General features: G+C 47.2%; 1 long non-coding RNA gene and 1 pseudogene across 1 annotated transcript; one reads left to right on the top strand and one right to left on the bottom strand.

The window, feature by feature from the left end:
* Window positions 1-25,053: 25,053 nt before the first annotated feature.
* LOC114086191 (U2 spliceosomal RNA) lies at window positions 25,054-25,206 on the bottom strand (annotated as a pseudogene).
* A 13,708-nt stretch (window positions 25,207-38,914) lies between these two features.
* Window positions 38,915-48,938, top strand: LOC114086161 (uncharacterized). The gene is made up of 4 exons (XR_011705666.1): window positions 38,915-39,095; window positions 45,391-45,520; window positions 45,903-46,035; window positions 48,015-48,938. It is a non-coding gene; the product is annotated as an uncharacterized lncRNA (long non-coding RNA).
* The last annotated feature ends 23,151 nt before the right edge of the window (window positions 48,939-72,089 follow it).

Genomic DNA, 72,089 nt, shown 5'->3' with positions numbered 1-72,089 from the left:
TTGCCTCGAAGTGTGAGGCACTGGGTTTGACTCTCAGCATCACATGAAAATAAATAAATAAATAAAGGTATTTTGTCCATCTATGATTAAAAAAAATTTTTTTAAAGTGCAACAATTTTGCCTTTTTTCTTTGTCCTGTTGATCTTTTTTTTAAATATTTATTTTTTTAGTTGTAGGTGGACACAATATCTTTATTTTATTTTATGTGGTGCTGAGGATGGAACCCAGTGCCCCACGAATGTCAGGCGAGCGCGCTACCACTGAGCCACATCCCCAGCCCCTGTCCTGCTGATGCTAATCTTGGAAAGTTAACCTAAAGAAGAAAACCAGTAGATATATCAATTGATGTGACATGTTCCTCCTTTTCTGTCTATGGGCTGCTCCTAACTCTGAGCCGGCCCCACACCCCAAGTTCTTGAAACTAAGTAGTGGTTCTGACATCTGGACCAAGGGAAGAGAGACCTGGTATTCTGGAGTCCCCCCTCCTCATTGACCTCAGTCCACAGTCTTCAGTATTTGTTTAATCCCATGATAATTACTGCTGGAATGACTTACATCTTAAAAAAAAGTATATGGGTCAATAAACACATGAAAAGATGCTTAATGTCATTAGTCATCAGGGAAGTGCAAATCCTAAACCACAATGAGATACCTCATGTTCCTGGGATGGCTGTGAAAAGAAAAACAAAAGGAAAAGAAAATCACAATCACAAGTGTTGGTGAACATGTGGTGAAATTAGAATCCTCCTGCATCCTGGTAGAAGAATAGAATGGGGTAGCCACTATGGTCAAACAATTTGGCAGTTTCTCCAAATGTTGAGCATAAAATCACCATGTGATTCCATGTATCATTTCAGAAGTAATTCTGTTCCTAGTTGTATGTATCTGTAGATAGAGATGTATCTCTAAGAGGGTTGAAGACACACAGCCACACAAAACTTACACAAATGTCCACAGCAGCACTACTCACAATAGCCCAAACTGAAAACACCCAAATGTCTATCAATGGGTAATAAAAAGGGCTGGGGATACAGTTCAGTTATAGAGCACCTCTGGGTTTAATCTCCAGGACTGGGGGAGCAAAGAAGGCCTCATATTATATAATTCCATTTATGTGAAATGTTCATGATAGGCACATCTGTAGAGACAGGAAACAGATGAGTGGGTGCTAGGGGCTTGGGGGAGGGGAGGGGAGGGAATGGCTGCTTAATGTGTACAGGGATCCTTTTTAGGTCACAAAATGTTCTGAAATTAGATGGTAGTGGTGGTTGTATAGCATTAAAATGCTGATAATAATGAATTTTACGTGACATAAATTTTACTTAAAAAAAAAAAAATGGCTAACTGCTCCTGCTCTAAACCAGGTGCTGTGGTGGGAAGACTACCCTGTCACTTCTGACTATTAGAACAAGCCTTAGAGGGACTGAGGCTGGTTCAGTGTTAAGGACAGAGGTGCTGGGATCATTTGGGATGCCAGGGGTCCCCCATGGCCAAAACCACCCAAAGGCCAGTAACCTTTGGACTGGCCCTGCCTGGGCTACTGCTGGGCTGTCCAGAATGCTCTAGAACAAGGACAACAGGCTTGGAGGCTGTGGCTGGACCTTGTTGGGCAGATGGCTTTCATTTTATCTGGGCCCAGCTCTGCCTCCCGACCAAGGTGACACAGTGGTAAATCTGGGATCAGATCCTGGTCTTCACTCTGGGGGTGTAGAGCCCTCTGAGCAGCCTACCTGGTGTAGCTTACAGGCTGCAACACAATCCTTTATTTGGAGGCCAACACAAAAGCCCAACCTCATTCAAGTGGCACAGACTGGTGTGCCCCTATCTCTCCCTCCCCTTCCCACCATTGCTATAGACAGACTGACCTCATCAGACACTAGCTGGAGGGTCCTGAAGATTCTAGTCTTAGGGACCAGGTAAAGGGCAGCCCACTGAGGCCAGTAGAGTTTGGGTTCATATAGAATTGTGGTCAATTTCTGCAGCAATTATTCTTGACGCTCAACCCTGATTCTTTTGGTACTTTCCAATCCAGAACATTCTCTAAGGACGTGAGTACCCTACTGGAGGGCTTGGAGGCAATGCACCAGGAAGCATCTCCTGGGTAAGAGTGGGTGGGAACCGGAGGAGAAATAACTCAGCTTCCCCACACCCCAAGTGGTCTGATGCTGAGGTGTCTTCCAAGGGGTCTCTCTGAGAAGCCCACTGGGCTGGGACCCCAGTGTCTCAGTCTGGTGACTTGCTTGATGATATCTCCTTTGCTGTTTGCTTTCCTCTCTGCCTCACTGTACAAGTCTCAAATTGCTTGGCCCCCAAATCCGTGTTTCAGGGGCTGCTTCAGGGAGAGCCCAGCCTAAGACCTAACCTTCCGTTGGTCACTGTTGTTATATGAACTTGGGAAGTCCTTTTGCCTCCTAGAACCTTTCAGAGGTATTGTATGTCAAGAGGCTGACCCAGGGAGGTGCTCAGTGATGTCTAGGTTATTTATCTAAGAAAAACTGAAGGGAAGGATTTGTTTTTTATATATTCCAGTCCTATTAACAGAAGCCAGATCACACTAGCAGTAGGATTTTTTTTTTTTTTTGGCATTGAACCCAGGGCCGCTTAACCACTGAGCCACATCCCCAGCCCTTTTTATATTTTATTTACAGACAGAGTCTCACTGAGTTGCTTAGGGCTTCACTAAGTTGCCGAGGCTGGCTTTGAACTCGTGATCCTCCTGCCTCAGCCTCCCAAGCCACTGTGATTACAGGCATTCCCAACCATGGCCAGACCAGTGGAGGATTTTCCAAATCATGTAGAGATAGAAGCTTGATGTAAACTAGAAAAATGTGCTGGAAGCTACATCTCCTTTCCATCCCTGTCCTGAGTCACAGGGCTAGTTTTTGGTCAGTCTGAGGAGTTGGTGAAGGGGTATGGTCAAGAGTGCCTAAAGAGTCAGATCACTTCTTTTGGGCGTTCCCATGGCCAGAACCACCCAAGCAAGGGTAACCTTTGGACTGGCCCTGTCAGGGCTATTGATGGGTTTCCCAGAACTCTCTAGAACAAGGATAACAGGCCTGGGCCCTGTGGCTGGACCTCCCATTTGGCACATAGCCTTTGTCCTCTCTGAGCCAACTCTGCCTCCGTTGGCTGAGTTGCCACTAGAATGGCCTTGGGGCTGAGGGTAAGGGCTCTGCGACATTTCCCTGCTTCCTTGTCTCAGGGCTCATTGCAGGCCTGGCTGTGGAGTTGTTTGCTTTTGGTCCTGCGTGCTCTTTCCTCACACACAACTGACTGATTTCCTTCTTTGTGTGTGTGTGTGTGTGTGTGTGTGTGTGTGTGTGGAGGAGGGGGAGGGGTTGTCTGTAAAACAAAGAGGTAAATAAAATACCTCAGGCAGGCGGGTAGGCCTATTTGATGCCAGCCTGGCACCTGTCCTGAAGACTCTGGGCAAAGCCCTGGCCCATGGAGGAGCCGAGCCTCCTAGAGGGTGTGGGGAGAGGTGTGGAGAGTGTCTCTGAGCCTGTGACCTTGGCACCGAGGCCCTGGGTGACTCCTCTGTGAGGCTGGCTGGTTTGGGTGAGCTCTGGAGTTGCCGAGGCTGTGCTGCCTAGGCCCGCCTCCTGCCTCTCCACCACATTCTTTTCCTCAGACAAACAGATTCCTTTGCTCCCTGGACCGGCCAGGCTGCAGCAGCAGCTGTGGAAACAAACACCCGGCAGCTGACTGAAGGGTGCAGGCTGCTTTCTGGGGTGTGCTGGGCTCCAAGCCACAGTAGGTGCCCTGGCTCAAACTAGAAGGGGAGGGTTCGCCTTGTCCCTTTGCTGCCTGGGGCTGGGCCAGCCCTGCACCCTGGGGTTTCTTCCCCAAGGCCAGCCTCACGTGGCTCTTGGCAGGCCTGGTTGGCTCAGCAGGGACTGGTTGTGACTCCCTTCAACCAAACCTCGAGAGAAAATATTTAGAGAAGGGCCCCTCTTTCCTCCTGAGCCCTGTTGGCTCTCAGGACCCCCTCAGAAGGGGTGAGACACTTTGGGGGGCCTGGGGTGGGGGTGGAGCCTCTTCGCAGGAGGCAGAGTAGGCCGCAGTAGGGCTGTGGGCCGTGTGGACAGCTTATTATGTCTCTGACTACCTCAGGGACAGGTGAGCCATTTGTGCACTGGAGCTGGGAAAGACCCCTCAGAGGTGAGGAAACTGAGAGCCAGACACTAGCAGAAGCCCACAGCCCACTGGAATATTCTCTCCTCTCCCCTTCTGGCGTGGAGCCGCAGGCCTGGGTTGATTCAGCACAGGGCTGTCAGCCTTGATATAGCCCAGGTTGTCAGGTGCCGGCTGCTCTCCCCTCCGTGATCAGCTGGCATCTTCCCTGTAGAAGGAGCAATGACAGTGCCATGCTGTGTGAAAAGCAGAGGACGGGGGACACCCAGCTTTGGAGACTGAGTTTCCCCAAGTGATACTTCTGCAGCCATCAGTCACCAAGGGTGGGCAGCTCGCAGAGGACATGATTCCTGCCAGGTGGCTCTCAGTGGCTGAAGAAGAGCCTGAGAGCTGGGGGCTGGGCTACAGGGGTGAGGCCTGATACTGTTATTACCCGAAATTGTAAGCACTTTGAACACAGGAACATGGCTGCCTGCTCCCCTGTCCCCTTGGTCCCCCACTGGTGCCTGATACCCAGTAGGTGCTCACGAATGATCTGTGGCATGATGGAGCCATCTGAAGCCTCAGTCGCTGGTCTCCCTAGAAAGTATGCTGCATTTCCAAGTCACCAAGAGGATGGCCTTTCATAGATTCTTGGGGCTAGAAAGGTTCCTTCATTTCCAATGAAGCAGGGATCATTTGGGGCTGTTAATTTCACAGGGATCCCTGAAGGATTCCAGAACACGGAGAAAGAGCAGCTATCAGTGTCCACCAAGGAAGTCGCTGCTCAGCTTTGGTCAAATTAGACCACTTGAGTCCCTAGGGTTGCAAGTCAAGCATTGTCCAGGGACAAAAGGTTTCCTACATTTCTTTGGTCCCTACTGAATGGATCAAAAGGGATGGGAAGAGCCAGGCACAGTGGCACACGAATGTAATCCCAGTGGTTTGGGAGGCTGAGGCAGGAGGATCACGAGTTTAAAGCCAGCCTCAGCAACTTAGTGAGGCCCCAAGCAACTCAGCAAGACCCTGTCCCTAAATAAAATGTAAAAAAAGGGCTGGGGATGGGGCTCAGTGGTTAAGCGCCCCTGGGTTCAATCCCTAGTACCAAAAATAAACAATAAAAACATAAAAAATAAAAAATAAAAAAGGGATGGGAGACGCTGTTCCTGCTGATTTGGAAGGACTGTGGGAAGATGACCTTGGGCTGCAGAAAGCAATCTGATCTCCCACTCTGGGATCTGGCCAGAGGGAAGAATGTTCCAGAAGTGACAGGGAAGGGGGTGTGTGTACCTGGGTCAGTGGTGTCAGTCCCTGGCTATACTGGGAGGTCTGGGAGGATGTGGTTTGAGGAGGCATCAGACACTCATCTGGTCCGGCTCCACATTACAAAAGAAAACCTTGGTAGGTGACATTGCTTGGTGAGCAGAGCTGCCCTTGGTTCCTTGAGGCTGGCCATGCTGCCTGGCAGGTCCTTGGTGTCCTTGCATGGGGATGGTAGAGAATGACCATAGTGACAGCTGCTGGGTGGGACCAGGGTCCTGATGGGGGACATCACAGACTCCTCAAGGATTCCAAGGCACCAGTGAGAACTGAGGGGAGGCCTGAGTGGCTGGGGTGATGGGGTTCAAGCCTCCTGAGCCCTGAGTTCTTGAACCTCAGACTCCAGTCAGAGAGGGCAGTCCACACCCCAGCAACCAGTCACTTCCCACTTCCACTGCGGAGACCTGGAAGTTTCCAGGGTGTCTTGTGATGGCGGTGGTGGGGGATGGAAAGGCTCTCCAAAGACCTGATTCCTCTCCCTGCATGATGCCCCATAAACCCTTGCAGTTCAAAATGTGGTCTGAAGACCAGCAGCCTGGGCATCTCCTGGGAGCTTGACAGGAATGCAGAATCTCAGGGACCAACCCCGCCGAGTCAGCATCTGCACTTTAACAAGCTTCCAGGGACCTGTGTGCACGTTCAAGTTTGAGAAGTACTGGCGCAAGCTGTTATCCTTCCCATGCGCCCAACACCACTGAGTAGAAGAGAGGGGCAGAGGGCGGGGATCTGAGCAAGCCCGAGGATTTGTCTAAAGGGATCATTTAAGCAATGGCTTTGCACTTAGTGTACTGGATACAACTGAAGTTTCCTCACCGTCAGGTCCAGGACTGCTTGAGAAAGACCGGACCAGCTGGAGATGGGGTGGAGAACTGGCACTGTCCTTGGCATGTTTCACTGTAGAGTGAGGGGACTGTGGGTCTGTTGTGCACAAGTGAAGACAGTGTAGCTCACAGAGGGACGCCACACAGTCAGTTAAGCACTAGAGGTGACATTAGAACCCTACTGCTTTCTCCCTCTCTCTCTTTTTCTTTTCAGTGCTTGCTGGGGATGGAACCCATGGCCACATGCATGCTAGGCAAATGCTCTGCCACTGAGCTCCATCCCCAGCCCCAGAACTTGACCTTGACTTTTCATTGCTGCAACACAAAGTGTGCTCTGAGGGCTAGTGCCAGTCCACAAACTGTTTGGCACGTGTTCTCTAAGAACTAAACTCAGAAATTAGGATCAAGTGTTTGGAAGCTTTGACAGCAAGATGACAGAGTATGTCTACTTCTCTTCAATCTACCGATAAAAGTTTGGCCTTACAATCCAGGCCTTGTACTTCCTGTTCATTTCATTTTTCTAGCAAATCATTTTTATTGTACTTTGCCAAAGTATCTGTGTGTGATGGATTGGAATTAATTAACACACATACACCTGTGCGTATGCACACAGGCATGCACATGCGCACACACATACCCACACCCACACACACGAATGTTCCTACATGTGAACCTAGTTTGAAAATACTGCTGGATGAGGGGGCCATTTCAAGACAGGAGGAAAGAGAGTCGAAAACACTGGAAAACATCCAGGCTTGCCCCAGCCTGGGCAGTGAAAACGGGAGGGGCTGGGCTAACTTGCAAGGGGGGAGATCGCCCTTTATTTATGTCCCCAAATTTCCTAGATGCTGCTCTGTCACAGAGAAGTGTGTGTGGAGGGGCGTGGGCAGGTATTGGTGGGAGCCTGAGGCCAAGGCATTCCATCTCTGGGGTGAGGGGGCTCCAGTTTCTTCACCTGGAACTGGGTCACCTGCAACTGGGTCAGAGGCACAGTCCTTCCCAGCGCAGCTGCGGCAGATCTTTGCCAGCCTCCCGAACGGCAGGAGGACACTATCTTGGGCGTGAATGTGCCGGCCCCAGCAGCGCCTGGCCTTTCTTCTCTCCCCGCCCAACCTGGCGCATTCTCGTCTGGCAGAGGAACAAGCAATTTCTTTTTATGAGCCTGCAAACCTCCAGCCTCCCAGCCTCCCAACCTCCCAGCTGGCCGGGCGCCAGGCGGGGCCTGACACACAGGCCGACATCCCTACCCAGACCCACGGCCCTGGCTGCTCTGAATTCTGGCGCGTCTGAGTCACCGCGCCTTCAGCGGGCGTCTCCAGGAAAGAGTGGCAGAGGCTAAGGGAGCCGGGACTCCTAGGGGCCTGCTGATAGCCATCTATCAGCACGTCTACATTTTGGCCTCCTTTTCCTGATGCCTCTAATCCAGCAGAGCAGGCTGCGGGAGTCCGATGGGGACCCGCTGAGCCGGGAAAGAAGTTCCATGGAAGTCCCTTTCCCCAAGGCGCCCTTGCGGGGTGTGGAAACCTCCCTCTGGCCTTCCCCACAGCGCGGCTGGTTTCAGAGCACGGTGGAGGAGGGCGGGAAAGGGAGGCTTTTTCCATACCATGTCGCCACTGCATGGCTCCGGGATCCTCGGACCACCCGGTCTCTCCGAGACGCGCGCACGCCCGAGGCGCCCCGTCCACCTGCAGCCCCCGGGCGTCTGGAGGCGGCCTGTCAGATTAGCCCTGCGGCGGGCCCCCTGTTTAATGAGTGTGGCGCCTGGTGTGCGGCTCAGCCCCTGCTTGTTTAGACAGCCTTGCTGCCTGCGCCACGCGTCCCCGCACCCGGCCGAGGAGGGGCGGCCCCCGGAGAGAGCCTGTTCCTTTATTCTTTCCGAACCGAGCCTGGCTGCCCCCGCTCCCGACCAAAGGGTCTCGGCCAAGGTCTGCTGGGGCCTGGAGAGCCTTATTTCCTGAGGGACCGCGGCTGGCCTAGAGGGTGACTGGGGGTGGGGGACACTCGGAGAGGCCATCAGCAGGTTCCGTAGCCCCTGATCGCCCTCCAGCAGCGGAGAGCCGGTCCCATGGCCCGGCCTCCCTCCCTGGGATCCATCCTTTGATTGCTTTTCTGCGGGGCTGCAAAGGAAGGTGGAAGGCAGCTTTCCGTGGGCACCGGCTGGGGCCCTTGTTAGCACAACAGCAGGGGACTGAGTGGCTTTCTTGAGACAGGAAACCTGTTGGATCTTGATTTCTCTGAGGTCTGAAAGCTGCGGCCATGTCTTCTCCAGGCAGGGAATCCTAGGCTGTCCCCTGCCCCCGCTTCTTCCAGCCGCTGCCCCTTCCCCCAATATTTATACCCCACCCAGTGGCCAGAGGGACCTCTTTCATTTCTATTTCATGAAGTTCTGCTTTTGAAATAATTTCAGACTTGAAAGGTTGCAAAACTAGAGTCATGAATTCCCGTATCCCTTTTATCCACATTTCCCCAGTGCTGATATTCTTACCAGTTGGCAGGCATGATCTCTCTGCCTGTTTGGTCTTTGTTTTGGTGCCGGGGATGGCACCCAGGGGTGCTTAGTCACTGAGCCACGTCCCCAGCCCTTTTTCTTTTTTGAGACAGAGTCTTGCTGAGTTGCTTAGGGCCTTGCTACCTTGCTGAGGTTGGCTTTGAACTCACAATCCTCCTGCCTCAGCCTCTGGAGTTGCTGGGATTACAGGTGTGTGCCACTATGTCCCGCTCTGTCTCTCTCTCCACACACATTCTTACACACATACATTTATGTCTTCCCTGAAATTTTTGAAGCTGTAGATACGATATTCCTTTACCCTTTACCCTTAAATATTTCAGAATATATTTCCTAACAACAACAACAACATGACAATAACAATAACAAGGACATTCTCTTCAATAAACACAGAACTATTTATCAAAATCAGGATAGTAACACTGATACAATACTATGACCTCATCTATAGATCTTATTGCAATCTCATCAGTTGCCCCACAAATGTCCTTCATAACAAAAAAAAATTTTTTTCTGGTCCAGGATCCAATCCCGAATTGTACATTGTATTCAATTGTGTCCCTCCAATGTCCTTTAATCTGGCACAGTTCCTTAGTCTGTCCTTGCCTTTCACTGCATGAATACTTCTGAAGAGTACAGACTGCCTCAGAGTTTGGCTTTGTCTGACATTTCTGGTGACTAGATTCAGGTTCTGCATGTAAGATAGAAATGCTGCTCAACTGATGGTTGCCCTTGGTGCATGCTTATCAGGAGGCACGTGATGTCCGCTTGTCCGGGTCCTGGCGATGTTTACTTTGACCAGTCGGGTAAGGTCATGTCTCCCAGCTCTCTTCACTGCATTACTGTTTTCCCCTTATTATCTTCTGAGCAGAGCACTCTTTTAAAAATGAGAACTCTGGCTGGCGCGGTGGCGCACACCTGTGATCCCAGTGGCTCTGGAGGCTGAGGCGGGAGAATTGCAGGTTCCAGGCCAGCCTCTGCAACTTAGCAAGGCCTTAAGCAACTTTGTGAGATCCTGTCTCAAAATAAAACATTAAAAGGTCTGGGGATGTGACTCGGTGGTTAAGTGCCTCTGGGTTTAATCCCTGGTACTAAAAAAATAACCAAAACCAAAACAAAACAATAAATAAACAAAACAAAAAATATTAAAAAGGAGAACTCTGATTAGATCACCTTCTCTTCCTGAGCCCAGTTGAAATCCCTGCTTCTTATCGTGGCATGCCCAGCCCCATGATATTTTCTCCTATCACTGTCTCGGGAAACCCGAGCTAGTCACACTGAGCTTCTTGTTCTTTTTTGGGGGGTGGTACCAGGGATTGAACTCAGATGCCACATCCCCAGCCCTATTTTGTATTTTATTTAGAGACAGGGTCTCACTGAGTTGCTTAGCGCCTCACCATTGCTGAGGCTGGCTTTGAACTTGTGATCCCCCTGCCTCAGTCTCCCAAGGTGTTGGGATTACAGGCGTGCACCACGGTGCCCAGCACCTTCTTGTTCTTTCTAGAGCATACCACACTCATTCATGCCTCAGAGCCTCTGTACTAGCTGGAATGCTTTTCCATCCAATGCTCACATGCCTGGCTTCTTTGTGCCCTGTAGACCTCAGCTTGTGGGTCACCTGAGAGAGTTCCCCACTTGCACTTGCCTTGGAACTTGCTACCATCTGTCATATGCTCATTTGTTTGCTTGTTGTCCATCTTGCCCAGAAGAAAGCAGGGACCCATGTGCCTTGTGTGGTGTGGCGCCTGTGCGCAGGGCCTGGCTCACAGCTGTGTGGTGAATATCCATCTTGAGTTTGCTGAATGACTGCACGACAAAGCCTTGCTCCGTGGGGCAAGCTGGGGTCCTAACCTGGAAGTCTTGGAGTCCTGCCAGATTGTTGATGTCGCCTGCAACCCAGTTCTACTGGGCTTGTGTTCAAATAGGGCAGATGGCAGCAGAGTACCTAAGGGCTTTCCGAATGGCCCCCTTAAGGGTGAGAGAGGAAACAGCCAGGAGGCGACAGTGTCTTTGAGCCGGAAGTACAGATCCTCCTACCATCTTCTTCTTCTTCTTCCTTCCTTCCTCCCTTTCTCCCCTTCTTTTGTCTTTTCTTCTTTAAATGAGTGGGGGGAGGATAGAGGAGGGGGAAGTCAAACATAAATATACTCAAGTTCAAAGCGCAAAGCAGGGAGAGACCTTTGGCTCTTGGTACAGAGCCTCAGCGATGCTCCTACAAGTTAGGTGTCTTGGGAGATTGTTTCATCCTTCTCTTACTGCTGCTGGGCCTCAGGTTTTATTTCAAGAAACCCTTCTGGAAGCCAGCTTTGGTGGTGCACACCTGTAATCCCAGTGGCTCAGGCAGGAGGATTGAAAGTTTGAGGCCAGTCTCAGCAACTTAGGGAGACCCTAAGCAACTCAGTGAGACCCCGTCTCTAAATAAAATAGAAAAAGGGCAGGGAATGGGGCTCAGTGGTTAAGCACCCCTGGGTTCAATCCCTGGTACAAAAAAAAGCAAGTCCTGGAAATGTCAGGACCCGTGTAGGTAATGCCACTGACTTTCATGGCATAGAGTGAGGGCCTGTCAGGTGGCCCCTACCAGGTGAATCTTTAGGTGACAAGATGGGGAGTGTATAGTGTGGCATGTGGACTCCTGGTTGGGATTGTGGCCTGAAGTTCATCTTTGTGTTCACGTGTATGTGTGTGTGTGTGTATGTGTGTGTGTGTGCGCGCGTGCACATGCACACGAGCATACACGTGCTTTCTGGTTAGAACTGCCAGGCAGGGGGAGGGCAGCTGGTTCTCTCCACCCTAACCTCTCCCTCTTTGGACACTTCATTCCACCAGCCTCTGCCCTCTTTAGCCCACCAGCCCAGGTGTGGCCCGGAACTCCTGTCTTCTCAGGAACCCACTGAAATGAGGTTGGAACTTTCCAGAAGCCTCTGTGGCAACTGAAGGCCCACGTAGGCTGGCTAGCAGGATGTGGGCAGAACAGGCAGCTGTTGCAATGATCTCTTGCTGTATAACAACCATTCTAAAATCTGAAATGATGATAATGTTAATATTGCTTACAAATATACAATTTGGGCTGGGCTCAGCAGGACAGGTCTTCTCGGTTTCATTCACTGTCAGCTGGGAGCTGGGGATTGTGCTGTCTCCTGGTTGGTGCCAGCTGTTGGCTGGGACGTTAGCTAGATGGGTCCATCAGACTCCCATACATGTCCTCTCCAAGTGGCTGCTTAACTTATTCAAAACATGGCAGATGGACCCCTAGACTGATTATCCTAAGAGAAAACCAGATAGAAGCCATGATATCTTCTCTGGAGCAGCCCAGAAGTCACTCGGCATCATTCCTGCCATATTTCTGTATGTTAGAAGCCAGTCACTGAGGCTGGCTTACATTCAAGTGGAAGGAAGTTTCATTTCATTTTTTTTTCCCGGGTACCGGGGATTGAACTCAGGGACACTTGACCACTGAGCCACATCTCCAGCCTTTTTTTGTATTTTATTTAGAGACAGGGTCTCACTGAGTTGCTTAGAGCCTCGCTTTTGCTGAGGCTGGCTTTGAATTCCTGATCCTCCTGCCCCAGCCTCCTGAGCTGCTGGGATTACAGGTGTGTGCTACGGCACTAGGTTTACATTTCATCTTTTTTTTTTTTTTCCAGTACTGGGGATGGAACTCAGGATCTCACACATGCTAGGTGAGTGCTCTACCATTGATCCACACCGCCCCAGCTCAACATTTCATCTCTTCATAGGAGAAATATCAAAGAATTTATAGCTATGATTCAGACATACCCTGGTGGCTCATAGCTTGCTTTCTGTTCACATGGGACTTGAGAGTTGGGACCTTGTTCTTCCAATGCCTGATCTCTCTGTTCATTGGGTCGCCATCCTGTCACCTACCACTCAGAAGTGACTTTGCGGAATCCAGCCCAAGAGAGAAAGCCAGTTTTGCTTGAATCAGGTCAAACCAAGACACACCAGCACTTTATGAAGGGCAATAATTTGGTGCCTCTTCATATGGGCAGATTTCCTATCAGAACAGCATTTGACCATATGTGGCACAGAGACCTGAAAAGGCAGAGGTGTCCTCTTCTTTTGCATGTCTGTTCCAGCTGGGTAGTGTATGGCTGACATGGAAGCTCTGCTTTATGGAGTCTGTTGGGACCCAGGCTCCTTGAATCCCACAGCTCTGACATCTTTGACTATGAGGTGACCTGGAGACCAGTCAGCATGTCCATAGTGTGGCCAGGAGAAAGGAAGAAAGGACCAAGAAGCAGCAGCCGAAGGTGTCCACAACTATTTGGCAAGGAAAGTACCCAGGACTATCACGTGATACTTCTGATTCCATCTCATTGGCCAGAATTTCTCCATGTGGCCACTGCCGCCTGGGGAAGGCTGGGAAATGTAGTCTTCATTCTGGGTGGCCTTGTGTCAAGCTCAAGTTGCTGATTTTCTTAGCGTGGAAAAAGGAGAGAAAGGATACTCTAAGTGGAGGAGAGGGCTCTGCCAAACTTATTAATTTAAAAACCTCATGTGCAGACAGATTTACTTACTGGTCTACCTCCCCTGGCTAGAGAAAAATTAATGGTCTGAAAAAATGGCCAAATGTCTTAGCCTTTTGGTAGAACTTTTCCTCACATCAGTTGTCTTTGGCAATTTCTCAAGGCAGACAATTTGTAGGGGGAGCATATTGAAGGGTTTGCAAATTATACAATAAAATGAAGCCTTGTTTGTGGTAAATAAGACAGCTACGCCATGCTATATTTGGTTTGAGAACTTGAGCTGATGGCAGCTATATGTGTCTACGACAAAAATACCCAAAGAGAGGGGTCAGTGCCAGCTTGGGGTGTTTTTTAAATTTCCATATAAGGCTGCTGTTGACTTTGGTAGGAGCTTGTGGAAACTTGCGTCAACTGGCATGGATATTTCTATTTATTCCAGTGGTATTTTGGACCCTCTAATAGACTGGTGCCCTGGGCGGCTTCCCAGTTGGCCCGCCCAGCTAGTTCTGCATCTGAGATGCTTGCAGGGACTTCACAACTTAGAGAAGACCTGATCTCTATCAAAAACATATGACCTTGGCCTTAGGGTCCTTGATAGGTGAAGCACATTTCCATATACTACAATGGCCCTGAATTTTATGTAAGAGACTGAAATTCATTTGCTAGGGCTATTGTGACAAAGTACCACAGACTGTGTGGCTTGAATAACAGAAATGTACTGTCTCATAGTTCAACATTAAGTTGTCTGGCAGGGCCATGTCCTCTCTGAAGATGCTGGAGAAGGATATGGCCCAGACTTCTTTCCTAGTTTCTGGTAGTTCCTTGGCTTGTGGTCAAATGACTTCAGTCCTTATGTGCCCAAATTACCTGCCCCCCAAATCTGTACTCAAATTACCCATCCCCCTTTCTTGGCACTAGGAATTGAACCCAGGGCATCTAACCACTGAGTTACATCCCCATCCATTTTTATTATCAGACAGGATCTCTCTAAGTTGCCCAGGCTGGCCTCAAACTTGCGATCCTCCTGCCTCAGCATCCCGATACTAGGACAATAGGCCTGGCACCTCTGCATCCCATTAACTTCCCCTTTTTATAAGGGTAGTAGTCACATAAGATGAGGGGCCTACTCCACCATATAACCTCATTTAAAATTTCTCTTTCTCCTTTTTTTTTTCTTTTTGAGGCTCTGGGAATGGAATCTAGGGCCTTGTGCATACTAGGTAAGGGCTCTGTCACTAAGGTACACCCCCAACCCTCATTTTAGTTAGTTATACCTGCAATGACCCTTTTTCCAAATAAGGTCACCATCTGAGGTATCAGGAATTACAAAGTTAAGATGAATTTTGAGGGGAACACAGCTCAACCTTTATCAGAGACATCTGCATATAGGGCAATTACATGGTGTGTGTGTGTGTGTGTGTGTGTGTGTTTCTGAGCACGTGTGCACGCAGGATGTTTGCAGTTATATTCGAGGCTTTCTTAGGAAGATATTTTTTCTCTGTAACCAAGAGATCCAGAAGCAGGACAATTCCTGGCTGGTGATTTGGGGCTCATTGATGTCATGGAAGCCCCAGGTCCTTCCGCCATTTTGTTCTACTGCCCTCCACATGTCAGTGTTGGTCCTCCATCTTGCTCTTCATTGGAACATGAATCATCTTCCAGCACAAGTTCAAAGGCTTGATGAGAGAATGCTTCTCCCACCAGCCCATTTCCAAGAGCCCTAGCCAACTTCTGCTCAACCTCCTTGGTCACAATTGTATCACTGGGGCAGGAAATGGAATTGTCATGACTGGCTTTGAGTCAGGAAGCTTCAGTGTCTGGAATTGGCAGAGGGCTGTCGCCCAGTGTCTTCCCTGAAGAAAAGCCAGGTTAGGTGGGCAGGGAAGTGGGGATGTTCTATAGGGAAGGTGATTTACCAAATGGTCACACAGGCCCCGATTGGAGCAGAGGGACAGGGGGCTTTCTCTGGCTGAGCAGGGGTGAGTGTGGAGGCTGGGATGGGGAGAGAGAGAGGCTGCCGCAGAGCCGTCAGTCGATACCTTCTTAGAATAACAGTTCTCATCAGGCGCTGGGTCTGACTTTAAGCTGACAAATGATTTTCCTTCACAATAAAAGTACAAACAGAATCCTAATTAATGAATTTGCCAATAGCTGTTGCCTATTTTATGGGCCTTAGCCCAGATTCAGTCTGCGGACGGGATGAGTGACTGTGTGTGTGCGGATGTGGCCATAAATCACCCGGGGCCTGGGACAAGGGCCGTCTGGTGGGGATCTGCTGAGCAGCCCTTCCTGAGGGAGCTCAGGCTTGCCACGACAGCCACGGCAGTGCGGAAAGCCACTGCAGCTATGACAGTCGTGGTCCCCATGGGACCTCAGCCGCAGGGGAAGCCCTGTGACAGCATAGATCGAGCCCAGCCCATTGCTGTGGCTTCTTCTGGCTGAGGGAACTAACAATGTCCCCAAGAGGCCATTGGCCTCATTTTCTACTGTCGCCAAGTGGGTATTTTTCTTTTTACTATTTTCACCTGGGGAGAGGCCACAAGTCCCTTCGGTGATCTGCCTGGTTTTGAGGAAATGCCTGGAAATGGTTGTCCCAGTTGGAAGTGAGAGTATGCCTGCATCCCCGTCCAACATCCAGGAGTGTGCTATGTACTGGGCACGGTGGGGAGGCCGGGAAGAGGACAAGGACAGATGGAGCCATCCAGGTCCCTTTCTCAGGGGCTCAGTGGTCTCGCCTGGGTATTGTGAGAGAGGGCACATGGGAGGAGACACTCCCTGACAGCTCTTTGCTTCCCAGTAGAAGGGCGAGACGCGGTGAGGCCAACACTTGGGACACGAAATAGCAGTTTTGACAAGAACTAGGATATCAGATGTCAGATGCCAAAGTGAGCATGAGACAGGCGTCCTGAAGGATTTGCTAAAGCTAGCGTGAGTCGCCTGTATTTTGAAAAAGCTGTCTTGGTGGCTCAGGAGGCTGAGGCAGGAGGATCACAAGTTCAAAGCCAGCTTCAGCAATTTACTGACACTCTGTCTTAAAATAAAAAAGAAAAACGGCTGGGGATGTATAGCCAACTACAACTACTCCAACAACAACAACTACAAAAGCATAAAAGCTCTTTGGGTAACTCTGATATAAGGACCCTTCCCTTTAACCCCCCCCCCCCAGCATAATCACCGAATGACAACAGGAGGACGAGAATGATCTCTCACGCACTTGAGGACAGGTAAGCACCTCCCTTCTGCGGTCTTCCTGCCCCCACTTCGTTTCCTCCGCCGTCACAGGCCTGTTTTCCAACTCTTGTTAATGATTAATAATTTGTTTAACATTAACTGAGCTTTCCAATTTTTTCTGGTCCATGTTTTCCCAGCCGTTTGCTACAATTCTTCAAAACCAGCTCTGCCTCCACATAGCATCGATAAATTAATTTCCTTTATACTTGTCCTTGATGTGGCTGAGAAAGCTCGGGGTTTCATCTGTGGCCTTTGGGTATTTCTCTCGTCTGTGCAGGAGTGAGATCCACTGTGCAGGCTGGCGCTCAGTGAGGGCAGCCCCATGGAAGACACCCCCCCCCCAGAGTCAACTCCCCGGGGAATGTTCTGGTCCTGGTCCTCAGGCACAGGTGCTGTGGAGGAGCTCTCCCATGTCCATGCAGCAGTGCCATTGAAATGTTTCATTTCCTGCAGAATCTTCCAGTTACTATGGGTCCTGCCCACTGGCAACAGAGGGTTTCCACCTCCTCTTCAAACTTGGTCTTTTGTGACAAGTTATTAGCATGGCCATCATCATTATGGTTCTTCTGAGTTTTCTCTATTCATTTCCCCTTGCAACAGTGGGCCCTTGGGGATGGGAGTTTCTGAGTCGCACCAATGTCCTGTAGACACATGACCTCATGTCTTCCTGGCTAGTCCCTGTGGCAGAGTGGTTTCCAGTGACCTGCCACATATCGCTCTAAGGGTGATTTTTGCTCTTCCTCCTCCTCCTCTTCTTCTTCTTCCTCTTCCTCCTCTTCCTCTTCCTCTCCCCTTCCCCTTCCCCTCCTCCTCTTCCTCCTCCTCCTTCATTATTTTTTGGTGCTGGGGATGGAACCCAGGACTTCATGTATACCAACCATGCACTCTGCCATTGAGCTACATCCCTGGACCCTGTTTCCCCATCTTTGAAATGGTTCTTGTGAACATAGAACATGGAAATACTTGCAAGTATCCAGGGGCATGCCTGGCACATAAAGGGTTAAGAACTTAACATTTCTGTCTGTGGCTACTCATTTCCAGAGGCCACAACCTGCATTTCCTTGCTTGAGGGCTTTCTTTGGCCACCAGGGCCCTCTCTTCCTGTGTGCATGGCAATGTGGAAATGCCAAGAAATAAGTAGTCCCCAGGAGGAGCCCACAAGCCAGTACTGAGGGAGTCCACGTGTGTGGCCAGGGCACGCCTGTGCTCACTGTCTTCCAGAACTCCCAGCACGATTAAGCTCCAGTGGCCCCCAGAGCTCATTTGCTTGCAATTGACTCCTTTAGTGGCTCCTGTCCCTTCCCTGTCTCACCTCCCCACCTGCCTCTTAGTGTTTCTGGAGATTGCCTCGCCACAAACCACTAGCACACAAATCCTTGTCTTAGGGTCTGCTTTTGGGGAAAGCCACACTAGGCCATGTCTCTAGCTGTTCCCCTACGCCCTGAGATTCCTCTCCAAATTGCCTTCTGGGTGATCGGTGCTTACACAGAATTCAATCCCCAAGCACTGAACCTAGGGGCACTTAACCACTGAGCCGCATCTCTAGTCCCTTTTATTGATTTATTTTTATTTTGAGGCAGGGCCTTGATAAGTTGCTGAGGCTGGCTTTGAACTTGTGATCTTCCTGCTTCAGCTTCCTGAGCCTCTAGACCGGGTTATTATTGGATGACAGGTGTGGGCCACTGCACCTGGCTCAATTGTTTTTTTAAATTTTTTAAGTTAGTGAGGACCTATTTATTTATTTCTATGTGGTGCTGAGGATTGAACCCAGTGCCTCACACATGCCAGGCAAGCGCTCTACCACTGAGCCACAACCCCAGCCCTGGCTTAAATTTAACAAGCATGAAAGTACACTTACTCTCTTCCCCATCAAACCAGCCCACTCTTCTGTCTTCACTGAGTCAGCATTTCCATTCCCTCTAGTCATTGAAGGCAAAACCAGACATTATTCCACCTGAAATCCTTGTGGCTCAGGAGGCTGAGGCAGGAGGATTGCAAGTTCCAAGCTAGCCTTAGCAAGGTTCTAAGAAACTTAGCAAGATCCTGTCTCAAAATGAAAAATAAAAAGGACTGGGGATGTGGCTCACTGATCGAGTGCCCCTAGGTTCACTCCCTTGTACAAAAAAAATATTTTTTCCCCACCATATCCACTCATTCTTGCCAACAAATATTTACCAAGCTCCTTCAGTGGGAGGGCTGTTCTGTGTTGTCCCCAGCCATGACCGGATAGCTTTCATTCCTTGCCCTCTTTGCCCCATGCCCAGGCTACTGGCCTTCGAGAACAGACTTCTTCTGACCCTTTATTTTTATTATTATTATTATTTTTTAAATATTTATTCTTGAGTTTTAGGTGGACACAATATCTTTATTTTATTTTATGTGGTGTTGAGGATGGAACCCAGTGCCTCACGCCTGCTAGGTGACTGCTCTACCTCTGAGCCACAGCCCTGGCCCTTCTGACCCTTCTTACTTCCTGTCTTTGCTCAAAGCCCATCCATGACTCCCAGCTAGCTGTGGGAAGATGTTGGAGCTCCACAGCTGGGTAGAGAAGGCCCCCGTACCTCCCCTGTCTCAGTACTAATGGCCTGGCCTAGCCTAATGGCCCCAGCCCTCTCTGCTCCCTAGACTCATTGGAGCACCCCAAGGCCATGTCTCTGCCTGCGTTAAATGCTGCCCAGACTCTCAGGTTCAGATTCAATGCTGCTTCCTTCATTGCATCCCAGGTTTTGCTGAGAAAGAAGCCCTCCTGTGATTCCTGAGGCCTGACTGCAAGCATTTAGTCACCTTCATCTATTTAATAAAGCACTATGTCCTGGACACAATTCCATGGTTATTTATTTATTTATTTATTTGGTACTGGGGATTGAACTCAGGGGTATTCAATCACTGAGTCACATCCCCAGCCCTATTTTTTATTTTATTTAGAGACAGGGTCTCACTGAGTTGCTTAGGGCCTCGCTGTTTCTGAGGCTGGCTTTGAACTCCCGATCCTCCTTCCTCAGCCTCCAGAGCTGCTGGGATTACAGGCATACACCACTCTGCCTGGCACCTGGTTATTATTGGATGAAAAAAATAAGCATGGTCCCTGCCCTCATGCAGCTCACAGTACAGGCACTCCTCAGCTTATGATGGGGTTAACATCCCAAAAAAGCCATTGCAAGTTGAAAATATCATACGTTGAAAATGCATTTAAAAACCTAACCTATGAACTTGGTAGCTCAGCCCAGCCTGCCTTAAATGTGCATTGAATACTTATTATAGTCTACAGTTGAGCAAAATCATCTGACAGGGGACCTAATTTATAATGAAGTACTGAGCGTCTCCTGTCATTTATTGAATCCAGCACACGAGAGCAGCTGAGCCGCCTCCCCTTGTGATCGCGTGGCTGACTGGACGTTGCAGCTGGTTACGGCTGTCCAGTACCCGGAGAGAGTGTCCTACTGTCTATCACTAGCCTGGGCAAAGATCCAAATTCAAAATTTGAAGTATGACTTCTACTGAATGTTATCACTTTTGTATCAAAAAAGTCTAAGTTGAATCATCATAAGCGGAAGACTGTTTATACCGAAATTCAAACATGGTAGAGGTGTTGAATTATAAACGGTGTCAGGAATATTAACTCCATGAAGGACAGACAGGATGTTATCAGAGAGGCAAACAAGAGGAAACTTAGATGGGAGGTAGTGTACATTTGGATGAGGTCCTTCTGAGACATGAGTCATGAGTAGGAGTTAGCCAGGGTAAGGATAAAAAACAGTCCAGCAAGAGTCTATCATGGGAAGAATATAAGCCTTTGAAACACCAACAAAGGCCAGTGTGGCTAGAATTTGGTGAACAAAAGGACAATATAAAGAGAGATGGGGTTGGAATGGTCATCAAAGGCCAGATTACTCAGGATTTTAGAGAGTGCACTAGTCAGGTTTCTGCTGTGATAATGCCGCTTAACAAATAGCTCCCAGTGGTTTGAACAGCAAGCATTTATTTCCCACTTTTAGCCCTTTCAATTGCCTGTAGTTCAGTGGGCTTCAGCTGTAGCTCTAGAGGCCAAGGGTAGGTGCCTGACTTTGGATTTGGCTCAGGACAACGCCACGTTTCTCTCATTCTGGGACCAAGCTTAAAGGAGAAACAGCTACCTGGGCCAAGCTCTTCTTGTGGCTGAGGGTCAACTCAAGAAGGCAATTGGAAAAATGCCTCTTTGCCCATGTTCCAATGGCCAAAGTAAGTCATAATGCCAACCCCCAAGTTAGTGATGCATGGATCAAGGACATACCCTCTACCTAGTCTGGTAGAAGGTGTGCAATCAGATGGCAAATGGTGTGGGCTGTGAAAAGTTGGGCACAATAATCTAACATCACATGGGCCATGTTAAGGATTTTGATTTTCATTCTAATATCATATGAAAACCTTTGTATTATTTTTCCTTCCTTTCCTTTCTTTTGTAGTTTTTTCCTTCTAGTTTTAATTATCCAACTAACACTAGAGCACATCTGCACTATAAATTAGTCAAGCTACATGAGTGAGTTCCTGATGTTATTCCCACTGTCCCCAAATCCAAGTCCCTTTTCCAGAAATGACCATTGTTAATTTCTCGGATGCTTCTTTCCTAAGATTTAAGAGAAATGCTCTCCAAACACACACATATACACAGAAACACAGAATTTTTTGAATATGTTTCTTTTTATAATGTTGTCGTATTTTCTATACCTTTATTTAATTTATTTATATGTGATGCTGAAGATCAAACCCAGTGCTAGGCAAGCACCAACCACTGAGCCACAACCCCAGTCCCAGTGAATATGTTTTAATATGAATGAGATCATATAGGATGTATTATATTGTAGCTGCCTTGGATTCAATGTCTTTCTTCCTTCCTTCCTTCCTTCCTTTCTTTCTTTCTTTCTTTCTTTCTTTCTTTCTTTCTTTCTTTCTTTCTTTCTTTCTTTGCTAGGGATTAAACCCAGGGTCTCATGCATGTTAGGATCATACTCTACCACTGAGATGCATCCTCTACCCTGGATTTGATTTGTTAACAAAGAGTTTCTTGAGCTCCAAGTCAACATCTGGGAAAGTTGTGCCATAAAACTTTTAATGCTAAGGGTCTCTAAAGGTCTTACTTTGGCCTTGATTGGAAGGTGTGATTGTGTTCTCAAATAACAAGCCCCATATGGCCACAGTAATATTTCCAGTCCTACATACTCTTCCAGAACTTCAATACTCCCCAACTCAGAGTTGTGTCCCCCCGGCTCCCACATTGAACTTCAGTGGATCTTTGTGACTGCCTTGACCAAGGCAGTATGGCAAAAGTGATGCTATGTGAACTCATGAGGCTGGGCCATTAAAAGCAATTCAATACCCACCAGGCTATCTCTGAGGATGTTCATACCTGGGAACCAGCCGCCATGTTGTGAGGAAGCCCAGGCTACTTGCAGATGATCAAAGGCCAAGGAATCAAGGCCCCTGGCTCTCAGCTTTGGCAGAGTTTCCAGCTGCCTATCAGTCCCAATTTGCTAGCTGTGTCTGAGCTCTATAGGAGGTGAATCCTTCAGTCCCCAGTTGAACTGCCCCAGATGACGCTACTTGGTAAGAGACAAATCTTCCCTGCCTCCACCTGCTCTAAGGCAGATTCATGAGCAAGATTAATGATTGTTATTATTTTAAGCCTCTACGTTTAGGGGTAGCTTATTGTGCACCCAGCAATGACTGCAACACCTACTAATTGGGACCAGAATTCCAGGTGGAAGAGGAAGCTGTGGCCAGGCTGAGTCACTCCATTTTGAACTCAGGAGTCCCTGGATTTCACCTTAGGAAAGTTCTATGCTCCTCCAGCCTAGGGCTGGTCTAAAACTGTGACTTTGGGGGACCTCAGCACAACAAGTCTGACTTACTAGGGCACAAGAAATATGACACACATTCTCTATCCTAAAGGAGTTTGTAATGTCGTTGGGATAATAAGACTTGCAAATTCCAAGTTTAGGCAATGTCCCCAGACACTATGTACTGTAGATGAGATGCAGGTGAACACAAAGGGCCACAGAACTTAAGAGAGAGATGTGATGGCTGTTGGTCATGTGATGAGATGACACTGGCAGCCAACAAAAGCTGGGGAAACTGCCAGTTTGGGGACAGCGACGGGCTTGGTTGGGAATATGTAGAGTATGAGGAAATCATGGGAGGGGCGGAGGTGGATGGAGACAGGGTGGAAAGAGAAGTTTGGGATCCTGGACCCAGACCTCTATGACAAACCCCCAGTGTCAATTTATATGTCATAATCATCCTTCAGTATCCATGGGGGATTGGTTCCAGGACCCCCATAGACACCCAAATTCTTAGATGCTCTGGTCCTTTATATAGAATGGTGTCACATTTGCATATAACCTATGAAATCCTTTTTTGCACTTCAAGTCATCTCAGATTACTTATAATACGTAATACAATGTCAATGCTATGTAAATAGTTGTTATACTGTATTGTTTGGGGAATAATGACAAGAAAAAAGTCCGTACATGTTCAGTACAGATGCAAATTGTTTTTGAATATTTTCAATTCATGGTTGGTTGAATCCATAGATGTGGAACACTCAGTTAAGGAAGGCTGATTCCAGCAGCGGGGGTGTTAGGTAAAATATAGATCACCCAGTTAAAGTGGAGTTTTAGCTGGGTGTGGTGGTGCACATGTATAATCCCAGTGGCTCAGGAGGCTGAGGCAGGAGGATCCCAAGTTCAAGGCCAGCCTCAGCAACTTAGTGAGGCCCTAAGCAACTTAGTGAGACTGTGTGTCTAAAAAATAAAATAAAAAGGGCTGGGGATGTGGCTCAGTGGTTAAGCCCCCTCTGGGTTCAATCCCTGATACCAAAAAAAAAAAAGAGTTGGGTTTTACCAAATAGTGTGTAGGTGGGAATGTAAATGTCATAAAGTCTTATGACAATGCAGGCTCTGAGTCAAACGCCTTGTCTGGATGTGACCCCAGCTTTGCCACCGGTCACAGCAGGACCTTGGGGGAGCTATCTTTGAAACTGATATACCTGGTATCATAGGGTCCATTCGCTTTTGGATCTGGCCTCTCGTGCTCAGTATTAAAATGATCAAGCCCAGCCTCATCTGCCCAATGGGAATAACAGTGGCTCTTCTGTCACTAGGAAGCGGGGACAGAGCAGTGGGTTTTATGCAGTGGATGAGATCATGTATATAAACTGCTTCCTACGGCCAGGCGAACAGCACGTGTAAAAGTTAAAATGTGATACTGCTCTCTGCAGTGCCAAAGTGCTGCGGCCCCTAGGAAACCGTTTATTAAGCAACAGCCTCTCTCTGCCTTTGTGGCTAAGGCTGGGGGGGGGAGGGGGCGGGGAAAGATAAAGAAGCCGCGGGCCTGGCCCCCCAGGAACAGGAACCTGGTGTCCAGCCAGCAGTCCTAGACGAGTCCACTACCCACTGCGTCCAACTCCCACAGTTCATAACATTGCAAAATGAGGGTCTGGGCTCCGTTCTCCCTTCCTCGGCATCTTTGGAGGCAGGTTTTTAATTTTAAGCAGGAGAAAAACCATCAGGTATTTGAGGCTCCTGGGGGGCAGCTAATGCTTCCTGTCAAATGCTCACCCTGGGGTGCTTTGTTACCCTGACACCTCCCGAACTCCGAGTCAGCGGCAAATTGCAGAACAAAATTCTTATGCTGCAAGTTTATTGCATATTCATAGAATTTAGGCCATTAGGCGACATTAGCTTTTTTTTTTTTTTTAACTTTTTATTGAAGTATAACCTACATTCAGAGAAGTGCACACATCCTGTGTACAGCTTCTTATATTTTTGCAAGGTGGATGCTCTGTGCATAGGAGACCCAGGAGGGGGCACAGAATATCAGCAGTCCCTAAAGAGTCCCCCTCATGCCCTCTCCCAGTCACTGCTTCCCGCAAGGCAGGGGTCCCCAACTTAGACGGAGAGTAGCTTTGTCTATCTTTGAAACATACATAAATGGGATAATACAATCCTCCACTTTTGGCTCTGGCCTCCTTTGCTCAATATTAGGATGGTGAGTGTGCCCATTTTGTTGAACATAGGTATAGATCATTTATTCTCATTGATGTGTAGTTTTCCATGTGTGACAAGTCCACCATTTGTTTATCCATTTGTTGATGATCCATGAGCTTTTGGGTCCGTTAGCTTTGCTAAGAACATTCTAGAACATGCCTTTTGAGGGATGCATGTAACTTTTCTTTGGGGGTGTACCTAGGGGTGAAGCAAAGGGAAGATGTATGTTCGCCTTTGCCGGATAAGGGCAAATTGTTTTCCACAGCATCAGCTTTTCTTTTTCTGTTTTTGGTAGTGGGGGTTGTACTCAGGGGCACTTAACCACTAAACCACATCCCCAGCCTTTTAAAATTTTTAATTACAGACAGGGTCTTGCTGAGTTGCTTAGGGCCTTGCTAAATTGCTGAGGCTGGCTTTGAACTCATGATCCTCCTGCCTCAGACTCCTGAGCTGCTTGGATCACAGGCGTGCACCATCATGCCTGGCAGAGCATCACTTTTTCATTCCTGAGGCTCAACCTAGCAAAGAAAAGGAAAAATATAGTTAAACACAATGTTTGTTTTTTACATTCTACGAAATTAGCAATGATAAAAGTGGATCAAGAAAGATAATTTCCAACTTTAACCTGTGTGGTGAAAAGCTTTGGAAGTGTTTTTTAAAAGAGACTTGTTCTACACTTGATCTTAGCCAAAAGGCCGAGAAGCGATAAAGACCTAAAAAGAGCATGCTACAGGGACACTGCTACATCGATGTTCATAGCAGCACAATTCACAATAGCAAGACTGTGGAACCAACCTAGATGCCCTTCAATAGACGAATGGATAAAAAAAATGTGGCATTTATACACAATGGAGTATTACTCTGCATTAAAAAATGACAAAATCATAGAATTTGCAGGGAAATGGATGGCATTAGAGCAGATTATGCTAAGTGAAGCTAGCCAATCCCTAAAAAACAAATGCCAAATGTCTTCTTTGATATAAGGAGAGTAACTAAGATCAGAGTAGGGACGAAGAGCAGGAGAAGAAGATTAACATTTAACAGGGATGAGAGGTGGGAGGGAAAGGGAGAGAGAAGGGAAATTGCATGGAAATGGAAGGAGACCCTCAGGGTTATACATTGGAGGGGGTAGAGAGAGAGGAGGGGAGGGGAGGGGAGAGGTGGGGAGGGGGGATGGTGGAGGATGGGAAAGGCAGCGGAGCACAACAGACACTAGTATGGCAATATGTAAATCAATGGATGTGTAATTGATGTGATTCTGCAATCTGTGTATGGGGTGAAGGTGGGAGTTCATAACCCACTTGAATCAAAGTGTGGAATATGATATGTCAAGAAATTTGTAATGTTTTGAACAACCAACAATAAAAAATTAAAAAAAAATAAAATAAAGGGTAGTTGGCTGAGATGAAATAAATAAATAAATAAATAAAAATGAACATGAACAAAAAAAAAAAAAAAGAGACTTGTTCTATCTACTCTGCCAGTTCCTTCTATCATAAGTTTATGATTCATCCTTCTGGAAACAGGGCCTAAAATACAGATTTAACATTGTCCTAGTGAATTTTTCATTGCTGTAACAGAAAACCTGAGGCTGGGTGATTTGCAACGGAAAGAGGTTTGTTTGAGCTCACAGTTGTGGAAGCCCAAGAGCATGTCACTAGCATGTGCTTGGCTGCTGATAAGGGCCTCATATTGCTTCAACTCATGGCAGAAAGCAGGACAAGTGAGTGACTGTAGAAGATACAAGAGGAGGCTGAACTCCAGGGACAGCGAACCCAGTCCTGAGAGAAAGGGATTAACCCTTTCCTGAGGGCTCCGCCCCCATGACCTAAATTCCTCCCACTAAGCCCGTCCTCCCAACCCTGCCACCTTGAGGACCTATCCTCAACCTGAGTTTTTAAACCTTAGCAAAAGTGCACCCTCATATCTTGTTAAAAATGCTGATTCTGTTTCAATAGGTCTGGCTGGAACTTGAGATCAGCATAAACTTCCAGGGTGCCCAAGGACCATACTTCAAGTAGCAAGGACCACTCATTGGAAGTCATTGTCAGAGTGTTCCTGGTCATCTTGCCACCCTAACCTAGCCCACCTGCTGTATAAGCAGGGATGTGTCATCTACCGGCAAGCACTGAGGACAGAAATGGGGAAGACCTTACAGTACAGTGTGGCAAGAAAGCAGCAGAAGCCTTGGGCTCTGGAATCTAAGAACGATGACAGTGTCCTGGCTTAGCTTTCTTGGTCATGTCACCTCGGGCGGGATACCCAGTCTTCTGAAGCTTTACTTTCCCCCTTCGTGAAGCGCAGTCATAGGACCTGCACGCAGGGGGCTGCAGGGAATGCCTGGGAGCCAAACCCACCTTGGGTGGCTGATAAAGTCTGGCGTCCCTTATTCCTGATGTGATCTCAGATCATTTTTGTAAGCAGGTGGGACAAAAATGCATACACTCATGCAAGTACCTGTGCCGATAAAAAGTTAATAGTTCATATCAAAGAGTTCACAGTCCAGTAATGCAGTTCGAAACAGGGTGTTCTCATAAATATAATAATTGCCAAGATGGGAGCCCATGGTGCACACACCAGCAGCTCCAGAGGCTGAGGCAGGAGGATCGCAAATTCAAGGCCAGTCTCAGCAACTTAGCGAGGCCCTAAGCAACTTAGTGAGAGTCTGTCTCAGAATAAAATATAAAAAGGGCTGGGGGTGGGGCTCAGGGGTTAAGCGCCCCTGGGTTCAATCCCTGGTACAAACAAACAAAAAAAAAAATAGAGAAGAAAGAGGAGGATGACAACAACGACGGAGTTGGTGGGGAGCTATCTCTGGAGGGAATCAGAGAACTTGTAGAGGAAGGGAAGGTGGGTTTTGAAGGGTACACAGAAGCAGGCTGGGGAGATAAGGCTGAGGGTGGGTGGGGGAGGGGGAGGGAGATGGTTGATCCCTTCAGGAAATAGCAAGTGCAAAGTCACAGAGGCACTGAGTGACCAGAATGTTCCTCAACTGCCAAGTCCAGAGGGTGGGAAAGTGAGCCTTGTGGCTGGGAATGGCTGCATGCTGGGGTGGAAGCGCAGCAGGAGTGGCCCTGACTACTCTACCAAGAAGCTCAGCTTGACACCCCAGCAAAACTGTCAACTAGGTTATGGGCCCCTGGCTATTCTTTCTGGGCATTCTTTCTCTCTCAAGTAGACCCTCACCCCCACTGCCAGTTTTGGGTGCCTGATATGCTAATGCTCTCCCACACCCACGACAGGCTCTGCTGTTAGAAAACCCTGCGACATACTCTTGCTTTGTGCTCAGGAACCTCAAGATGGAATTTAGAACTGGGGCTCAGAGGGAGGGGGTGTGGTTGCTCACACCACTTCCTGAAGGCCGCAGGGGTGGGCTTGGGTGGGGCTCTGCTCCTCACCCCCTGCCTCCGCTCACCCCAGGTAGACATGTCCATTGGCAGCCCAGGCCCGAGGCAGAACGGGACTCCCAGCTGGTCCTTGGGAACCAGCGAGACACCTTCTGCCAGTCTCCTTGGCTGCCAAGGAGTGTGCTGCCGAGGGGACTGCTGCGTTTGGCTTCTGAAATAGGCCTGTGGCCAAGGCGCTGTGTCCAGCCAGCCCTTGCTGGAGGGGGCCAGTGGCTGCTCAGGAAGGAGAATCAGAGAGGCCCCTGGATCCAGAGCCAGCTCCCTCTGCCCCTTGGTGCCTCCTAAGACAAGAGACATTTGGCAGGGGAGGGATGACTGGAGACCTGTACTCAGGGGCTCCTTGCATTACTGAGTGTGACATAGTGGAACCCTTTCACTCTAGTAAATCATGCTTATCTGGAACCCTCGTCCTTGAGTCATGGCTGAGGGTGATTGGCTCTGGAAGAGGCGGGTGGAGGCTCAATCCAACCTTGGTCCACACCAGACCTCTCCTCACCCACGGGCCCCTAACAGACCTTCCAAAACCACAAACTTGCCAAGTTTGGGAGAGGTCAGACTGAGGTAGAGTTAGCGCTGCTCTGGGTCTCCTGTCTTTTGGGGCCACCCTTGTGGATAAGGAAGCTTCTCGGGCCATTCTCTGAGGAGAACAGAGGCAAGTTCAGGTTCCTTGGGCCTGAGAAGTCACTCCTATTTTGAAAGAGGAGGCATCAGAGCCAGAGATTGCCTGGACACTGCCACGCTGCAGGGGCACTTGTGAGGGACAGGACTGTAGGGCTGGGTCCCTGCGTCCCCAGGCTTCTCTGGGGAGGCTCCTGGGTGAGCCAGCCCTTCCTGCCCTTGTAGGTCCAGCGCCCTTCCTTCTGAATTACCAGTGGTCTCACTGCCAGGTTGTTTCCCCGCTCCTAATGATTTGTCCTGGCAGCAGAAACATTACGGCGATGATTTCATGTAGAATTTCATTTGCTGGTTTTTTTTTTAATCCCTTGAAGAAGGGTCTGAGCGATTAATGGGTCTTTGAGAGATCAAAGCTCTATGTGGCAAAGAGCAAATAATAATCGTAGCTAACATTGATTGGGGACTTTGGATGTGCCAGGCACTGTCTCACTGTTGTGATAACTCTTTAAGGTAGGCACTGTCTGTCATTTTCATGATGGCACAGAGGGGCCGACCCATGACCGACAGGCATACAGTCCCAAGAGGTGGCACCAAGATTGGCAGCCATGGTGGCATGGCCCCGCTGCTCCTTGTCATCTGGCTAGGGTGGCAAGAATACTGGATTGGGAATCTAGGGGATTCCCACCTCCATGTGAGCTACAATTGGATCCTAATCAGAGGGGAGCCTGAGGGTTTCTGTAGGGCTGCTGGGAGGGGACGTGGCTTGGTTAATGTCACCACCAATGGTGCCTTATTCTGGCTCCCAGACCACACTGAGGAGACCCTATATCTAATCACTCTTTTGCCATCTGAGAGGTTCATTTTTTGGGGAGAGTACTGGGGATTGAACTCAAGGGCACTCGACCACTGAGCCACATCTCCAGCTCTATTCTGTATTTTCTTTAGAGACAGGGTCTCACTGAGTTGCTTAGGGCCTCATAGTTGCTGAGGCTGGCTTTGAACTCATGATCCTCCTGCCTCAGCTTCCTGAGCCACTGGGATTACAGGCGTGTACCACCATGCTTGGCCTGAGAGTTTCATTTTTACCTCAGTATCCCTATGTCCTTTCATAAGAAATAATGGCTGACATTTTTTAAGCATCTTCCATGTGCTGGGAGTTTTATATAGACTATATCTACTCCTATAGCAACCATGACAGGAACATACTATTAGGTCCTTTAATAGAGAAGAAGACTGAGGCTCAGAATGGACCACTGTGGCTCAAGGCCACATTGTAAACGATCAAGCACATTCTAGTCCAACCTGTTTAGAAGCCAAAGCCCCAGCGGTTTTCTGCCACCTCTTGGTTACTTCCTTATAAAGGAAATATCTACTGTGTGCCAGTCACATCTTGAGAAGTGTTCCTTTCCTCGAAACACCCCTGAGTGGTTACAATACAACCTTTATTCTACAGATACTGAACCAGGTTCAGAAAGGTTCTGTACATTGTTCAAAGTCACAGCTCAGTGGGGTTAGGCCTGTTTTTCAAACTTGGGTCTGTCTTTCTCCAAGCTCTTCCCTCTTTCCATGATATCATGTGTGTGGAATAGCAGTTAACTAAATAGGACAATTTCTTATAGACAGCGAAACTAGCTGTTTGTTATCTCTCAAGGAGCAGCCAAAACAGGTTTTAAAGCCACATTGAGAGAAAGTAGGTGAGACAGGTAGAAAAAAACTCTAGAGCAAGAAGGCAGCGGGGGAGGGGGGACCTAGTCCATTTGTTCATTCATCGATCCATCACTATTTGTCTCTTCATGCATCCACCCATCTACCCATCTATCCATCCACCCATCCATCCATTCATCCACCCATTTACTCATCCATCCATCCACCCATCCACCTATCTACCTGCCCATCTGCCCATCCATCCACCCACCCACCCATCCATCCATCCACCCATCTACCTGCTCATCTCCCATCCATTCATTCATTCATTCATTCATCCATCCATCCATCCACTCATCCATCCATCCATCCACTCATCCATCCATCCACTCATCCATCCACCCACTCATCCATCCATCCATCTACTCATCCATCCATCTATCCATCCATCATCCATCCATCCATCCTCTCATCCATCCACCCACCCATCCATCCATTCACTCATCCATCTATCCACTCATCCATCCATCCACTCATCCATCCATCTATCCATCCACCATCCATCCATCCATCCATCCTCTCATCCATCCACCCACCCATCCATCCAACCACCCATCTACCTGCCCATCTCCCATTCATTCATTCATTCATTCATCCATCCATCCACTCATCCATCCATCCATCCACTCATCCATCCACCCACTCATCCATCCATCCATCTACTCATCCATCCATCCACTCATCCATCCACCCACCCACCCACCCATCCATCCATCCACTCATCCATCCATCCATCCATCCATCCATTCACACAGTCATCCATCCATCCATCCATCCATCCATCCTCTCATCCATCCACCCACCCATCCATCCATTCACTCATCCATCTATCCACTCATCCATCCATCCACTCATCCATCCATCTATCCATCCACCATCCATCCATCCATCCATCCTCTCATCCATCCACCCACCCATCCATCCATCCACCCATCTACCTGCCCATCTCCCATTCATTCATTCATTCATTCATTCATCCATCCATCCACTCATCCATCCATCCATCCACTCATCCATCCACCCACTCATCCATCCATCCATCTACTCATCCATCCATCCACTCATCCATCCACCCACCCACCCACCCATCCATCCATCCACTCATCCATCCATCCATCCATCCATCCATTCACACAGTCATCCATCCATCCATCCATCCATCCATCCTCTCATCCATCCACCCACCCATCCATCCATTCACTCATCCATCTATCCACTCATCCATCCATCCACTCATCCATCCATCTATCCATCCACCATCCATCCATCCATCCATCCTCTCATCCATCCACCCACCCATCCATCCATCCACCCATCTACCTGCCCATCTCCCATTCATTCATTCATTCATTCATTCATCCATCCATCCACTCATCCATCCATCCATCCACTCATCCATCCACCCACTCATGCATCCATCCATCTACTCATCCATCCATCTATCCATCCATCATCCATCCATCCATCCTCTCATCCATCCACCCACCCATCCATCCATTCACTCATCCATCTATCCACTCATCCATCCATCCACTCATCCATCCATCTATCCATCCACCATCCATCCATCCATCCATCCTCTCATCCATCCACCCACCCATCCATCCATCCACCCATCTACCTGCCCATCTCCCATTCATTCATTCATTCATTCATCCATCCACCCACCCACCCATCCATCCATCCACCCATCTACCTGCTCATCTCCCATTCATTCATTCATTCATTCATTCATTCATTCATCCATCCATCCATCCACTCATCCATCCATCCATCCACTCATCCATCCATCCACTCATCCATCCACCCACTCATCCATCCATCCATCTACTCATCCATCCATCTATCCATCCATCATCCATCCATCCATCCTCTCATCCATCCACCCACCCATCCATCCATTCACTCATCCATCTATCCACTCATCCATCCATCCACTCATCCATCCATCTATCCATCCACCATCCATCCATCCATCCATCCTCTCATCCATCCACCCACCCATCCATCCATCCACCCATCTACCTGCCCATCTCCCATTCATTCATTCATTCATTCATCCATCCATCCACTCATCCATCCATCCATCCACTCATCCATCCACCCACTCATCCATCCATCCATCTACTCATCCATCCATCCACTCATCCATCCACCCACCCACCCACCCATCCATCCATCCACTCATCCATCCATCCATCCATCCATCCATCCACTCATTCACCTCCTTGTCTCTCATCTGTCTATCCATCCATCCTTTAGAGAAGAGACTAAGAGCCCGGTGGTATTCTGCTGCTTCATCTGCTTGGTCAGTCAGTCTTGTCACCTGTTCCAAAAGAGACCTCAAGGAGGGGAGATGCCTCCGGGAGCTGGCTGATTATGCAGGAAAGCCTCAGGCCCAATCCATGGGGGAGGTGCTCTCACTGACCCCTGACCTCTCCGTGCCAGAAGGCAAGTCTTACAAAGCACTCACGGTGGAGTTGTGCAGTCACTTTCTGGAGTATACTTGAAGCCAGAGAACCTGGAGCTGGGAGAGGGGTTAGTGATTGCTAAAGTGACCTTGAGATCCCCACTTTATCCTTCTGGGCCCAGGATTGACACCAGCAGAAGCTCCTACTTTATCTCTCTCTCACACCCTTGTCTATGTGGCAGGTGGGAATTTAGGGTGCGGGGTGGGGAGAGACAGTGGGAGGTGGGAGAAAATCGGGAAGACAGAATGTTCTGGAATCTCCTTTGGCATTTGTGCTTCTGGTTCCACTTCATTGATGGGATATTCCCAAACTGCCAGGCCTGGATGGCTGACTGCAAAGATTGAGAGAACATTTTGAAAATTCATCCTTTGGAATCTACCCCAGGACTTCTGTTCCCTTGAGTCTGGTCCCAACCTCCACAGCCCTCTAGACCTTGAAGCATGAGCGGTTTAAACTTGACTCTTCCCCTTGTGTAACCTTGTTCTACACTACTGGCTCCTGATTCCCTTCAGGAATCTTCCTCGATCCTCATAGCTTTATCTGCCTGTCAGTGAGGCCTGTGCGGGGGCATGGGGGTAAAGCGGCTCAGTAAATATTTACTGGGCCCTACTGGTACCAGGCACCAGCCTCCCATACTGAGACTGCCCTGTGGGCCCCTTACTGTGTGTCCCCGTGAGACCTCATGTAGGTTAGCTTAATGCTCATTTTCCAGATGAGGAAACCAAGACATGAGAGTTTTCCATTTGCTCCAATTCACCTGGCTAGTGGGGCAGAGTTGAGCTTTGCATTCCTTTGCATTTGATTCCATATTTGTACCACCATGCTCTTCTGACTCACTTGGGCCAGTCTCAGTCTCCTCAGATGTGAAACGGGGACGATTTTATTAGCAACTTTAAAGAAATGTGAGTGTCCAATGAAGGCTTATGGAAGATGCTGCCTGGTGCCTTCTGATGATGACAAAGCGGGGCCAGGGAATGTGCTCTCTTTGAGGAAGAAGTGACGGATCAGCTCACCGTATTGCCACCTCAGGGAAGCCAGCCCGGCTAGGGAGGCATTTTTAATCATCATGGCCAGCAATGTGGCTGGTGGCTTTCCCCCCTGCTACTGGCATCCTGTACAATACTTGGAATCCCATAACGGGACATTAGTCCTATACTTTGACACCTTAGCGTTCCATGAGCTTGTCGGGGGCAGCTGTGGGGGGTATGCAGCAAATCAATATATCATAGAATATTAGCAGAAGCCTTTCAAAACGATCTGGTTAAAATCCCACCCCATCCTGAAATCCAAGCGGAAGCTGAGGCCCAGAGAGGAGTTAGAACTTATCTAAGGTCACACAGCTGCTTAGCAGCAGAGCTGGGGTGACCAGGAAGCTGTTAAGACTCTCCCCTTGGGACTTAGGACGCCTTGATCAATTCACTTCTCAGTTTTGCTCGTAGGAAAAAGCAGGTCCCTGGGAAAGAAGGAGGGGATCCCTGGGGGGAAGGGGTGGCGCAGGAGGGGGAGGGGAGGAAGACACATCTGCAGGGATGCAGGCACTACCTTTTGATAATTATTAAGTATTGGAGCTGGGGATACCCCAAACTGGCCAGGCACCCCAAGATGACCACCTGTAGCACAGGAGGCATCTGTTCCCTAGATGAGCTCTCTGGGCTCCTGAGAGCTGGTAATGACCCTGCTGCCCCTTCATTTGACAGCGAAGCACCTGACGGCTGGGCTGGGCTGAGCTGGGGGATGAGGCTGGTTTGCCATCTAGCCCCAAGAAGAGCAGATCCCACTGCCCAGGGCAATGAGATCAGTCCAGCCCCACCCTGCCTCCTGCCTCCTGTTCTCCTGATGACTGGGGTCCTCTTTCCTTACCGCCACCACGGACCCCATGACAAACACCCGGGGCCCAGGCCTGGAAGATCTATTAGTGACACTCCTGTCACCGCCTGCAGAGCGGGAGGAGAGGCAGCCAAATGCTGTGCTAATTATTCTAGCTTCCAGCAGGGTCTCGGAGGTCCCAGCCATGGTAAATCTTAACTTTCATGCTATGGTGAACCGGGATGCAATTTACTTCAAAGAGAGCATCAATCCCCACTGCGGTGTGTATCAGAGGAGTGTTACATAAAAGTGGCCCGTGTGCTTCCCACCCTGGCTGCCTTCTCTCTCCCTTCCCTCCCTCCCTCCCTCTCTCCCTCCCTCTCTCCCTCCCTCCCACTCTCCTTGTGAGTTTCAAAAAGCCAGGCCGCGGTTGGCTACACATCTCACACGCAAAAACATTTACACACATGTCTGCTCTCAGCCTTATAAATCACCAGGCTTGGCGACTTGGCAGGAGGAACATAGGCAAGCTCTATTTTTACCAGCGGACAGCCCCAGGGGGGCCCCTCCTTCCTTACAGTGACACCCTACTGGTGTCAATTTTGGCCAAAGGCAGACTTGGAGCTTCAGACCCATTTCCCGGGCTTCAGATGGACCAGAGTGACTGATCAAGGCTGTTCCTAATTCCTCCTCCCCAAGTCCCCTCCACCCTCTGGGGAATTCTTCCAGGGACAAATTCCATGCAGGAAGCTCCGCCCCATGGCCATTGCCCCCAACTAGGCTTGTGGGAGGGGCAAGTTGCACCACAGACATAGTAATTATGGGTCCACAGAACTTTGGCCTGCCTGGCCTCATTAGGATGGCAAAGGATCATGGGAACTGGGGAGGGGATTGTCTACCAGGTCACCCTCTGCCTCCCCAAAGCCAGGCTCCCTTCATCTGAGGCAACCTCCTGGGGGGGCAGTCCAGTTGTGTTTCAAGCAACTAGTTCACTGTGAAAGACACACGCGACACTGGCAGCCAGCGTGGTTTCTGCAAGGGGCTTGTGAGTCCTGCCACTGTGGCCCTGCAGTCCCGGCTGGGGACCAAGGGGGTGGGGTGAGACAGAGGCTGACTGTCTGTGTCCCTAGTTCTGGCCCCAGCCTCCTCCCAGCCACCTCTCCGGAGGCGGCCGTGCCAGGTCTAATGCTCCTAATGTCATCTTGCAGATCCATTTGTGATTCCTTGATGCTGTAATTACCTCGGCTTCGCTTCCCCGCAGTCTCTGCCATTAGCCAGGCAGACCGCAGGCTGTGGTGACGTGGCTCTGGAAGCCTGGGGGGCCTCTGTGGGTTGCTGGGGGGTGGACAGGACCCTCCTGACAGGCCCAGAGCTGCCCAGAGGCCCAGGGTGGCTAGCTGAGCCGGTCAGAAGCTGAGGCGATTAGTGGCTTTCCTTCAGGTCTAACTCTTGGCCATCAGCCAGTTGTGAGGATGCCCTAAGGCAGAGGGCAGGGTGACACATAGTTCCAACTCAGCTGCTGACACGTTGGTGACCCTGGACAAGTCACAGCTGTCTGAGCCTTGGTTCTCTAAGCAGTAAGAAGGACAGAAGGTGGGGACACATGGGAGGAGCCCTGGAGGATGGATTCCCTGGGTTAGAATTCCCCTTGCAGTTCCCCCTGGGGATCTCTCTTGGGCTGCTTATGTCAGCACCTGTGAAGGCCTGGACGAATGCTGGGAGGCAGGTGACCTGGTGCATTTTGAGGACTGGAGTGGAAAACAAACACCCCAGAACACTGTCCTGTCTTCAACCCTGTCCATAATCTCAGATGCCAGTAGCTTTCTATTCAATCACTTCCCTTCTCAGGGCAAAAGGCCCAGGCTGGAGTAGAGGGCTTAAGCTAGCCTTCATTCAGGCTTCGAGGGTCAGAAAAGAGCAACCTTTATAAGACTCTCAGAAGTGACAGAGCAGAATTAGACATTGCAAAAGCACAAACGGAAGTTTTACTCTTGGCCTGCATTCTCTCTCCTCCCCATCCCTCGTGTCACCATGTCAGTGCTACTGATGGAAATATATTGCCTTAGTGCTCAAAACTTGCTGAAAGTGAGAGTGGGCACTGTAGAGAGTCAGTCCTGGTGGTTTGGAACCATGGCAGCAAATTCTTGATACTCTTTCTGTCAAGAGATGGATTCTATGGCCCCTACCCTTGAAACTGGGTGGACTTGTGACTGCTTCAACCCAAATATTACTACAAGACTATGTGGCTTCCAAAACTGGCTCATAAAAGGCCACATAACGTCTGCTTTGTTTACTGTAACACTCACACTTGGAGCTCAGAGCATTCAGGGAAGATGGCTAACTACTACTGGCTGCCATGCTGTGAGGAAGCTCAATCCATACAAGGAGGTCATGTGTAAGTCATTTTAGCCCAAGCACTGGACATGTGAGTGAAGGAGCTGTCAGCCTTTAGCCTCCAGTCATTTTGTCACCTCCAGCCATTCCTGTTTTCCAGCTAAGGCCCCAGACAGTATAGAGCAGAGATAGGCCTGTTGTGCTCTGTTTGAGTTCCTGACCCATAGAATCGGGAGCATACTAAAATGGTTACTGTTTATACCATGAAAGTTGGGGTAGTTTGTTAAGCAGCAACAGATAACAGGAACAGTCCCTTAGCCCAGGGTCCTGCCTGGCATCTGGCCTAATGCATGAAGACATGGACACCTGTTTTCCATAAAGGAAGCAGGAAGTTTTCTAGAAGTCTGAGGATGGCATTGGGCCAAAGAATCTGCTGTGCTGGTTGCTCACTGAGCCCCTGGCTGCAAAACTCTGCCTTGGTCCAGAGGGAGGCTGGATTCTGGGCAGGCCTGTCTTTCTTGCTTCAGGCGTTAGTCTCAGTGTATTGAGTGAGTCTCAGGAATCGGTGGCTTTCTTGGGTTGCTAAGCCCCATTTCCTTTCCTATAAGGTCCAGCCTTTAGCCAAGGTGGGGAGAAGGAATGAAAGATGTCCTGACCTTTTTTTTATTCTCTTCTAGTTTATAATTGAGGCCTATGGGGGGTGGCTTTAAGAGGACAGACTTCCACCCCGGCATCAAGAATGTCATCTGGTAATGTGACACACAAGGCCTTTGGCTGGTGCTTTATAGTTTTATGAAGGGTGTGGGTGGAGGCACATTTGGCTGTCTGTGACCAGAATCAGTCTGTTGGTCTGTAACTTCTACAGTTTACAAGGAAGCCAGATGGCTTTTCCCCATCCTTCGGAACCATTGCAAGATTGACCATGCATTCAATTGTGGGCTCTCCCACAATGCCCTTAAACATTTGCTGGCATTTATAATCTTGGCTCCATTTGACACATAAAATTCAATCAATGGCAAATTCCAGTTTGTTAGCTAGAATTTGACCATTTTGTGCTAGAGAGCTCTGTTTTTGATCAAAGAAGCACTCTGGAGCCGAGATTGTCAAATAGTCGGCCATAGGGCGAAAGAAAGCAACCTTGAGGTGAAAATACAAATCGTGTCCTTCAGCCTGCTTTGACTTGCTAACCACTGCACTTTAGCAGTGCTCATCTGTGAGGGGACACAGGTTGGCTAAGTGGTGAACTTGACCAAGAGCAAGCTCCAAGAAGTCACTAATATTTAACTAGTTGAGATAAAGATTTAGAAATAAGGCTTCAGAGAGGAGGAGAGGAAAAATTCAACCTCTAAAGAAGGTCCTGCGAGGACCTGAGGAAAAGTCTGAACCCCCACGTTTCATTTTGGTGGCCCATCGGGAGCAGCCTGGGGGCGCAGGGTTCGGCTGCAACGCCCTGATGTCCTTCGGTGCCTATCTTCCTCTTTACCATCCTAGGAAGCAGCCACCTGTCTCCCAGCTGTCTGGGACTGTCTACTGGAGCAAGTGACATCACAGTGACCAGAAACCACCTCCCCTTTGTCTGGAGCAGTTATGATGTCATTCCCTCTGGCAGCGAAGCAGGATGTTGGCAGCTGGGAGTCCTCCGGGTCCTCCTGAAGTGATAATTGCCTTAGATTTTGTTATAAAGTGCAGCTGCTAATTATCTTGTTAAGTCGCAGCCATATACTTTTTGGATTTTTTTTTCCTTTGCAATCCATTTAAACAGTCTGGGAGATTAAATAAAACCACATACCCTAAACAAAAACAAAAACAACCCAGACACACACACACACACACACACACACACACACACATACACACGATCTCTTCTTTCTTTAAAACACCGTAAGAATAATTTTTAAAAAATGGAAAGGGTGCAGATATGGCATAATTAGATTGCTTCCATTAAAAAGCCATCATTTCAACATCCTCATATAAATATCTGCATCCCGTTGCATATTTTAAGCAATTGCATAATAAGCCCTCAAGTGAAAAACAGAGCGAAACTCATTTCCTGACCACAAAAAAGAGAAAGGAGTCACTCTGTGCTCTGAGTTCCAAGGAGAACTGGATTACATTCCTCCCACACAGGCTGGAGGGAGATGGAGTTCATTGCTCCGGGGAGAGAATTATGACAACACTTAACCGCTGTGACCCGTACTGCTCTGCGCTGCTCCCAGCCTCTCCATGCCATTGGCCATTAGAAGTGCGGCTTCCACGGAGGTGAGAGGGAGGAAGGGCACGGGACCCAGCCCCCTCGCTCGGCCCTGGGCTGCTCTGGGAAGGTGGGAAACCCTCTCCTGGGTTTCAGCATCAACAGGTGAATGGATGACGTCAGGTGCCGGGCGAGCACCCTTGCCACGACCCATGATTGGTCACTTTCGGGCTTCTCATTTTGTGCTCCTGATGGAAGTTTGCCAAGCACTGGCAGGAGATGGGCACGGGCAGGGCCGAGTCACTCAGGGCTCTGCCTCAGTGTCCCTGTCTGTTAAAGGGGATCATACTACTTCCTGCCTCACTGGGTGGTTGTAAGGGTTAAATGGGATCATATTTTAAAAACACCTATGCAGGCAGAGCACGTAACCAGCAGCGAAGCCAAACCACTGCTCTGTCTATGTTGCCAGAGGGCCTCCTGATGAGCAAGGCCACCATTCAGTCCTCCCTTTTCTGAGGCAGGGATGGAAGTAGCTTATGGCAGGATGAGACCTCATTTACCTGAAAGGCCAAGGTTACGGCTGCTGCATGGATCTCTACTCAGCCCCCACCCCCATAGCTAATCTGAGTAGAGACCATCTTTGGTAATCTCACCCACCTCCTTTTCTTTGGTACTGGAGACTGAACCCAGGGGTGCCTAGCCACTGAGCCCCATCCCTAGCCCTATTTTGTATTTATTTAGAGACAGAGTCTCACTGAGTTGCTTAGCGCCTTGCTAAGATGCTGAGGCTGGCTTTGAACTTGCGATCCTCCTGTCTCAGCCTCCTGAGCTGCTGGGATTATAGGTGCGCGCCACCACACCCGGCTTACTCGTGGTTTTTTTTTTGTTGTTGTTGTTAAATTCACCCTGTCAGGCGGGGGTTGTGGCTCAGTGGTAGAGCGCTCGCCTAGCACGCGTGAGGCCCTGGGTTCGATCCTCAGCACCACATAAAAACAAATAAAATAAACGGTATTGTGTCCAACTACAACTAAAAAATAAATATTTAAAAAAATTCACCCTGCACTGGCTCCTGCAAGCAGAATGAAACTTGGTCAATTCCTCTGGCCCTGAGGAGGTAGAATGGCTGAGGGATGGGGCCACTGCCCAGGCCTGTAGCAGGTCTGCTGACCTGGCCTGAAAACAGGTGCCCGGGCAGAGGCAGGCCAAGATCCTGTGCTAGAGGTCCCGGGCCGCAGGCAGGCCACCATGCTGGCTGGGTTTCTCTTATAAATGCTCATGGAAGTGAAAGGCTCTTCCCAGGGCCAATAGCTGGCAGGGAGCTCTGCAGGCCTCACTGTGTGACACTACCCGTCCCTAGGCCAGCCTCCCTGCAGCCCAGCCTAGCCTGACTTTGGGGTGGGGTTGCCAAGAGGAATCTCTGACAGCATTAGGCTGCTTCTCCTTCATTATAAAATGCAAGCCTATAGTTGCAAACCCAAGTACAGAAAGCATCTATTTAGATCAAAGGGGATGTGGAAGCGGGGCGGAGAACTGGTTGCAGATTGGCATATGCACACAATATCTCTGTAAAGAAACATAAGAACTCAGTAATATTGGCCACCTCTGAAAAGGTCACTGGCTGGGTGCCTGGGATGAGAGTCGGAAGGCAACTGTGTTGTCCACTCTTTTGTATCTTTTGAATTTTGAGCCATGTGGTCATATTAGCTAAGTAGAAATAACTGAATAAAAATAAATACAGCAGGGCGCGGTGGCGTACGCCTGTCATTCCAGTGGCTTGGGAGGCTGAGGCAGGAGGATCGCGAGTTCAAAGCCAGCCTCAGCAACTCAGTGAGGCCCCAAGTGACTCAATGAGAGCCTGTCTCTATAAAATACTAAAAAGGGCTGGGGATGTGGCTCAGTGGTTAAGCACCCCTGGGTTCAATCTCCAGTACCAAAAATAAATACATACATACATACATAAAAGTACCATCTACAAAGGCACACATAAATATATACATATACAATCACATGCATGCATACACATAAGTAAACATAATAATGGACATCTATTATTTGTGCTTACACAGCAACCTGATTTCCTTTGGGGGTAACTGCTGCCCCCATTTGGTACTGACCTTAACCCTCCTCCTGCCTCTACCATACATACACAGGCACTCTGAGGGTAGTTACAGGAGGTCTACCAATCAGAGCTCAGGATACCCCTGGTTGCAATGATTGGTTCTGACTTGAGCATGTGACATAAGGCAGACCAATCACAGCCCTTCCTGCAACTTCTGTTTGGTTATTGGAAAAGAGATACCCTGTGCTGTTTGGTACTGCTGAGAGAGCGGAATGTCAACCCGGATTGGCCAGCACCTGTCTATATTGGGAAGATGGGGAGATCTTGCCTTGGAATGAAGTCAATACTGAAGAAAAGACAGGGATGGAAGAGAAGGAGGAGGAAGAGAGAGACAGAGACAGACAGAGACACGGGCTGTGACCTCTGCTATTGCTGAATGCTCTGGATCCAGCCATGCCTGAAGTGGACTGTATTTCAGTGAGTGATAAGTTACACAAACAGATAAGGAACACTCCCGGTGTTTTTTCCCTACGGGCTGTTTGAGCTGTTTCTCTTCTTTACAATTGAAGAAATTCTGTGTACATATTTACACAAAGCTGAGTTAGGATGAAAGGAACTCTCCAGAGCAACCCAGGGCAGTAAAAGGAGAGGCAGACAAGGCCCCCAAAGAGTTGCTCTGCAAGTCCCGCCTTGTCCTTGAGTACGTGAGCCTTGAATCTCCCTGCTGTTTTGTTTAGCAGTGGCTGCTGGTCCCTGTGGGCCACTGCCAGTTCCTCTGAGCCACTGCCGAGCTGTCTGGTCTGGGCAGAGCAGAGTCCTGCTCCAAAGGACCCGAGTCCTTGGTCCATTGACGGGGCCCACTTGACCACCTTCCTTCTCCCTACATCCTTTAACCCACCATTTTGATAATCTGGCGCAATGCTGGATTTGGGGCCATTGGGAATTCTTTCCTGCATTTCTAGAAAGAGGCTATGGAGAGAACTTGGACCAGAAACGGGAGGGTGTGGGCCTGAGCTTCTCTTTGTTACATGACCCTGGGTAACTCTTTTGATGGCTTCATCTTGAACTTCATTTTTCTCCTCTTAAAAAGAGTATCTATCATGTCTGCTGTGGACTCCCTGACAGCAACAGCCAGGTTTGCCTTATTTTCCCCTTCTCTTCCTCCCTCCAGTCCTTTCTCATTTTCTTCTGTTCTTTCCACCCTCTGGCCTTCAGATGCAGCGAGTCAAGTTAATCATACACCTCAGATGATGATCCATTGTCACCCTCATTGATCCAGGCACAGGCCTTACTCATTTTGCTTTCTTATTTTTCCTCTCTACCTCCATCTCTGCTCCATTCTTCTCCCCATCTTCCCCCCAAGGTCCAACACTCAATCTAATATATATCTTTTGAAACATCCATGGAGCTGGGAGTGGTGGCACACACCTGTAATCTCAGCAGCTTGGGAGGCTGAGGCAGGAGGATCGTAAGTTTGAGGCCAGCCTCAACAACTTAGCGAGACCCTAAGCCATTCAGTGAGACTCTGTTACTAAATAAAACATAAAGAAGAGCTGGGGATGTGACTCAGTGGTTGAGTGCCCAAGTTTAATCCCTTGTACAAAAAGAAAAAAAGATACATAGAGTTTTTTTGGTATACATATGCTTTTAATTTATAAGAATAGTAATTTAATATAAAGCTATAAATCTTCTTCCTTTGCACTCATCATGCTGTCTTAAAGATCTGCCCATGTGCTGTGTGTAAATCTGGTCGATTGCTTCTGACTGCTACAGGAAATTCCAGCATGTGGTTTTGCCACCATCACAAGCATCTCTGAAGTAAAGACCTGGGGGCTTTCTGGGTCAGAGGATTTGCTCAGGCTTCATTCCTAAGCACCACCAGATAATCCTCCAGCATGACAATATCACTCAGTTTTATTCAACTCCAGAAGTTTTGTCAATGCCTTCAATTTGCAATGATGCTGTCTGAATTTGCATATATCAGAGAAATAAGTTATTGAAGTTGATGATCTCTTCATCTTCTGGTTAGTCATTAGGGGTCTCCTTTCTGTAAATTGCTATTTTTTTTTTTGGTGGAACTGGGGATTGAACCCAGGGGTGCTCTACCACTGAGCTACATTGCTAGTCCTTTTTATTTTGAAACAGAACCTTTCTAAGTTCTGAGGCTGGCCTCAAATTTGAAATCCTCCTGCCTCAGCCTCCTGAGTTGTAGGAGTTACAGACCTGAGTCACTGTACCAGGTTGCCCATATGATTTGACCTTTTTTCCCCATGGATTTTTTTTGGCCTGGTGCTGGGAATTGAACCCAGTGCCTTGTGCATGCTAGGCAAGACTTCTACCACTGAGCTACATCCCCAGCCCTTTTTATTTTATTTTTTGGAGAGGATCTCAGTAAGTTGCCTAGGCTGGCTTTGAACTTGTGATCCTCCTGCCTCAGCCTCTGGAGTAGCTGGGACTACAGATGTGAGCTTTCCTCTGGGGTTAAAAATAAATCTTTGAGTTCTTTATCCATTTTGAGAACAGTGGACAAGGGACCACAGACAGTACCTAATGAAGAACACACATCATACCAACTTAGGACAAATCCATAATTTGATTACTTGTTTATTTTTTCCTCCTCAAAGTCTGGTTCACTTCTTTCTTTTCAAAATACAAAAAACAAACAAACAAAACACCAAAACCCCATCGGGGCATGGGCTGTAGGTCAGTAGCAGAGCGCTTGCCTAGCATGTGTGAGGCACTGGGTTTGATCCTCAGCACCACATAAAAATAAACAAATAAAATAAAGGCATGCTGTCCATTTACGACTACAAAATAACTTAAACAAAACACCAAAACCAAACAATCAAAAACAACACCCCCCCCCAAAAAATAAGCAAGATAATTTTGCAAATGAGAAACAAGATCCCTCCCCCAAAGCACATTCAGTTCCTTGTCTTGACTAGCTTTTTCAAAGACGGGGCAGAGGAAAAAGAGGCTGAAGTGCAAAATGTTGTAGAGGTTAAACAGGAATGGAAAGATGAATCCTAAAGAATCCAGCTTTGCATGGTGGTGCACGCCTGTAATCCCCGCAGCTTGGGAGGCTGAGGCAGGAGGATCACGAGTTCAAAGCCAGCCTCAGCAACTTAGCCAGGCCTTGAGCAACTCAGTGAGACCCTGTCCCTAAATAAGATATTTAAAAGGGCTGGGGATGTGGCTCAGTGGTTAAGCACCCCTGGGTTTAATACCTCATTAAAGAAAATTAAAGAATCCAAAAGGGGAAAGAGATGATAGTAATCAGAGAAGGAGTAAGACAGACAGAAAGAGGAGGAGGAGAAATGAAGAAGAGATAGAAACGTAGAAAAAGACAACATGAAATACAGACAGGCTCAAATTAAGAAGGTTCAATTTATGATTTTTCTACTTTATGATGGTGCGAATGTGATTCCCATTCAGTAGGAACTGTAGTTGGGATGTGGAATTTGGATCTTCTCCCAGGCTAGTGATAAGCCGTATGATCTTCTGGTGATGCTGGGCGGTGGCAGGAAGCCCAGCTCCTAGTCAGCCCCGTGATCATGAGGACAAGACAACTAATGCCCTACAGTGGCCGTGCTGCTGAGGTGGCTTGTGTGGTAAGTTAGGTATGTTAAATTCTTTGTCCACTTCTGATACTTTCAATTTCTAAGTTTTTTTTTTTTTTTTTTTTTTTTTTATACCAAGGATGGTGCTTAACAACTGAGCCACAAATTCTCTAGGGCCTTGCTAAGTTGTTGAGGCTGGCCTTGAACTTGTGATCCTCCTGCCTCAGCCTCCCCAGTTGCTGGGATTATAGGCGTGCACCACCATGTCCAGTTTTGTTTTTCTTTTGTGGTGCTGAGGATTGAACCCAGGGCCTTGTGCATGTGAGGGAAGCACTCTACTAACTGAGCTACATCCGCAGCCCATGCCCAATTTAATTCATAAGTTTTTCTGCACGTAACCATGTGAGCTGTGTGAGGACAGGCTCTGTTCCTTGGAATGGGATTATGCTATCCCTGGGCTCATGCATTAGTTCCTAGTTAGTGAACATTTGCTGAGTGGATGAACAAAGGGATCCTACCACATTAGCCATCTCAGCACACATCACACTGGTGACCTGCTGTCAGCCACCTCTCTTGACTTCTTGGGGATATTTCTCATGATATGGCATGTCACAGCTCCAGACTTTTAGCTAAGGACAAAGGGCTGGATTGTCTCTTGACATGAAATCTGCGGGAAAGAAAATGCTGTAGCCCATGTTTAATGTGGATGCGTTTCAAACCTCGCAAATCAAATGATCTTTGCAGAGGCGAGTGCCGACCCTGTGAGATGCGTGGCATGTGTTTGGAAGGCGGCCTGCATTCCAGGAGAGCATTGGTTCTGGAGTTATGTCACAGACCCTTCTGCCAAGGGAAATAAGGTCGTTTTATGCTTTTGGTAAGATGCCATGGATGCCTGTTGGGAGTGTCTCAAGGCTTTGTGGAAACTTTGTCAAAGACAAAAGTCCCAGAAAAGTACAGGACACTTCCCTGGTGTTTGTTGAATGGGATAGTGGGAGAACTTTGTATTTCTTTCCAATTTATGGGATTATATTTCATTATGGAAGATTCTAGAAAGTGTGGAGATGGGCAGGAGAGAGAGGACTCCATAGAGTTCACAGTGGTAGCCCCTGTTGGATCCTGAACCAAATTCTTTCCTTACATGGGTCCAATAACATAGCAAAAATATCAGACTGGCCTGATTAATCAGTGTTAGATAATGGCTAAGATACTTAATGTTAGAGATCCTCATAATATAGTGGTCTTTCTTGTTTTTTAAGAACTGAATGAATGAGAAAGTTAAGAAGTGTGCTTGGGATTTGATTCTCATCACCCCATGGAATGAAGCCAAGCTGCAGAAGCACACAAATGGCTGAATTTGGATAACTTTATCCCAGGAGAAGGTAGCAAAAGGTAAGTGAACCTGTAGCTTGTGGCAATGACAGTGCTATTCTCTTTTCTTTTGAATTAAAACTGTATCAGGTTTTACTCCTTTATGTTGGATCCAGGAATGTTTTATAGCTCATCTCTTCACCCTGTGCTCCCCTAACTTTTGAATTTTTTTTTTTGTACAAAGAGCTAGAAAACTACCTGTGTCAGCCAGTTTTCTGATGCTATAACAAAATACCTGAGGCTGGATAATGTATAAAGAAGAGAGGTTTATTTAGCTCACAGTTCTAGAGGCTAAAAATCCAAGATTGATACTGTATTTGTTCAACCCTGCTAGAGGGCACAATGGTGGGACAGCTTATGAGAGGGAGACATCACATGAGACAGCCAGAGAGCAGGGAGGGATCAGCCTTGCTCCTTTTAAACAACTCATCTCCTAGGAACTAACTAGGGACTTATGGCAACTCTGTTCATCCCTTTTGAAGGCAAGACCCCTAATGACCTAACTACTTCCTTGTAGGTGTCACCTCTTAAAAACTTCTACCTCCTCCCACCCTCACTACACTGGGGACCAAGTCTCCAACACATGAATCCGTGGAGGATGAACCATGTCCAAAGCACAGCATCATTTAAGCACAGGGACAGGGTTCATGTCTTAGGGAGGTTTGAAGGAAGGGCAAGGTGCTACAGGGAGTGGAGGCTCTATCCATCCATCAGTTGCTAAGTGCTGGTGAGGTCATCCCTGCCCTCCATGTCATGAGGCAGGGGCAGGTGTCATCTAAGATATCCTTTCTGTCCTCCAAGATCTGGTAATCTAGGAGGGGAGGGCTCTCTGTGAGAAAACACAAAACCAAAAACCATACAAACAAAAACAAGGTGCATGCCTGTAGTCCCAGCTACTCGAGAGGCTGAGGCAGGAGGATTCAAAGTTCGAGGCCAGCCTCAGCAACTTAGCAAGACCCTGTCTCTAAATAAAATGTAAAAGGACTGAAGATGTAGCTCAGTGGTAGAGCACCCCTGAGTTCAGTTCCCAGCATCCCTGCCCCCAAAAGACACAAGAGAATCAGTTTCAGAACCCTTAAGACAGCTGGCTGCAGTTGTCCACTGGGGGAGAGCAGAGGGGTCACGGAAGGCTTCCTGTAGGAGGTGTGTGGCTGGGATTTGCCTTGAAGGGAAGAGGTGAGAGGAACAATCTGACAGGGGAGTACTGTAGAGTGGAGGATCCTAATGCACTTTCAAAGTGTGCCCTGAGCATCCTTGTTGACGACCAAGAATCCTGGACCCACCCCTACAGTGAGCCTAAGTCCACTGGAGTAGATTGTTTGCAAACATGGCTGCCACAGGGGGCTGTGGTAGAGCGCTTGCCTGGCATATGTGAGGCCCTGGATTTGATCCTCAGTCCCGCATATAAACAAATGAACAAACAAACAAACAAACAAAATAAAGGATCCATTGACAACTAAGAAAATATTAAAAAAAATAAGGTGACTGTCACAAATTCTCCCAGGCCTTATTGCCAGGTGACTTCACCTGTCCTTCCATCACAAGTGGAATCTATTTCCCTTCCCCTTGCAACTGGACTAGCTTGTGACTTGATTTGACTAATAGAATATTATGGTTTAGATATGAGGTATCCCCCAAAAGTTCATGTGTGAGAAAATATAAGAAAGTTTACAGGTGAGGTAATTGGGTTGTGAGAGTCTTGATCAGTGGGTGAATCCCCTGGTAGGGATTAGCTGGGTGGTAACTGCGGGCAGGGAGGGTGTGGCTGAAGGAGGTGAGTCCCTAGGGGAGTGTCTTTGGGGCTTATATTTTGTACCTTGAGAGTAGAGCTCTCTGCTTCCTGGTTCCATGTCCTGAGCTGCCTTCCTCCACCACACCCTTCCGCCATGATGTTTTATCCGACCTCAGGCCCAAAGCAATGGAGTCAGCCGGCTGTGGACTGAGACCTCTGAAATCATGAGCCCCAAATAAACTTTTCCTCCTCTATTTGTTCTTGTTAGGTCTTTTGGTGAATGCAGTGCAAAAGCTGACTAAATAAATACAGTGGAAGTGACCTCTGAGTCTAGGCCTTACGAGACCAGACAGCTTGGACCCCTGAGCCTACCAGGCTCCGAGGAAGCCCCGTCCAGTGCACCAAAGGGTAAGAGCTCGTGTGGAGGAGAACCCAGGCACTTCAGTCAGCCAGCCAGCACCCAATTCCAGACACACAAATGAGGTCATTTGAGACTCTCCAGTCCCAGGAGACCTATCATGTGACAGCAGGTACAGGAGTGAGCCCCTGCAAGATCAGCAGAAGAATCATGAGAAATAATAAGTTGCTGTGTGAAGCTACTGAGGGGTTGGGTGTTTTATTAAGCTCAAGGTATAAGGACGACGGCTGCTGGATACCTTGATTTTCTTTGGTGAAGTCTCCTCTGCTCAGATTGGTCTTGTTGGGGCAGACATTCATTGTCACCACCATTCTAGCCAGTCACCTAGTGCATTCTCCTGCAGGGTGGAAGTCATCCATTCAGGGACATCCAGATGGGACAAGCTGGCCCAGTGTGCAATGTGATTTGTCGTGCCAATGATGCAGAAGAAGCTCCCCCTCCCCCTCCCGCTTTAGTATCTCAAGTTGTAAAGGCTACAACATTTTCAGGCCAAGTTCAACTTCCAACTATACAGAAAATTGGGACCGAAAGATGCAACAAGAGCAACCGAACCCTGGAGACAGCATTTGAGCTTTCAGAAATAGTCAAACTAGAATCCGATAACCCCACAGACTGCCCCGTCACGTAGCAAATGCATTCTTCTTTGATTTAAGTGGAAGGAAATGGAATTGAGCATCTGTTTCTCACCCAATAAATAAAGTAGCCACACCCTGTCTCCTGGAGCAGCTCTTTGCTCTTGGATAAACCTGCCTTCTTTTCTTCTTTGGCCTTGCCCACAACACTCAGGATAGATTACAGTTTTGCTCCCAATTCTTTAACTCCATCTGGATAATAAAATTATACAACCATCCCAATGTGCTTTTGTCTACTCTTAATAGAGTAGACAGAGCATACTTCTGCATGTCATTAATGTTGCTTGACTGTGTGATGTGTTTTGGCCCATAGGAAATCAGCAGAAGTGACATGATCAGTGACTTTAGCTATGTCTGTGCAGTTTGTGTTGGCTTCTTGCTGGCCTCATAGTGGCTCATCCTGGAAGACAGAGATGTATGGAGCAACCTAAATCTAGCCTATAGCCCAGAGCCAAGTTCAACTGGAGAAGAAGAAATGCTTGTTATTGTAAGCCATTGAGACTTGAGGGTTATTTGTTACACAGCAGTATGGGGAAAAAAAACTGACCAATACAGGTATAAGCCAGGGTAGTCAGCAATAATAACCAGATTCCCTGCTTCTCCCCTCTCATTAGATCTTTAATTTCCCCTAGGACTTGGCACAGGTTTTTTTTTTTTTGGCATGAGTGTATGTGTATGGATTAGTTGTACCTCTGTCCAGCTCTCTAGATACCTGTGAGATTCCAAGGGTCCAGAATATAGCGGGTGCCTAATTCAGGCTGGGTCAGTGGCTCACTAACTTGAGCATATGTTTCAGCTTTTCCTCCCCCTACTTCCCCATGCTGGGGATGGAACCCCGGCCCTTGTTCATGCTAGTCAAGAACTCTACCACTGAGTCACATCCCCAGCCCTTTATATTTTTTATTTTGAGGTGGAGCCTTACTAAGTTGCCCAGGCTGGCCTTGAACTTGTGATACTCCTGACTCAGCTTCGCGAGTTGATGGAATTATAGGCATGTGCCAATGCACCTGGCCTTCAGTTGTTCCTTTTGCTTGTTGAAGAGGGTAGAGGTAGGGTTGGGGACATGGCCAACTTATCTTTGTGCCAACCTCTTCCCTTAAAACATTTTTATTAACCTTCACATAAAGGCTGACCTTGAAGGCAGAAAGAGGTCAAGTGGTAGCTAGCATGGACATTCAATTCAGATTATGAAAAGCTCTGGTTAATGGACTAGGGAACTGAGGCCCAGGGAGGGTGAGCAACTTGACCAAAGTTACACAGCAGTGGGTGGCAGAGCTGGGATGTGGACTTGGGCACTCTGGTACGTTCGGAGTCTCTATTCTCAAACCCTGTATGTAAAAGTAATAGATTTATCAGAAACAAGATGCACGTGATGGTCACTAAAGGCTATTTTCAAATATCCCAATGTAATATCACAAAGGTTTAATCAAGTCATATCTGTGTGATGAAAAACATGGGTTTGGAAAATGGTGGCTGTGATGTATCCGGCTGTCGTAATGATGGAGCTGAATCTCCCGCACAGCCGATCTGATTGTCTCGAGAAATCATCACTCATTAAGGCACTGGGAGAAAAATGGATCGACCCCAGAGGCCACATGGAGAGGCAGCGCCTGGGGGGAGGGGCTCTAGGACAGAGCAGGACGAGGTCCCAGGCAGCCAGGGAATCCAAAGAGAATTACATTTAACATGAAACACAAACACCATCTAAAAGGCGGATGGCGCAGAAAAATATAAATTTGATCATGGTCTGGTGACTCAGAAATCCAGCGGCCTTAGAATCCACATCTGCACACTTTTAACCCCACAGTGTCTTGGAGGATAGAATTGAGATCTTCATTAAAATGATAGAGATGGGACCCAGAGGTCATAGGGTGATGTCCTTGGAGAGGGAACCACGGGTTCTAGTTTAGGGCAAGATGGCCATGGGACAAGTTCTGGGCCCTCAGAGAACAATCCAGAATATTTAACAAGTTACGCCACTATTACACGGCTGCTTGTCCGTCCACGCTACAAATCACAAACCAGTGGCTCTAGGTCCTTGTCATTTTCCTCTTCTAAGGGTTTCTGAGTATTTCAGAGGCAGAGTATTTCTATAGCCACCAGACAGGAAGCAGGCATGGTAGGCCGGGCCCTGTGCCTTTGAATGCATGCCGAGAAGTCCCTGCAGACAGAAGCCCAACTCTGTCCAAGGTCACCCAGCTGCAGCACGAGCTGGCAAACAGGGCATTCGGTCCTTGGCCCACATTTCCTGGGGCGGCAGGTCTCTGCTGCTCAGTCAAGCCTGCAGAAACGCCTTCTCAAAGTCCAGGCTCGTTCCAGCCTGCCAGATCTCTACCTCGGTGTTGGGACTTGGTCTCTGTCGGTGTTTTATAAAGGCCTTCATCTCATGAGGGCCGCCCCCCATGCAGGTTTTAAAGAGCTGTCTCCTGGATTGGAATGCTTCCTCTGTAATCTGGGTCCGGGCAAGGAATGTAGTCACATCACCCTATCACCTTCATGAAAAAGACAGTTTCCAGAACCCCCATAAGGAGCACAGGGGCTTGCTCCAGAAGCCGGCATTGCGCAGTTTGGTGAGTCAGTCAACAAACATGAAAAGGACATGCGCAATGAAGTAGTTACTGTAGCACACGTCAGTGTGGTGGTTCTCCTTGGTTACACTGTTACCATTTTGGCCAGCCTCCTCTGCCTTCCAGGGTATTTCCTTCCTTCCTTCCTGGTACCAGGGATTGAACCCAGGGGCACTTAACCATTGAGCCACATCCCCAGTCCTTTTTTAATATTTCATTTAGAGACAGGGTCTCACTTGCTAAGGCTGGCCTCCAAATTGTGATCCTCCTGTCTTAGCCTCCTGAGTGGCTGGGATTACAGGTGTGCACCACCGTGCTGGCTCAGGGTGTTTTCTCTAGCCAGCACTGGGGACCTTCATGGAGGACTGCCCTTGGGAACACTGGAGACACCTAGGTTGCTCAGAGAGCTTGAGGTCCCTGCTGGTGTCCATCACCCCTCAATCCTCACCCCCAAGACCATGTTAACCAGGGGCCTGTGGCGGGGGTGTCCGAAGCCCCAGCTCCTTTGCTGAAGAGTAACTCACACTTCTGAGCTTCCCTCAGAATCACACTGAAGGTACCTTCTGTGGGGATTTTGCCTGAAGTCCCAACTTTCTCTGCACTCTTCCTTCTCCTGTCTTTCCCGCATCCTCCGTGAGTGGCTCTCTGAATCGCTTGCATAGGAATCTCCAAGTCAGTTGCTGTCCTAGGTTCTGGGGACATAGCGCTGGACAAGAAGAGTGTAACAAGGTCCCTGCCCTCACGAACGCCTTGTGGCTGGGAACATTTCCAGTTCAGACAGTGAACTCCAAGGTGGCACGTGATAGCAAGGTGACCCATCGAGATGTGGGAAGAACATTCTGGTGTCTACTAAAAGTTATGTTTATTTCACCCTTAAACATTGTCTATTTTTGTGCATGTTTCATCACGAAGATAATATTAGTCCAAAGACACATTTCTATAAGTTAAAACTAAATAAACATGCGATGAGGGTCCAATATGTTTTTACTCATAGAGAAGTGAGATCAAAATTTAGGATACGGCCAGAAGCCATGGTGCAGCCCTGTAATCTCAGTGACTCAGGAGGCTGAGGCAGGAGAATCGTGAGTTCAAAGCCAGCCTCAGCAAAAGCGAGGCCCTAAGCAACTCAGTGAGACCGTGTCTCTAAATAAAATACAAAATAGGGCTGGGGATGGCGCTCAGTGGTTAAGCACCCTTGAGTTCAAATCCCAATACGAAAAAATAAAAGAAAGAAAGAAAGAATGAATGAATTTAGGATAGGACTGAGGGTGTAGCTCCGTGGCAGAGCACTTTCCTACTGTGCATGAGGCCCTGGGTTCCATCTCCATCATGATGGGGAAAAAAAGGAATCAAAACCCAAACTTTGGACACAAAAGGAAGCCAAACCTGGTAAAGGTTAAGCCTGTCCTTAGTGGAACTGGAGACCCCCATGTTGCTGTTTTCCAGCCCCGGAATGTGTTGAAGACTGTAATTAAGTCCCCCCCGAGGTCCTTTCCATTCAAAACAAGCCCTACCTCTCGGGCTTTTCTTACCAGCTTTATCTTTCTGCCCCTTCATCATTTCTGCTGCTGTTGTTTGGACCCTGTCCAAGTTCCGCAGGCCTGGCATTAATTGTAAGGCCCAATATTCCTATAATTGCAGGGTAAGTATTTTTGTGCAGATCACAAGCCTGACCTCCTTTGTTATTTAGTTTGAGCTGGATTCTCCGTGGACAGAGGGAGAGGCATGAAATGAGTAAATATTTAATTCAGGAGAAGCCTGCGGCTTCAAAATGTTTTCCCATTTGCTAGGCGCTGGCCCACATATTGAAGTCGCTTCTGTGGAGCTCCGGGTCACACCCTGCCATGCGGGCCTGGCAAGGGGAACCCGGAAAATGACACAGTGGAATCAATGGCTGCACACAGGCAGGTACTCTTCACAGTCGCTTTAGCAACCCAGCCTTAGGAAGCCCCTGGAAAGGCCACTCGGAGTCTCTCGCTGCTGCCAACGGGAGGTCTAGGGCCTGGGAAGGTGCCCTCCTGGGGTGGACAAGGAGCTGAGGTTAAGGACTAAGGCGGGGTGGAGCGGAAGGTGGCAGAGAAGGACAGGTGAGAGGGCTGAGCCTGGAGCCAGGATGCACGTGGCACTGAGCAAAGTCATGGACATCAGAGAGACAAGAAGACAATCAGAGGCAACTGGTGGCTGGGAAAGCGTACTCTGCCCCTATCTGCATGGCCACAGGCAGTCACTGTCGTCTGGATGTGCTAACCATGTGAGCTTTCCACCCACCCCTCCTCTTCATAACCCATGGCTCCAATCTGCAGGCTGGCCAGGGCTGCAGTCATCGTGGGTCAGAGGAGCTGTTTTCTGAAATCACCTGATTCACGTGGCCTACAGTTGTCACATGCTTGCACCAATCGACACCTTAACATTTAGGCTGGAAAAAAAAAGTTAATGAGATCGAGAAATGACATATAATCAAAGGTATGAATACTGTTGCAATTTAAAGACTGCATTAATATTCCATGACACAGGAAGGTCCTAGATGTCAGAGCACTTGTGTTTAAATGAGCTCTGTTAGTTAGTAGCTAGTGGAGGGAGCTCCAAAATATTATGAAGGGATAGCAATGATGTTATAGATAATTGAGCACTTACAATATATACAATAATTTAAGAGCTTAAGATGAAGTCTTTACTCAAAAGGATTATTCTCCAAGCAAAAACGCCTCTATTTTTTTTCTACAGGTTTACACTCCAACAAATTCTAAGAAGTGAAGATGCACACATTCACCCATCCATCCACCTATCCATGCAGTCCTGTGTCCATCTATTCTTTCATTCATACTTCCGTCCATCCATCATCCAACCATCCAACCATCCAGTCATCCATCCATCATGTGACTATCCAACCATTCATCCATCCATTCATTATTCAACCATGCATCCATATCTTCATCCATCCATCTATTGCTTGACCATCCATCCATCCATCCATCCATCCATCCATGCATGTGAGAGTCCAGGCACTGTATTAGACACAGAAGATACATGTAGGACTAAGACATTCTTGCATCCAAGGAGTTCAAGTTGGAACTTGAATTATGCCTTCAACTCAAAAACAAGTAAATCTGGGTTGCATACAAAATTACATGCTTAGCCGGGCGCAGTGGCGTATGCCTGTAATCCCAGCTGCTCGGGAGGCTGAGGCAGGAGGATCGCGAGTTCAAAGCCAGCCTCAGCAACAATGAGGCCCTTAGCAACTCAGTGAGATCCTATCTCTAAATAAAATCCAAAATGGGGCTGGGGATGGGACTCAGCGGTCGAGTGCCCCTGAGTTCAATCCCTGGTACAAAAAAAAAAAATCACATGCTTAAACCTAACACGTGCTGAGAACTCCAGGGGATGAGCAAAGAAGACCTTAAAGGAAAAACACCTCCAGACAAAGAGCCACCTGCGTGCTCGGCTGTTATCCCCCTGCATTTCCGCCCTTCTCCTAGTCATGTTCTCGTGCTCATTTCGTGACTGTGCCTGGATTCCAGGAGTTTACTTTTCCTCTTTCTCTTCGGGCCTTGTGTGGGCACAGATCTTTCGCTTTCCCCTTTGGCAAAATGGGCAGGCCACCAAGAAAGCTAAGGATAAGAGGAAATCCTAAAATGTAAATATTTAAAAATGCATGAGATTATCTGTTTATGGAGTAAGAATTCCCCAGTCCAAGAATTCTAGTGAGATACTCTGAGCTTCTGAGTGCACAGAATTTGTTGATCTAAGATCTTAACACTCTAGGTGCTTTCTGGGTGGCCGCTGCCCAAAGGTGGGCTACCTGGATTCCTTCCCTTTCAGCCTCTGGTCTCCTTGTCCTTACCACCTCTTGGCTTGGCCGTGTGTATCAGCCAGCTATTGCTGTGTAAATAGCAACCACAAGTTCTCAGTGGCATAATCATAAGCATTCACTTCTCTGTCCTACCTGGCTTGGTTGGGGTGGCTCAGCTAGGCTTGTCTCTGATGACGATGGCAGAGGCCCAGGAAGGCAAGTGGAAACAAGCAGGGTTTCCTTAGGTCTAAACTCAGAAATGAAGCACTTGCTTCTAGCTACATTCCATTAACCAAAGCGAGTCTTGTGACCAAGCTCAAAGTCAAGTTAGAGGAAATAGAATGGACTACCCATCCAGGTGTATGATAAAGGGTGTGGATTCAGGGAAAGGCAGAACCAGGTCTAGAAATTTAATGAACCACCAGGGGAAATAGAAAATTCAAAAATGAATATACAAGCCAGGCCTGGTGGTGCATGCCTGTAATCCCAGAAACTAGGGAGGTTGAGGCAGGAGGATTGCAAGTTGGAGGCCAGCCTCAGCAACCTAGTGAGACCCTGTCTTAAAAAAATAAAAAGGGCGATGGATGTGACTCAGTGGTTAAGTGCCCCGGGTTCAATCCCTGGTACCAAAAAACAAAGAGAATATATAGTGTAAAGGTGGTCCTGGATTTACAATGGCTTGACTAATGATTTTTCGCCTTGAATATGGCACAAAAGCAACACACTTTCAGTAGATGCACTCTGAGTTTTGAATTTGGATCACCTCCCAGGTTAGCCATATGTGGTCTCATCCTCATGTGATGCTGGGTAGCAGCAGCGACAGGGGCTCTCCGTCAGCCCCACAATCACCAGGAGAAACGCTGATGTGCTATGGTGTGCTCTGTGGCTATTTTGGGGGTCACAGTCGGTGCACTAAATGCATTTTCCGCGTATGATATTTTCAACTTGCAATGGGTTGATTCAGAGGCAACATGGTCTTACCTTAAGGAGCACCTGTATAGATTTTCTGATCCTTACAACTCCAAGTGTAGGTGATCAGTGTACCCAATCCTCAAAAACAACCACAGACACATAAAATAACTAAATGACTTGGCCAAAGTCCCTTGGCCCATCCTCATGGCTCTCTTTCTTCTGTGTTGTGATCCAGGAGTGAGTCCCTGTCCCCGCAGCCTCCTTCCTGGAGACATTCAGATGCTACTTTCCTTTTTCAGAAGGTCTCACCCCCCAGTGGCATTTTCTGCTTTCAGTCTGACAGTCCTCCTGCTCTGGCCTTATTTGCATAGCCCAACCGGGGAGCATCCTGGGAACCCAAGAAGGGCTTGCCTGCTGGCTCTCCTGCAGAATGTGGAGTAGCTCCCCCAAGAGGAATGGTTTGCAAAGCTCCAACATTATTATCCATAATGTATAAAGCCCTCAAACAGATATTGATTGACATTAATACAACATGTAGTAAAATGGAGAGTCATTCTCTCAACCTGGGTGGACATGGTTCTGGGTATAAATCACCTTTCTAACTATCAGGCAAATGCCTGCTAACGTGCTGGTGGCTTTTCATCAGCCTCTGGGCCGTGGAGTCTTCACTTGCATTGGAGACCTTTTGGTTTTTATCTACATGCAGTTGTGCAAAATGTTGCCTTTAAGATGTATCTGCCGTGGGGCTGGGGTTGTGGCTCCGTGGTAGAGCGCTCGCCTGGCATGCATGAGGCACTGGGTTTGATCCTCAGCAGCACATAAATGCAAAATAAAGATATTGTGTCCACCTAACATTTTTTTAAAATATTTATTTCTTTTAATTATTGGCGGACACGACATCTTTGTTTGTATGTGGTGCTGAGGATCGAACCTGGGCCGCACGCATGCCAGGCGAGCGCGCTACCACTTGAGCCACATCCCCAGCCCCATCCACCTAAAATTTAAAAAAATAAATATATGAAAATGTATCTGCCTTGTTTATTAGTGAGGGAAAAATCATAGCTTTCAGCATCGGTTTTGGGTCCTCAAGGAGAGATTGCATGGTTATAGAAGAGAGGAGATTCTAAAGGAGAAATCGTTACAACAAGAGAGGTAGCACACCTTCCTTTCAAAATACTGGCTTCTATTTTTGTCATACTCTACATGCATATGATTTAAATGGTGAAATAGTTCTAGAAGGTTTTTGGTGAAAGCACAGAAGTCTTGGCAAATCAGGCCCCCTTCCTCTTTCATCTGCTTTGGGTATAAATTATCTTTCTAACTATCAGGCAAATGCATCTAACCTCTGACCCGGAAGAACATATTGCTACTTTAGGCTGCTTCAGTTTTAGTCTTTGGATTCTTATTGACTTCCTGGGCCAGACTATGAGCAATCGTTTCTCTTTTTATAATCCTGGCTGTGCCCATTGTTCCCTGTCTCACTTGCTCTCAAGATAATCCCCTTATAATTTAGGTTAGGTCAATATTTAGCATTCAATTTACAATCCTCCCTCAATATCCCTGGGGAAGATTCTCCTCCCCCACCAAGATACCCAAATCTCTGGATGCTCAAGTCCCTTATAGAAAGTGCCATAGTCTTTGTGGAGAATGTCCACACATCTTCCTGTATATTGTAAACCATCTCTAGATTAGTTATTTAGGCACCGGGGATTGAACCCAGGGCTGCTTAACTACTGAGCCCCATCCCCAGCCCTTTTTAATATTTTATTTAGAGACAGGGTCTCACTGAGTTGCTTAGGGCCTCTCTTTTGCTGAGGCTGGCTTTGAACTCTCGATCCTCCTGCCCCAGCCTCCCGAGCCACTGGGATTATAGGCATGCGCCACCGCATCTAGCTTTCTAGATTATTTATAATACTTAATACAACATAAATGTTATGTAAATAGTTTTACTGTACTGTTCAGGGAATGGTGACAAGAAACACAGTCTGTATGTGTTCAGTAGAGATGTAATTATTTTCCCCCAAATGTTTTCCATTCGTGGCTGGTTGAATCTGTGGATGGTGGACCTGGGATGGGGGGGCTGACTAGACTATGGCTATGCCAACCTAGCTGAGCCATGTAGTACTTGTGGGATTTTTTCCACTTCTACCGGTGGTTGATGATTTGCAAAGATGCTCATAATTCCTGCCCTGAATGTGCACCCTTTTCTTTGCCATGTGACTTCTCTGTTCCTTCACCCCTTGGTTGGTTTTTCCACTTCTTGAGTCTGAGCTCATCCCTGTGAACTGCTTTGGCCAGAGGGACATTGTGTTTGTTTCCTGCTGCTGCTATAACAAATGGTCACCCACTTAACGATGTGAAACAACCTAGTGTCATTCTCTTCAGCTCTGGAGGTCAGTAGTTTCAAATCGGTTTTATGGGGCTAAAGTCAAAGCCTTGGTAGGATCCTTTGGGTCCTTTTGAAGCCTCAGAGGAGAGACTCTGTTTCCTTGCCTTTTTCAGCGTCTAGTGCTGCCGGTGGCCCTTGACTTGTGGCCTTTCCTCCATCTTTAAAGTGCATTACTTCAATCTCTGCTTAAACTCATCACATAGCCTTCTCCTCTCACCTTTGGCTCTTCTTCCCCCTCTGCTCCCCTTTTTGTGTGTGTGATTGATTTTATTTTATTTTTGGTACTTTCGATTAAACCGAGGGGCGCTTTACCACTAACTGACGTCCCAGCACTTTTTATTCTTTATTTAGAGACAGGATCTCCTAAATTGCTTAGAACCTTGTTAAGTTGCTGAGGTTGGCCTCGAACTCGAGATTCTCCTCCCTCAGCCTCCTGAGTTGTTGGGATTATAGGTATACACCACCACTCCTGGCTCTGTCATCAGTTTTATGAAGCAAAGAGAAGTATCTTGAGACATCTCTGAAGACAAATAAACAAAAATTATGCAAACCATTTATTTTTTTTTCAGAATGCTGCAAACAGGCTTATGAGAAATTCTTATCAGCTATAAAACTACGTCTAACAACACCTGTATTACAATGTAGAACTCTGATAATTTTATAATGACATTCTTTTTTTGAGCTACCATCTTTTTGTTTATTATTACTATAACTATTAATATATAAATTTATGAATTAGTGGGTTTCACTGCAACATTGACATACATGCATATATTGTGCGTTGGTCTTGTTCACCTTCTCCTCTCCTCTCTCCCCTGCAATCCCACCTTGCCCCTGTCCTGCCAGTCCCTTTCCTTTGCCCTTAAAGTCCCTCTTCTACTTTCAGGTCATTTTTTTTTTTTTTTTGCTTTCAGTTTCCACGTGTGAGAGAAGACATCCTCTACGCGTCTTTCTGTGTCTGCCTTACTTTGCCTTAACATGGGGCCTCCAGTTCCTTTGATTTTCCCGCAGATGTCAGCTTCCTTCTTCTCCATGGTGGAATAGTACTCTATTGTGGACACATACTATATTTTCTTTAGTGATTCATCTGTTGATGAGCCCCTGGGCTGGCTACTTCTGGGTCTTGGCTACTGTGCATGGTGCTATAAGAAACATGTGTGTGCAGGAGTGTCTTCTGTATGCTCACTCCATTGCCTCTGGATAGAGACCCAGGGGTGAATTATCCAGATCCTTGGGTGGTTCCATTCCTGGTCTTTTGAGGAACCTCCAGGGCGATTTCCATAGTGGCTGTACTAATTTACATTCCCACCAATAATGTGTAAGGCAAGTGGTCTACTGCAGAGCTATATGTCTAGCCCTTTTTAAATTATATTTTGAGACACAGTCTCACTAAGTTGCTGAGGCTAGCCTTAAATTTGCAGTCCTCCTGCTTCAGCCTCTGAGTAGCTTGGATCACAGGTGTGCACAGGCATGTTGGGCTTCTGCCTCCTTTTAAGGACTCCTGTGATTGTATCGGCCCCACCCTGTATAATCCAGGACAACCTCTCTATCTGAAGATGTTTCTTTAATCACACCTGCCAAATCTCTCTTTTTCATATCAGGTCACATTTACAGGTTCTGAGGAACCTAGACATTTTGGGGGGATCCATTACACGGCCATGACAGACATTAGTGAATGTAGTGCACTTTGAAACCTGAGACCATGATGCAGCTGATTCTGAGTTATCCAATGGAGGAAAATTAAGACTTCCCAGCCAGTAGCCTGACAACCATCAGACATGTGAGTGAGGCTGTCTCACATGATCTGGCCTCAGTTGAACCTCCAGAGAACTGGAGCCCCATAAATGACTGTAGGTAAGAACTCAGATGAGCCCAGCCCAAGTTGTTGATCCACAGAATTGTGACCAAATAAAGTGGTGTTTGTTTTAAGTCACTAAAGTGTTTGAGTGGTTTGTTACAAAACAATAGATAACTGGAACATTTCTCTGTATACTTATTGCTAACAAAACCCTAAGTCTCCATTTACTATCTCAATCTCCTCTTCATATAATCAAGCAGATACAACATTCTATTAATTCCACCATCTTGGAGACATTGCTTCTAGCATCTTCTGGCTTATTCTCCCCCCTACTCCTGTTGTACAAGTGTCCTCCTGAATCTTTCTTCACATCTCCTGAGATAACCCTCATTTCCCCTCTGTATTAGATTTCACGTTTCCTAGAGTTCATGCCTTCTTTCTTGGTTTACTTCCTTGTTTTTTGTGGAGCATATCCTTGGTTAGCTTTCTCAGCAAGGTTGCAATAGAGTGTAAGCTTTTAAGGATTTACATGGTTAATTGTATCTTTGTATTTTCTCATTAATATAAGATGGTGCCCCAACTGATACTGGTTCAACTTAAGATTTTTTTACTTTACAATAGTGCAAACCCAATATTCACTCAGTAGAAACCATCTTTCAAATTTTGAATTTGGCTTTTTTCCCAGGCTAGCAATAGGCAGTATGATTCTCCCTCAAGGTGATGGGCAGCTGCAGCTCCCAGTCAGCCCTGCAACTGTGAGGCTAAACGACCAATGTTCTACCGTACACTGTGCTGCTGAACTGTGCTGCATGACAGGATAGGTGGATTAAATGCATTTTTAAAAAATATTGATTAGTTATCAATGGATCTTTATTTTATTTATTTATTTTTATGTGGTGCTGAGAATCGAACCCAGTGCCTCACACATGCTAGGCAAGTACTCTACCACTGAGGCACAACCCCAGCCCCTTAAATGCATTTTTTACTTCTGACATTTTCAACTTATGATGGCTTTACTGGGGGTCAATTTCATCATCAGTTGAAGAAAAAAATATATATATATGTATTTATTTATTTATACCTCTCCTAAGTATAGGATGCCAAGTTTGAGATAATTTGCTCTTATCATTTAAAAGGCATTTATTTTGGCTTGGACTTAAAAGTCTCCCAATAAAGGCTTGGTCCCCAGTCTGTGGTGCTATTGGGAGATGGTGGGCCCTTTAAGGGGTGGGGCCTAGTGAGAGGAGGTTAGATCATTGGGGAGCTTGCTGTTGGACAGTATATTGGAACTTGGGCCTCTCTTCTTCCCTCCCTCCCTCCCTCCCTCCCTTCCTTCCTCCCTTCTTTTTTTCCTCCCTCCTTTCCTTCCTTCCATCCTTCCTTCCTTCTTTCCTCCCCCCTCCTTTCTCTCATGCTTCCCAGCTTCCATGAGGTGAGCATAGTCACCTCCCCACTCTGATGCTCTACCTCACCACATTTGAAAGCCAACTGAGGCAACCAAGCATGGATTGAAATCTCTGAAACTGTGAGCCCAAATAAACATTTTATCTATTTAAGTTAGTTTATCTTAGGGATTTTGTCAAAGCAACAGAAACTTGTCTAACAGTATCTCTCCATCATCTTTTAGTTTCCAGTTACTGTTGAGACCTCTGAGCTCCGACACAATTCCGATTCTTCAACTCATTAAAACAGTCCATGCTTTTTGCTCTTTGGAAGCCTCTAGGGCCTTCTCTTTGTCCTGCATTATAAACTTTCACAATGGTGTGCCTTCATCCAACCGATTCCATTCAGTTGGATACTTGGGAGGCCCTTTCAATATGGAAATTCACATTTATAAGAAGTTTTTCCTGAATTTTCTTTGAAGATATCACTCCCTTCATTTGATCCCTTCTTTTTCTAGAAAGACTATTATTTAGAGGATGGACTTCTTGGACGGATCTGTTTATTTTCGTAAAAGTCATTTCTAATTCCCATCTTTTTGTCTTGTTTGCTCTAGTTTCTGGAAACTTTCCTCAAGTTTGCCTTCCAACATTCTTATTGAAATTTTAATTTCTTCTTTAGGAGGTTGTTTTCCCCAAATGTTCCTTTTAAATACATTCTGTTCTTGCATCAGGCTGCAAAATTATTTGGTAGTTGGGAGTACAGACTGAAGCCAGATCTTTTGGGTTTAGATCCAACCTACTCCTGTAATCGCATCAACTTCGATAACTTCTTTAATCTCTTTGAGCCTCAGCTTCTTCATCTTTAAAATGGGGATAATAATTCTACCTGCCTATTAGGATTAGTGAGAGGATTAAATAAATTAATTATCATAAAGCACTTAGAAAAGGAACTATATAATAAACACTAAAACTTTAGGTATTATCACCATTTTATTTCTCTGATAGTATTAACGACATTTTTTTCTTTTTTCAGGTTTCTTTTGCCCGAATAATATTTGTCTCTGCCAAAATGTCCCCTTTTGTTGACTGATTTTGGTCTCCTCTCTCTCTCTCTCTCTCTCTCTCTCTCGTGTGTGTGCGCGCACGAGTGTGTGTTACTGGGAATCAAATCTGGGGTGCTCTACCAGTTAGCTATATCCCCAAACTTTTTTTAAAAATTTCTTTATTTCGAGACAGGATTGCACTATGTTGCCTGAGCTGGCCTCGAATTTGCCATCCTCCTACCTCAGCCTCCAGAGTCTCTGGGATTACAATGCTCAGGGCTCTCTCTCTTTCCTTTTGCAGTCCCGGGGATGGAATCCAGGGCCTCACACATGCTAGGCAAGCCCTCTACCACTGAGTCACATTCCCAGACCTGCAGTATCTCTTTTGATTTCAAGTTAGAGACATCATTCAGGTGCTTCTGATCCTTGTCCATGTGTTCATATTGAAGACTGGTTCTGGGTATTTTCAGACCTCTCTTCTTGGGCTGGCCAGAATCCTTTGAGTATGATGCTCTGGTTTCCTATGGGGGCAGGGTGGAGGGAGTGAGGAAGACAACAGATATTCCTGATAATCACAATGTCAACTGCATATAAGTCCTTTCTTAGATGGTACCCACACCTTCCACTCTACCTGGTAACCCTCACCCAGAGATCTTCGTTTTTATAGTTTCTTGGGTCCATGCATCCATGGGAGGGGACAGTAGACTGGATAAAGTTGAGTAGGCAACTTAGAGTGCCCTTCTAGACAGACTTTTAACCAGTTCTTTCATCTTCAAATCTCCATTGCCTTCTACTTCTTGAGGCCTCTAGTGTCACCCAGGTCTGGACATTTGGGCAGTTCTATGGTGCTTATGAGGTTCTAAACTCTTTCCCATTCCAGGAGTTTCTCAAGTTGCAAAATTAATTACTATTCATTCAGCAGTTTCCTACATTCTAAAAATACCCATCTATTTTCCTAGCCTTTGTGGATTTGACTTTATAAACTCATTTTCTGTCATTTGTGCATTGCTTCAAGAGGAAACTGAGCTTAGTGGGGCACGGTGGTGCACGCCTGTAATCCTAGCAGCTCCAGAGGCTGAGGCAGGAGGATCTCAAGTTCAAAGCCAGCCTCAGCAACTTAGCAAGGCCCTAAGCAACGCAGTGAGACCCTGTCTCTAAATAAAATACAAAATAGGACTGTGGATGTGGCTCCTTGGTCAAGTGCCCCTGAGTTCAATCCCTGGTACATCCTTCCCCCGCCAAAAAAAGGAAACTGAGCTAAAAGTGTTTATGTACCATTCACCGTCTTTAAATAGAGGTTTCCCCTGAACTTTTATTTAAGGTGCAAAGTATACTTAGAAATTCTGCCTTGAATACCATAAGTCCAATGGAGATGGAACCTGGGGCCTCACCGGTGCTAGGCAGGCGCTCAACTGCTAAGCTACACCCCAGTCCTCCAATTTAGTTTTTGTATCCAGAGGTAGTGACAGTGGTCCCAAAAGTACTCATGTAGAATTACTAGAAGGAGGGAAGGGAGAGAGGAAGGGAGGAGAGACAGAAGGAGGGAAGGAGGGAGAAAGGAAGAAAAGAAGGATGTAAGATCTTGAGGTGGGAAAATGATGTCAGATAAATAAGACAAACAGTGATGATTGGACGACTGGGTTGGGCCTCCGGGGGTGGAGCAATGCTTTATTTCTCACGACACTCATGGCTGACACATTAGGGGAGTCGGAGATCCCACCAAATCCCACTTTTACCTCCTCAATTTCTGCTGGTGTGCTGGGAAGTCAATTTCTCCAAAGCTGAGCTTCCTATGGCTATATTAATGTGAAATGTAATAATACATAACTGTAAACTAGTTTATGTGATTCCCAAATGAATGAGTAGGGGGGAAGGTAATTTATTATCAATTTGCATCAAATTTCAGTTAATGTAAAAAATGCAAAGCTTATTTTAATATACTGATTTCTGGAAAGGCTTTCCATTAAACAGAGTGTCAAGTGGGGGTAACAATTAGCCTGGGGAAGAGTGTTTATGGTTTCCGTATCTGGGCTCCCTGGGAGGAACCGCAGGCTTCGGGAAGGCTTTTTGGGTCGGGCCTCAGGTTCGATGCACAGTGGAGGGCTGAATGTCTCAACTTCCTCATGGCCTGGGTAAAATATTGTGATGAATGAAGATGACAGGTCTGGTGGTCTGTTCTGGGATGACAGAAGGACTTGGATTTGGGAGGAAGCAGGATGGGCAGCTGAGATCTACAGCAGGGGTTGACAAACTATGGGTAAAGGATCAAATCCTGCCCACCGCCTAGTTTTATAACTAATTTTTATTTTATTATTATTATTTTTTTTGGTACCAGGGATTGAACCCAGGGGAACTTAACTATGGAGCCACGTTCCCAGCCTTTTTTATATTTTATCTAGAGACAGGGTCTCACTGAGTTGCTCAGGGCCTCACTAAGTTGCAGAGGCTGGCCTCCAACTTGAGATCCTCCTGCCTCAGCCTCGTGAGCTGCTGGGATCACAGATGTGCACCACTGTGCCTGGCTATAATAGTTTATAGGCATATCAAATGAACACCCCCATTCTTTCACTTGGTGTGTATGACTGCTTTCCTGCTTCAATGGAGAACTGAATAGTTGCAAAGGTAACCACATGGCTTGCAAGATTGAAAGTATTTATAGTCTAGTCCTTTACAGGAAATAAACAAACAAACAAACATGCAGACCTCTGGCCTATGGAATGCCTCTGCACCTATTTGAACATAGTTCATTTGCAAGGGATAGAGTGTTCCTGTAACCTGTCAATGAATAATAAAATACCCTAAAAGCTAATGGCTTAAAACAACAATAATCATTTTATCCCCCATGAATCTGCAATGCGAGCAGAACTTGCAGGGGAAGACTTGTCTCTGCTCCCCATGGCATCAGCTGGAACTGCTCAGCTTGGGGCAGAACCCACTTTCAAGATGCTTCACTCTATCTGCTGCAGTGGTGCACATCTGGAATCCCAGTGGCTTGGGAGGCTGAGGCAGGAGGATCCCAAATTTGAGGCCAGCCTCAGCAACTTAGCCAGGTCCTAATCAACTTAGCAAAATCCTGTCTTAAAGTAAAACATAAAAAAGGGCTGGTGATGTGGCTCAATGGTTAAGTTCCCCTGAGTTCCATCCTTGGCAAGTAAGGTAGTACTGGCTGCTGGGAGCTCAGCCAGGCTGAAGAAGATTAGGGACCCCAGTTCCTCACCATGCGGCCTCTCCCAAGGCTGCTCCACTTCCTCACAACCTTACTATGACTCTGGGTCTAAGGGCAAGCCTCCCAAGAGACCGGGAGGAGAAGATGGCATGTTTCTAGGGGCCTGGTTCCAGAAACTACAACAGACATCCACTAGATTGCATCAATCCAATAGCCACAAAGCCCAAATTCAAAGAGAGGAGACAGACCCAACCTCTTAATGAAGGGGAGGTAAAAAAAAATTGGAGAGAAGTCACATTTTTTAAATAAAAATGATTATTAATATTTTTTCTGATTGATAAATCATAATGGTATATATTTATGGGGCAACGAGATGTTTTGATATATATGTTCGATGTGGAGTGATTAAATCAAGCTAACACATCCATCACTTTGGTCAACTTTCATTTTTTTGTGGTGAGACATTTGAAATTTATAGTACATTATTGTATTCTGACTTTGAAGTATATATTATACCATGGGCTGTAGTCACCTACTGTGCAGTAGACCTTCCAGCCTGCCCCACCTGTCTATCTGAGACTTCACCCCCTTTGATCAACAGCTCCTTTTTCCTGCTGCCCCACCTTCCCAGTCCCTGGTAACTATCATTCTACTCTCAATTTTGATGAGCTCAACTTTATTAGATTCCATATGTAAGTGAGGTCATGCAGTATTTGTCTTCCAGTGCCTGGCTTATTTCACTTAGCATAATGTCTTTCAGGTTCCTTCATCCATCCATTCATCACAAATGACAGATTTCCCCTTTTTGTAAAGGCTGAATAGTATTCCATTGTGTTTATATACATCTCCTTTTTCTTTCTTTTTTTGGTACTGGGGATTGAGCTCAGGGACACTTGACCACTGAGCCCCATCTCCAGCCCTATGTTGTATTTTATTTAGAGACAGGGTCTCACTAAGTTGCTTAGAGGCTCACTTTTGCTGAGGCTGGCTTTCAACTCGTGATCCTCCTGCCTCAGCCTCCCAAGCCGCTGGGATTCCAAGTATGCCCGGTATACTTTCTTTTCTTTATCCACTCATGTGTTGGTGGTGGGGATCATGCTTTTAAAGTGCCATGCACAATCAATAACTATGTAATAGTCTAGTCCTTTACAGAAAACAAACAAACAAACAAACATGCAGACCTTGAGCAATACAGACTTTTATTTAATCTCTCATACTAAGAAGTCTGAAGCTAGATGTTGACAAGGTTGGTTGAGGTCTCTAGTGATTTTTAGCAAGGGCTACTCTTCTTCATCTCTGTCTTCTGCAGTCTTAAGCATGTTCTGTCTACCCTTAAATATGTCACCTTATGTTCATAAGGCAGTTACAGTGTTAATCTTTTTGTCCCCACATAATGAGGTCCCAAGCAGGCAAGAAGAAAAAAGAAACTTTCCTGCAATGCTATCTCTTTCCCCTCTTCCTCCTCCTCTTCTTTTTCCTCCCCCACTCCTCCTCCTCCTTCTTTTTGGTACCAGGGATTGAATCCAGGGGCACTTAACCACTGAGGTGCATCTCTAGCCCTTTTTTATATTTTGTTAAAGACAGGGTCCGGCTGAGTGGCTGAGGGCTTCACTAAGTTGCTGAGGCTGGCTTTGAACTCATGATTCTCCTGCTTCAGCCTCCTGCCTGGCATTTTCTGTTATATCAGGAGGAAAAACTCACTTTCTGAAATGCCCAGCAGACTTCCCATGGTTCAAAATTGGGTCATGGGATCTTTTATTTCCCAATTACTGGCAAAGAGGATTGGGATTCCCATGGCTGCATTGGAGTAATGGCTCTTTGAGGTTGTAGGGGAGACTCACCTTCCCCCCCCCACTTGCTTCCTTACCTTCAGAAGTCTCCAAACCAGGCTTCTGTTAACAAGGAAGAAGAGAAGAGAAACTATTGAGTCATCAACCAACAGTGTCTGCCATCTTGGATATTGCCCAAGTTCATCTTCCATCACAGAAGGGACTTGGGAGATTAGAAGTCAGTGGAGGTGTTGCTGCAGTGGGATACCAGGGTTGAAAATATGGTCTATCCGTCTGGATACAGATGCCTTTGCTGATATGGTGGACTTTCAGTTCTGGGACCAACTTTCAACTATATACTGTCCAGGCAAAAGCCACTCAGGTGGCAAATTTTCATTCTCATGGTAAAATTCCTTCATGAACACAGCTCCTATTAAGGTTCTGAAATCTAACCATCTGAGCTAGTTGAAGCTCTTATGAGCTCGGAAACTGAGAAGTTTAGAGAGTGCTCCCCAAGTCCTGGTTCACAGACAGGTACCACAATCCCCTGGAGACACCTGTCAAAAGCATCGATCCCAGGACCACAGCCTCAGAGATTCTGATGTAAGCAGCTTAGGGTAAAACATCTCAGCTTGGGCTTCCTCAGCAAGTGTCCCCAGGTAATTCTGAGGCCTAATCAGGTTTGGGAACCACTGGATTATGATTCTACATGCAATTAAAACCATCTGAAGATGATGAGGAACAGCTGGGGTAGAGCTTCTGGTTAATTCAATCAATCCCCGTGAGGGGAACCGTTCACCAGTTCCTGTGGCTTCCAGGTGGATGTAGGATGCGGAATTCTCTTAGGCTCTGACATTTCCTAAGGACCACTGTTGTCTTTCCCCCAAGAAGTGGGGACCCTCTGCAATTTTCTCTAGGACATCTCAAGGGGATAATCACGGGGTTGCTCTTCCCATGTGGTGCTCAGGGAAGACCTGTGAAGTTTGCCATCTTGGGGACTCCTTGGGCATTTTTGTGTTTTGGTTTTGTTTTGCTGCTATAACGAATTTTCACAACCTTAGATTTGAAACAACAACAACAAAACGTTATCTCAGCATGGATTTCACTGGGTTCAATTTGAGGAGCCAGAAGGGCTGCTTTTTGGAAACTCTACAGAAGACTCTGCCTCCCTGCCTCTTCCATCTTGTAGAGGCTGCCTGTATTCTTAGGCTAATGGCGACTTTGCCCCACCTTCAAAGCCAGCAATGGCTGGTAGACTCCTTCTCATGTGGTAGCACTGTGGCTTCCTCTCCTGCTTTCCCCCTTTACTCTTAAGGATCCTTGTGATTACATTGAAGCCACCCTGATGATTTAGTATGACCTCCGTGTCTCAAGATCCTTAGCCTAATCACATCTGCACAGTCCCTTTGTCACATAAGGTAATGTATGTCCAGGTTCCGCTGATTAGGATGTGGATGTCCTTTAGTCCACCACACGCAGCACCACTAACGGTCATAAAAGAATGTCTAGAACTTTTATGGTTCAAGAGCCATTCCTTAGTTGAATTGACTCCTGTCCCCTTGGGATAAATAAGTGTCCCTGGAGCATTTCTGCTGAGAGCACCATTGCTTTGGGGAACAAACCAATTTCAGGAAGGTTCTCGTTCAGACATTCCTCTTTTCTGGGGTTGATCAAAGGTGGTTTGTGGCCCCCCTGGAAATGATATGAAAGCAGGGAATTCTGTGATGGAAGTTCATTTGATGACATATTTTTTTTTTCTTTCTCAAACCTAGAGATAGCTCTTGAAACAGGGAACATGTACTTGTTACTGTTGTCACCAATTCAAAAGAATTTTAAAATGTTGCCCTCGTGGTCTGGAATTTTCTTCCATTTAGGGCTTTGCAAGCATACGGAAACTCTCTTTTCGATTTAGTTATTCCTCTGTCGTCTGTTAGGGCTGTCTGCTACCTCTGTCTTTCTTGGGGCATCCCAAGGAGACCCAGTAGGCCCCCACCAGTGTAATTCTACGGTACAGGGTGACCCTGATCTCGTTTAGGTGCTGTCTGTCCTCCCTGTCTTGAGGTTTCTGCCTCCGATAGCCTCCATCTATCGTTCGTATATTATGAAGCTTCCTTCTCCTCACCCATACGGTGGGGATACGAATACTGTCACAGGCACGATTGGTACCTTGCCCACATTCGCTACTCCCTTGTCCTTCAATGCACATAGGTCTGTCTTCCAACTGCTGCCATCTGTGTCTCTTGGCTTCCTCCAGCATCAGAGCCCACTCTGCCTGCATGTGGCAAACTAGGGGGGCAGCCCTCAATTAATAGCCTGCGCAAGTCTATTTGGGCAATCGAGGTGCATATTCTAAAAATCTCACCAAGGTCCCCAGAGGAACTGGCTCGATGACTTACCCTTCCCAGCCTCACTTCCCACTCCCCTCCCAGTGACTTCTGGAGTCTTCTGCCAAATAAGTGACTTGCACTCACGTACTTGTCTCATGGTCTCCTTTTGGGGAAACCCAAATGAAGACAAACACTACTGAATAAAACATTATGAATAGACGATGAAGCAAGGAAAGCATGTTACGTTTCCATTACTAACCCTAGCAATAACCGGCGCTCAAGAAATGTCATGAAGAACATAAGCTCGTGCCTTGTGCCCTGGGCTGCCATTTCCGGTCTGCATGACACTGGGTCCATTCTGAAATGTCTCCGGTCTTCACTTTTCTCATCTGTTGGATGGAAATAATCATATTGCCCCATGGGCTCTCTGTGAGTTAAAGGAGATCATATTCATACAGATCTTTCTACATTACAGGACTCCGTAAATGTTAGTTTTTATTTTTTAGTTCTACTTGTGGGCCAAGTGGATATTCCAGCTCTTTTGCCTACAAAAAGGACTAAAAAAGAAAATCTGCAATCCGAAGTCCCATCAGGAAACACATCAGAAGAGAATGGCAGAGCTGGGTGTGGTGGATCAGGAGGCTGAAGCAGGAGGATCGCAAGTTTGAAGCCAGCCTCAGTAAATTAATGAGGCCCTAAGCAACTTAGGGAGAATCTGTCTCTAAAATATAAAAATAAACTAGGGATGTAGCTGAGGGATTAAGAGTCCCTGAGTTCAATCCCTGAGACCACAATAAATTAAAAAAAAAGAAGACGACGATGAAGAGAATGGCAAAGAAAGTTTACTTTATTACAAATGTGAACATTCTAAGAATTTCAAAGAGTTTATAAAGTAGAAAGAATGTCGGTGGTCAGCTTTGTCTCCAATAAGCTCCAGTACTTTGAGAAAGAGCTCCCTGAACCAGGTAAGTGGCAGAAGTCAGCGACGGCAGGAAAGGGTCTCTTAGAATCTACCTAGAGTCTAAAGGACAGATGATTACTGAGACAAAAGGCAGTCAACAAAATCATGTTGTTTCCCAGTCCCCTGTGTTGGCTTAAAGGGACTGAGAAACAGCAGGAGGATGTTTCCTGGGGTAAAGGACAACACACACACACACACACACACACAGAGAGAGAGAGAGAGAGAGAGAGAGACAGACAGACAGACAGACAGACAGACTGCCAGCTTCTTCCTTAAACAGAACCCAGCGTGGTCAGCAGCCCCATATCTGAATCACACTGGCAAGGCTTCCTCTGCTTTGATATTTCAGTTGATCGATGGTTTGAATGTGTCTCTCCAAGGTTCATGTGCTGGGACTTTAATTCCTAATGCAGGAAGAACATTCAGAGATAAAATGATCAGATTATGAGAGCTGTAACTTAGTCCATCTTGTATGAATGGACTAACTGGGTGGTAACTGCAGGCAAGTGGGGTTTGGGTGGACAGGTGGGTCACTAGGGGAGTGCATGGAGGGGTGCATCTTCCTGGTGCCCCTCCCTTCCTCTCTCTGCTTCCAGACCTCACCACGAGTTGAGCGGCTTTCTTCTGCTGGGCTCTTCTGCCATACTCTTCTGCCTCCCTTGGGCCTGGAGCAATGGAGTCGGCTGTCTATGAACTGAGACCTCTAAAACCTTGAGCCCCAAAGAAACTTCTCCTCTTCTAAGTTGTTTTCGTGGGGTGTTTTGGTTACAGCTATGAAAAAGGTAACTGAAACAAACATCGACTGCAGTGCCACACAGTGTGCCATTGTCCCAGTTCCTTGGCACACGGCCTGTCTGCTTTGTTTAAGGCAAAGCGGTACTTTTCAAGTAGACTTTGATTTTGACTCAAAATATGGTCACTTAAAATGGATAATGCAGACCCTACGGAAAACCTGGCACTAGAGAGTTTGTTTTGGCATTTGTGTTACAGAAATTCCACTATTCATGTTTTAGTCAGCTTTTTCACTGCTGTGACCAAAAGAACTGACAAGAACGATTTTAGAGGAGGAAAAGTTTATTTAGGGGTTCATGGTTTCAGAGGTCTTAGTCCATGGACAGTCGGCTCTGTTCCTTGGGGCTCCATGTGAGGCAGGACATCATGGTAGAATAGTGTGATGGAGGGAAGCGGC

This window comes from Marmota flaviventris, chromosome X, assembly GCF_047511675.1.
Source record: "Marmota flaviventris isolate mMarFla1 chromosome X, mMarFla1.hap1, whole genome shotgun sequence".
Lineage (NCBI taxonomy): Eukaryota > Metazoa > Chordata > Mammalia > Rodentia > Sciuridae > Marmota > Marmota flaviventris.
This window is presented reverse-complemented; position numbering and strand designations above follow the sequence as displayed.